The sequence below is a fragment of the Diabrotica virgifera genome, chromosome 1, assembly GCF_917563875.1.
Source record: "Diabrotica virgifera virgifera chromosome 1, PGI_DIABVI_V3a".
Classification (NCBI taxonomy): Eukaryota; Metazoa; Arthropoda; class Insecta; order Coleoptera; family Chrysomelidae; genus Diabrotica; species Diabrotica virgifera.
Window position 1 is genome coordinate 182911088 of NC_065443.1, and position 72089 is coordinate 182983176.

At 33.8% G+C, this 72089-nt stretch overlaps 4 protein-coding genes across 4 annotated transcripts in view; 3 read left to right on the forward strand and 1 right to left on the reverse strand.

Moving 5' to 3' along the window:
- The first annotated feature begins 4745 nt into the window (after positions 1-4745).
- On the forward strand, positions 4746-11278 carry LOC126878968 (uncharacterized). Its single transcript, XM_050641838.1, has 2 exons — positions 4746-10750; positions 10835-11278. The coding sequence occupies exon 1, from the start codon at positions 5106-5108 to the stop codon at positions 5658-5660; it is 555 nt and encodes a 184-aa protein (XP_050497795.1). The 5' UTR covers positions 4746-5105; the 3' UTR covers positions 5661-10750; positions 10835-11278.
- Positions 11279-29969: 18691 nt separating this feature from the next.
- LOC126892200 (uncharacterized) lies at positions 29970-30975 on the forward strand. The gene is made up of 2 exons (XM_050661698.1): positions 29970-30851; positions 30964-30975. Exons 1-2 carry the CDS (start codon positions 29970-29972, stop codon positions 30973-30975), a joined length of 894 nt encoding a protein of 297 aa, XP_050517655.1.
- Positions 30976-35899: 4924 nt separating this feature from the next.
- Positions 35900-46528, reverse strand: LOC126892203 (uncharacterized). Its single transcript, XM_050661710.1, has 2 exons — positions 45278-46528; positions 35900-36064 (listed from the first exon to the last, which is right to left on the reverse strand). The coding sequence occupies exons 1-2, from the start codon at positions 46526-46528 to the stop codon at positions 35900-35902; spliced, it is 1416 nt and encodes a 471-aa protein (XP_050517667.1).
- Positions 46529-70363: 23835 nt separating this feature from the next.
- The window catches only part of LOC126878967 (uncharacterized), a 2175-nt gene continuing 449 nt past the window's right edge, over positions 70364-72089 (forward strand). The window contains exon 1 of the mRNA XM_050641837.1: positions 70364-71822. Within this exon, the coding sequence (XP_050497794.1) occupies positions 70367-71164 (798 nt within the window). The 5' untranslated portion in view covers positions 70364-70366 and the 3' untranslated portion in view covers positions 71165-71822. The remainder of the gene's footprint in view (positions 71823-72089) is intronic.

Below are 72089 nucleotides of genomic sequence, written 5' to 3' on the forward strand. Positions count from 1 at the left end.
GAAAATGGATTTTTTCGATTATATCGAAAACTATTAGCGATTTTTTATTGAAAATGGACATGTGACATGTGGCATTATTATGGCAGGAATATCTTAAAGAAAAATTATGGTGAAATTTGTGCACCCCATAAAAATTTTATGGGGGTTTTGATCCCTTAAATCCTCCCAAACTTTTGTGTATGTTCCAATTCAATTTTATTATTGTGGTACCATTAGTTAAATTCAATATTTTTGTTTCTTAGTATTTTTCAGATAAGGCAGTTTTTATCGAGTTGCGACTTCTTTTTTAATATGTCCACGTAAAAATTTTATGGGGGTTTTGTTCCTTTAAACCCCCCAAATGTTGTATGTTCCAATTAAACTATTACTGAGGTACCATTAGTTAAACAGAGTGTTTTCAAAACTTTTTTGCCTCTTTGTATTTTTTCGATAAGGCACGTTTTATCGAGTCTGGCTTCTTTTTTAATATGGTTCAAAATATACCTAAAAATGTAAAGCATAAATAAGTTTGCATATTATTACCAAGTCTCCATAATCGTACTTAACCATATACAAATATGTGGTGGATTTGACAAATATTCACAATATTTCGATAAAAATTGACTTTTCGAAAAAGCAATAAGAGGCAAAAAAGTTTTTAAAACGTTGTTTAAATGGTAGGTACTACAATAATAATTAAATTGAAACGTGCACAAAAGCACATTGTTTTCGATACATTGGAAAAAATCACTTTTCATTTTGTAACTTCAAATGAGTGATAAAGGCACAGAGACTTAGATCACGAGGTCACATTGAAAGGATGCCAAAAACGAGGACTCCGAAAAGGGTACTAAACTACACTATAGCTTCAAGAAAGAGAAGAGGAAGACCGGAAAATAGATGGAAGCAAGAGGTCGAAAAAGATTTGGAAAGAATGGTGTTACAGGGTCAGAAAAGAAAAATGAATAAGAGGAAGGAATGGAGAAAAATCACATATCAAGCCAGAGAAGATCTCAGTACATAAAGAAACGTGAAAATGAAGAAAAAACAAACTTTTCAAGCCATGGGCCTCTAAGGCCCTTGGTGCTATTAATATATAACTTCAAAGGGCTGTAACTTTTCTTTTGTGCACATTTGTACTAAGGTAAGTTAGGTCCAATCAAACTATTTTTGGTCCCAGGATATGTGATTAAATTTATGACCTGTATTTTTGTTACACCCTGTATATATATAAAGGTTATATTTGGTTCTTGGGACATCAAAGTATATTTTTTAGACATTCCCTGGATATAGTCACTGATGTGACATACCTCCGATTTGTTTTTTCATGAGTTTTGTAAGAGAGACTAAAAACTTTTTTATGGTTACCTCCTGTTTTCATATATTTTTTGACATGTTTTGTAGTAAATTCAACTATCTATTTACTACAAGACATGTCAAAATTTACATGTGAAAGCAGGAGATGATCCTAAAAATGGTTTTTCGTCTCCTACAAAATTCATGAAAAATCAGATAGGAGAATTTGTACATTACAATTCTCTGATGTTTGGGAAAAAGGGCTTAAGTCAGAAATGCACATCGATAATGTTTTGATGATTTCTGGACCAGAAAAATCGGCTCTTTTTATTGGTACATACAGTTTACGTCTACAACAGTTTTTTGCTGGTCCAGAAATCATCAAAACATTAGCAATGTGCAATTCTGACTTACGCCCTTTTTGCCAAACATAAAAAAAGCAATCTGGTCATAACTGACCAATGAGCAATTTTAATTTAACCTAAATTACTAATGTTTCTTAAAATGAAGAGCTTACCCGATAGCGTCTCTTATCTAATCTAACATGATCGTGCACTATTCTAACATACACAGCCACATCACGCACTATGCTCTGCTTTTCACTATCACCTATCACTCAAACTAGTTCAAAAGGCTTTGTCCTCTTCAATCTTCTAGTTTGCCCAGTAGTATCGAGGAGGATTTCCTCAATATTCTTGTACTTATTTAAGTTGTTTGTCGGGATTCCTGCTATCTTCTTGATGATTATATCCAGGTTCCATTCCTAGGTATTAATATTTGTTTATAAAGTAATAACTTATTATGCATGGACAATGTTGTTTCTTCCAATTAGCCAATACACTTTTTATATCTTTATTTTGGTTATATCTGGTTTTTTGTAGACCACTTTCAGCTGATTCTAAAAAAAATTAAAATGAACGGTAATTTTTCTATTCTTTACAATTAAAAATCAAAATATTTACAGGTAATACATGCATAAATGATTCGTTTCATAAAGAAAATTGAAAACGGATTTTATAATACTTACATAATTGTTTAAGAGATCTAGCCATAGCCAAAACTAGCATACTAAACAGTACAGTTGAGTACAGCAAAAAAAGCCACTAATTTCCATTTTTCACCCCCTTAACGATGCATTTTTTTCCAATCAAAATTTTTACTAAATTTTTAGGTTATCTTATGATGAAAATGAAATAATTGCTGACTTGATGACCAATGACCACGCGACGCTACATAGATACTCGCGCGGCAAATTTGAAAATGAACGCAAATTGAATAGTAAATGGCCTCTCTTTAGAGTATGGAAAATTTTACCCCTCCAGGAGGACATTGTACTCTTTTCATAGAATATCTTGTGGTAACTTTCCAGCCATAATTTAATCAGATGTTCACGGAATAGAACTTTGATAGTAGAATTCCTGGAATGTTTTGTTGTTAGGGGAAACTTTTATTTTATTTATTCTTGAATATTTCCTGTTGTTAAACATTGTAACCAATAATTTACAAATAAGATTTTCATTACATTACATGAAATCAAAACATGTTTTGGATATTAAACTATATAGTTTTATAATTGTAATAATTTAATATACAATTTTGAATTAAGATTTAATCTTTCGATCTAATCGATTTAAACTACAGTAAAACTTGTGTTACCGGCCCCCTGCCAACACCGGCCACCTGTACTAACGGCCAGTTTAAAAATTCCCCACACTAATTACAGTAAAACCTGTCAGTAACGGCCGCTAAAAATGAAAAAGCTATTGGCCGATATAGAAAGGTGACCGGTATTGCCAGTTTTTGTAGTCTAGATATAATTGGTTTGGGGAATTTTTAAACTGGCCGTTAGTACAGGTGGCCAGTAACACAGGTTGTACTGTATATCTAGGCTACAAAAACTGGCAATAACGACCACTTTTCTATATCGGCCAATAGTTCTTTCATTTTAGTGGCCGTTAGTGACAGGTTTGACTGTATTTCATTAACGTAAAGTTAACGCAAGTTAATATTTTATTGAATTATTTTGCTATTTGATCTCGTAATTGGTATAATGTGTCCAATATAAGCGTTCATAAAACGTCCGTATTTCGTCCAGTATGGACGTCCAAAGTCGGACGTCCAAAGGACGTCCATATTTATTCCGTCCGAAGGACGTCCATATTTATTCCTTCCGAAGGACGTCCAACATGGGACGTCCGTTTATAGTCCATGGACGTTAGGACCAAAAATGGACCTATTTTGGACGTCCAAATGACGTCGTGTGCTATTAGGGAATTGTCCGTATTTCGTCCAGTATATATACGTCCATATTTGTTCCATCCGAAGGACGTCCAACGTCGGACGTCCATTTTTATTCCGTCCGAAGAATGTCCAACGTCGGACGTCCATATTTATTCCTTCCGAAGGACGTCCAAAGGACGTCCATTTTTATTCCGTCCGAAGGACGTCCAACGTCGGACGTCCAAAGGACGTCCATATTTATTCCTTCCGAAGGACGTCCAACGTCGGACGTCCAAAGGACGTCCATTTTTATTCCGTCCGAAGGACGTCCAACGTCGGACGTCCAAAGGACGTCCATATTTATTCCTTCCGAAGGACGTCCAACATGGGACGTCCAAAGGACGTCCATTTATAGTCCATGGACGTTAGGACCAAAAATGGACCTATTTTGGACGTCCATTGGACGTCGTGTGCTATTAGGGTGAATGTCGCTATGCTCAAATTGAGCGAGAGTGTTTGAGTTTAACATGGGCTTGTGAAAAATTTCAGGAATACATAACAGGAATTTCTGTAATTTTAGAAACCGATCATAAACCACTTCTACAAATATTACAGACAAAAAATCTTGATGATTTGACTCCTCGTCTACAAAGATTTCGTCTCAGACTTATGAGATATAATTATACTGTACTTTTTACTCGAGGGACAGACTTAAAAGTAGCTGACGCTTTAAGTCGTAATCCATTGCAGGTGTCACACAATAGTGAAGAACTTACTTCAGAAGTAGATGCACATGTTCGTCTAATTATACAAAATTTGCCTATAAAAAATCATTTTCTTAATAAAATTCTTAATGAACAAGAGTTAGATCCTATTTGTAGGAATCTTAAACAATATTGTATTTCAGGCTGGCCTGACAAAAAACATATATTGCCAGAAATGTGCCCTTATTTTCAATACAGGTATGAGATTAGTCTTAATGAGAACTTTCTTACAAAAAATTCCAGGTTAATTGTTCCTCCTGCCTTACAATTACAAACCCTGGAATACCTTCATCAAGGCATTGTAAAATGCAGGGAAAGGGCAAAAATGTCTGTCTGGTGGATAGGACTTTCTTCTCAGATTGAAAATCTTGTTAGGTCTTGTCCGAATTGTGTTGAGGAACGCACAAATATTAAAGAAACATTTGTCAAGGATACCATTCCATCTAGACCATGGCAAAAGGTAGCTGTTGATTTGTTTAAAAAAAAAATTGGTTTCTAATTCTAACAGATTACTATTCTAGGTTTTTTGAAATCATACCTTTGACTAGTCTAACTGAAAGTGTTATTGTTGAAAAGTTGAAAGAACAATTTGCGAGATATGGAATACCTGACGTTGTCAGATCGGATCAGGGTCCTCAATTCAGCTCAGGTTTTTCCAAATTTGCTGCTGAATACAATTTTATTCACACTACTAGCAGTCCTTACTATGCACAGTCTAACGGCTGTGTAGAAGCAGCAGTAAAGGTCGCAAAATCTTTGCTGAAGAAAAATGAGGATATATATTTGGGTCTATTGGCCTATAGATCAACTCCTTTAGAATGTGGCTTCAGTCCTTCAGAATTGCTAATGTCGCGTAAATTAAAAACATTGTTGCCTATGTTTCCTAGTAAACTTGAGGAAGTGGTTAATGCTAGAAAATCTTTCATTAACACTGAAGAAAAACGTAAAACTCTTCAGGAAAACAATTATAACAGAAGACACAATTCTAAGGAGATGTCTGATTTAAAAATCAGTGATACGGTGTGGATTACTGACCTTCGGAAATATGGAGTGGTATCAGAGGTATGTTCAGAACCTCGTGCTTATATTGTTAAAACTAATGATGGTACTGTTTATCGTAGAAATAGGTGGTTTTTAATAGCTGCTCCATATTATGTTCCGAACGCCAATAATGTTACTCCCCTGCCTATTGTAAGGGCTAATTATTCAGAGAATCCTAAAGATTCATCTTCTGGGGAGAAAATTGTAGAAAGTGATAGTGTACAGTGTAGTGACAAACCAATATCTATCAGTGAGAGTGCAGAAGCTTTACCAAGCAGTGTAGCTCCAAGTGCATCCGAAAACATTACTCCAAAGAGAAATAAAAAACGTCCCAACTGGTTTTCAGACTATATCACATAATGTGTTTTATTGTATCATTTAGTATTAAGAATGTTGTTACTTTTATAATCTTAAAAAGGAGGATGTTGTGTTAGGTATTCCTACATTAGGCAACACCCCGCACGTTAGTTCCTGGCTGGCTTGGTTGGTAGAGGCCATGAGGTTAGGAGGATGACAGACAAGGTTCATAAATAGACTCTATCACGTACTCTAATAGTACTAATAGTACTAATAGTACTCTATCAAGTACTTGCATCATTACTCTACCCGTGTAAACAAGTCTTAAATCTACTGAATGAAAATCTACTTAATCTTAATCTACTCTTAATGAAAAATCTCTAAAATCATTTACCCACCTAGTATTATTGTAGAATTTAAGACAGTCCAGTGCCTTATAAATAATTTCAATATGAATATTTTTCCCTTTAATTCGCCTTTGATACCACTCCATTTTAGATTTTGGGGAACTTATTTCATTGTGTTTATAGACCATATTTATTGAAGGAACCCAATCTGGAGATTGTTATTATCGATTAAGTCGGCTGGTTTTCCTATAAGATTAAAATGTTAACATTTTCAAAAATCGTTACTGTTGTAATTGTAACTTACCAGATATAAAATGATTACAGCAGACAGGACAGGAAAATTTTCATTTCGCTAGTAAAACCTGTACATTGTATTGCATTTAACCATTGTTGTCTCTCAGATACCTTATTTAGTTCAGTTTAAAAGTGAACTTTATCTTGACTTTATCACAATTACTTTGCATTTTACACTTCAAAACACAACACCAATGAAGCATATTATCTTTCTAAATTAATACTTCCAGAGAAAATGTTAAATTAATCTTTGTACAACACAAAATTACAAAGAAATACAACTAAAATTATCTAAAACTTATTAAGAACAGATAGAATAAGATTTATCTTTTACACCCAGTAGCCATATTGACATATTGATTTAATTTTGAAAAGGATTATATTTTTTGGTAAATATAACTCCGCACGACCACGCAACTCGAAACACAAGTACGCAAACACGGTTGCGTGAAGCGTGGCTCGCAATCGTGAAATTTACGAGACTTGCTCGACCTGTAGATTCTTGTTAGAGAAATAACAACAAGTTGTTGTTATTTCTCTATGTGCCGAGCACCGATTCTACTTTCCCAAGCGTGTTAACGTGATACCAAAATTAGGGATTCCAATGAACTGTCAGTGGTGGTCGGTGGATGGCTAAACTGACATGCCCATAGACATAGTTAAGGGGGGTGGTCATGGCGTATCTAATGTTTACATTGAATATTGACAAATTTGTAAAGAATATCCTGTTTGGTTTTGTTTTTTTGTTAATTGTGTAGCGAAATTTGTGAAATTGTGATAGCAAATTAAATATGAAGTGGTTTAATCATTGGATACGCCTATGGATGACAGTTTCGCCATCCAGCAGCCATATTATATCACGTGATTTGGAATGCCTAATGCCCGTATTCATAGTCGGTACTCAAGGTTCATAAATAGACAGGTTGCATGGTAACTTTCCACCAATCAGCGTCGAGAATCTAATGGCGGGAGTGACGTCACCCAGAATCCTGCATTCAAATTCATTCACTTCACTCATTGAAATGAACTCGGAAAGTAGGAATGTATTGAAAATGTGTATATTTAAAAAAAATACGTTTGGATTTCTAATGACTATTTATTTCATATATTCTTTAAAAAATGTGGTATATACCTGTAAAGTTACAAAAATCATAGAATATAATTGCAATTAAATATATATGCAGTAGAATAGCATTACTACTTAATTAAAGCAGAAGGAGATTCTTTCTTGTGTATATATGGGACTAAATCATTCAAATATCCTAGGTATATTAATAATGGGTTGAATACAATTTACTTTTTTAAATGATTTTGAGTAGGTATATAATAATTTTGAATTTCGGATAATGCATGTAGTACATTATTATAAATTCCTCCTAACTTGTAAACCATGGTAAAAAAGAAATTCAACTAAAGATTTATGTATCAAAATTAGTAGTTTTCCCTTAAGTTTAACATAAGAGCATCTGATTACGTTAGGTACTGGATCATAATATCTAAAACCATCTAAAACTATTAAAACATTATGATTCCATTCAATAGGTACCTATGAAGTTTTACATTAACAGTAAATTATAAAAAAATACAATTTCAGTGCAATAAAGGGAATTTTCCCCATTTTATATATTCATTTAGTTTATAATTGTTTATTCAAACGATCTTCAGATGGCTGCAATATTGGTTATAATTTTATATGAAACAATTACATATAATAGATCTATTATCTATAGAATTAATTAGATATATTGTTCAATAAGTCTAAGCAGATTGTAACCTACACAGATGATGTAAACTTAATGTGAAGAACCGCAAGATACATTACAGAAGTGTAATGTCTCTATACAAGAATGAAGAATGTCCTTTATTATACAATACAGCAGAAAGAAAATCCAGTAAGTAAGTAGGTACTTATACAACCACATTAAAATGTATCTTAACACTTGTAAAGGAGTTTTGGGTTTAAGTTATTATACTAAAAACACTTAATGATATCTATAGATACATTAAATCTCAAGATATAAACACAAATTAAAACACTAACGATATTTAATAACAAAATATAGCCTCCAAACCAGGTATCCTATTATGTTTACAAACAATTCGTAAAATTGATCGTCTGGGTGACGTCACGATGACAATATTTCATTTGTCAATGTCAAAGTTACCATACAACCTATGGTATAGGGACCTTGGATGACAGAGGGGTAGGGATGAATCGATACCACTCGGCATTCGATACCAAGTACTCAGGTCGGTATCGAATCAAAGTATCGATACCGCATTCGATACCGGCTTCTGGTATCGATACTTGTGAGTACTCGATACTCATAAGTGACGTGACCTTGATGTGACGTCACATAACCACAGAATATAACTTTTGCACCAAGGTTAATAGATTAGGGCGTAGGTTGTCTCATAACTGTAGACCAATCAAAGGCTGGCTTTTTAAAGGCGGGAATACGTCATCCGTACGACAATTTTAAAATTGTCATAAGAGTCAATGCTAATAAAAGGTTCAAAAACTTAGGTTTGGCAATATATTTTGAGATTTTCTTGGGTATAGGTATATTAAGTGGTTCTTATATTGGTAATTATATCAATTTTTCCCTTAAAAATCAATAGTCTGCTAACAAAAAACTAGAATTCATTTAACACTTATTATGTGTGTTTTAAATGGAGAAAACAATTTAATTAGCACAAAAATCCAAAAAAATAGAAGAAAAAGTTTAAAATCAAAAATACTAATATGTAGGAACTTACTTATTATGTTTTTCATGGAATGTGCAGCACTTTTATCATTTTTGGTGGTATGAAACAACAAAAGAACGAATAATATAAATAATTTATTATTAGGTTAAAATATAAAAAAGACGTAACATAATATTAACATATTCAGACACGAGGACATGTTTGCTACCTATTTTCTTATGTTTAGAGGCCCATTTATCTTGTAACATTTTATTTTCCATTATTGTTTGATAATGTTAAGGTATTTGGGAAATGTCCAAAAACATTATTGTGTTTCCATCTGGTTCAGGAATTTTGGAGTTGCTTTTACATATAGCTATGCTACAAATGTTACCACCACTCATCTAAAAAATGTTTTATTATTATAACATACAAAACTACATATTATTATGTGTAATATTATAATTTTTAAACTAACTTTGCACGGTTACGAAAACACACTTCGCAAGTCATTACTGCCTTTGTATAGGACCCAAATAAGTAATTATAGTAATATTGTCCTTATATGCTTAAAAACTCAACAAATATTAAACAAATAAACGATATTATAAGAAAATTCCACAAAAATATACGGAATTATAACCTCAAACAACTGTCAAACTTGACTTTGTCGTACGAGTGACGTAGGCATTCCCCTCCCTCTCGCTTCCGCCCACATAGTTATGAGATAACCTAACCCCTATCTATGAACCTTGCTTTTGCACAGTATATTCAATGGTGTGGTATGACGTCAGAGAACTGACAGCCACAGGCAACCATAGAGATAATAAGAATGTCTATGCAGGTGCAGGTTACAGGACAGGGTGTTATGACAATGACATATGACGCTATGACGGAAAGATAAACAAAGGCGACCTCACAGCGCACGTGTTCAACCCACGTGGGGATTCAGATGGTCCATAGAAAGTGCTGAATCTAGAAAAATTTTAAACATCCATGCTATTTAAAATCAACAATGTAAATTTTCTTACTATTGTAACATTTTAACGGATTTTTACCCTCAAGGCTGCGTCTCACCATCAAATAATTTGATCAAACAGTTTGAGCAAACTTGACGTACGAGAGGAAGTACGTCAAAGTGACGTCACAATTGCAGTTTGTTGAAATTCTAAAAATCGGTGTTCTCAAGGCCGCGTCTCACCATCAAATAATTTGATCAAACAGTTTGAGCAAACTTGACGTACTTGAGGAAGTACGTCAAAGTGACGTCACAATTGCAGTTTTTTTTGAAATTTTAAAAATCTGTGCTCTCACTATCAGTCTAGTTTGATCAAATTTATTGTATTGAGTTGTCTAACTTGTTTGTACTTTATTTAAAATTAAAATTTTTCATTATTATCCACAATGAACACTCAGGATGTGACGTCACTAACTGTCACTTTCAGTTTGCTCAAACCAGTTTGATCAAATTATTTGATCGTGGGACGCGGCCTTCACGATCAGTCTAGTTTGATCAAATTTTCTGTATTAAGAGTTGTCTAACTTGTTTGAACTTAATCTAATCCACAATGAAAATTGAAAATGAAATGAAAAGGCTGGAGTGAGGAGTGCTGAAGGGAGTTGTGACTTTACTTTGTTGTCAAGTACTAAGTAGGGCACCTATTACCACTGTTCGAGCATATCAGGCAGAAAAAATAGAAAAGAAAGAATGTAGGCTAGCTGGACTTTTTCCATGAAATGAAAGCCCTAATAAAAACTAAATTGTGTACAAGAAGACATTGGGAAAAATACATCTATGAGTGAAAGCATCAACAGTGCGAACAGGTACGAATCAAAGATTGAATTAACAGTAGTTAATCAATTAAATTAACCTATGTATTTATATTTAAACAATATTGTTCTTTACAGATTAATTGTTGCTTTACGCTATGTAGGCACAGGGCTCACATTAAAAAGGGTAAGCTTTTCCACGACAATTGCATATAATTTTTCTAAATTAGCAATAAATTTAATAGCAAATGGCAGTTTTCACATTGTCTAGAAGCTATGGATGGAAACATGGTGAACTTTCAACCTCTCAGAAGGGATACTATAGAAATTATAAAGGAACTGACAGCCATTACTTTTTGCTGTATTATATTATGCAGATGGTCAATTTCTTATTGCAGATATAAGAAGAAATGATCCAAATATATCAGATTTGAATTTCAGATTTTTTAATAGCTATTGGTGCAGTTAGCAACATTCGGCTGTGAATAAGTTTAAAATGTAAATTATTTTAGTGCGTTTTTAGTTAAACCTTATTGTATATTTGAAGATTTACAATTATTATTACACTGATAATTAATATAATTAGTTTTATTAATATTATGAGTGGCCAAAATAAATAAAACAAGTGTTTTATTTCGACTAACAAACCAGAAACAATCCTACTACTAGTGCAGTGATCTTAAAAAGGGATTTAAAAATGGTGTGCTGTATTTTTAAACTGGATATCAAGTAAATGATATATGTCATATCAACAAAGTTATTTCCTAGTGCTAATGGCACAGCTCAAGATGGACTACCAAGATCAAAATCAACAGATGCCAGGTTTATCCACACAAATGCAATCAATTATCCCACAATATTTATCACAACCAAATCCTTAGCCTTTCAACCTAAACCTAGTAGGTAGTTGGTACATATATATCAAAACCCACAAGCATTCCAACACTTGGACGAATAATAAGCCCCAAACTCTGTCTCTGAATTGTAGAAGGTAGAAAGTAACAAACCAAAAAGCAATCAGAAGTCCTGATGAGAAAAAATCTAGAAAACAAACAAGAGTAACCATTGGCTACAAAAGCTGCTGTACATAAATAACTTGTTTAGTATGCACGCTAAAGAAAGCAAAGAAGGAAATCAAGGAAGGAAAGATCAACAAAACAATTTTAATATGTAGCGAAGCCACCACTGATATACAGTGTCTCACAGCTTAAATGATGCAGTCACTACTCAATAGGGCTTTTCATCAATTGTCATTTGTTTCGAGCTTCTGTCATATGTTGTATAATATTAATATACAGGGATTATTCAACATATGACAGACGCTCGAAACAAATGACTGTGAATGAAAAGCTCTATAAAACTAGCTTGTGTCAGTTGCTCAATATGTATTAGAAAAAAATTACATACTGAAAGTAAGTTAGTATAAGTCTTTTAAAATAGCATAAGCTGTTTTGGGTTTCAAGTATACCATACATAAATATTAATAAACCTTTGAAATAAATTTAATTATTTAGGATATTACAAAAGAATAATCTACATGAACTGCAAGAAATAAATCTTCTATCAGCCAAAGAAATGGGCATATTACATTATTTGTGTTCACTAGGGAGCATATTAACAAACAGTGGCGTAGCTAGGGTGGGGCGGAGGGGGCGGTCCGCCCCGGGTGTCACCCGTTCGGGGGTGACACCCGACAGACCCGATCACAAAAGAATGACAACGTATTTTGACAACGAAACCCGATTTGGGCTTCGAAACGTTAATAAATTCATTTTTTAGTAAAATTGTGGCTTATTTCCCATAAAAAATACGTAATTATAAAAATGCCACAAGGAAATAGCTTCAGAACAACATCACAAAAGAATGAACCGTTAATTTGTAACTTTATTCACTTTACAATCAAAATAAAATTCGGTATTAATTTGTGAACACACGAAGCCGACAAAAGTCAAGGTCAAAGAGGCATTTTTTGAATTTTTTCCATTAAAAAGAAAAAAGCAACTGATCTAAGTAACGAAATTCTCAAGAAGCTTGAAATTTATGGTTTAGATTATTATGAAGTGCCGTTCGCAGAGATACGATAATGCAGCTGTTATGAGCGGGGGACATGGATGAATACAAGCTATTATTAAAACAAAAACCAAAAAGGCCATTTTCGAAGGATGTATTTATTGATCATTTAATTAATTTATCTGGCCAGCACTCTTTTGTACAAAATACATCTTGCGGCTGGGAAGTGCTTATTAAACACAGCAAAGCATATGTTACGCGACTTTCCACAATGCGTTGAAGTGCCCACTATGCTGCAGTTAAAGTATTGGCAGAACATTTTGATAGTTTTGTTGCTGCAATTGAAGAATTATATCATCAATAAGAAAATTTAGACACCAGCGGGCTGCACATAACCATATGCCTGCTATGTGTTATTCTACATATTGTTATGATCTGCTTTCGTGAACAAAACGCTTGCTGTTCTTCTTCGCTTCTTCTTCCGTCGCTTTGTCTCTCATCCTCATATTCATATATTTGCGTGTTGTTTACCGCTCTTCTGTTTTCTCTTTGTCTGTCGGATCCGTATCGATTTCCCCGATTTTCCTGTTCATTCCTTCTATTATCATTTCTGTCCTCTTGATTTGTGCGGGTGTTATTTCTATTCTTAAATCAGTTGTTTATAAAACTCAACTTGCATCACTTGGGGAATTGCGAGAAATAATTACTCAAGCATGTCGCCCTATTACTAGAACATTTGCCAAATTTCGTGCAGAATTTGAAAATAGGCTGTATTATTGTTTACCAAACAACGCAATTCACATTAAATATTTACTTAATTGACATTTTTAATCAATTTGTAATTCAACAAAACCTTAGTAAATTTTTCATTTAAGCCAAAGTTTCACAATTATTGCTTCACCCTGTATAATTATTATATATACCATTGGATAGCATTTTTTATAGCCTTTTCAATGATGTATCACAAGTAGGGGTTTGCAATTTAAACTTTTTTTGGTGTGATGGGTGGGGCCTAGGGGGTTGATGGGGGTGAGTTCTCTTTCATGTCATTTTAGTTCCCCCTTACTATCCTAGAAACGGTTTCAAGCATTTTTTGATATCAGCTTTTGTTCGTGAGATATAGCCATTGTAAGTTTTTAAATTGACACACTGTATGACCACTTGTGTATCGGTTGCTTTATAATGTGAGAGAAGTTTTAGTAAGCTAAAATTAATCAAGAAGTATTACTTGCGGGTAATAATGGCGCAAACAAGGCTTAATAACGTCGGCTTATTAACTACGATTCTTAATTTTTTCATTATTCAAAATATACGTTTATCGGATGTTCGTTGATTTTACCAATTTTATTTTTTGGATTTGGGGTGACACCATCGATTACCGCCCCGGGTGTCACCCATGTTAGCTACGCCACTGTTAACAAAGATTGTAACTTTTGGAATTCAGTAATATTTGCTGATGAAAATAAACTTGTTTGGGTCCGATAGACTAAAGAACTAAAACTAAAAAAAATGAAAGCACGTAGGAGGTGGAGTGATGATGTGGGGGTGTATGTTGTCTGCAGGAGTACGTAACATGCATTTTATTAACAGTAATATGAACCAATACATATATTTGGATATACTAACACATCGTCTCACTGCTAGTGCTCAAAAATTACGTATCGATGATAATTACCCATTTTATCAGGACATTGATCCAAAACATATATGTGAAATTTAATAAAAAATTTTCTTCTTGGTAAAAGGTATATTAGTTTAAAAAGCCCTAAAGGGCTACAAACATGTGAACAAAACGTTTTCGCTCTGTAACAAGAGCATCATCAGCATAGTTAAGAGGTGGCAGGCAACAATATAACATAATGACCTAATTACCTTTTGACCCACTTACAACGTGTGGGAGTCATATGTTGCTTTAGGGCCGTATCCTTAGGAATTTCTATCCATCCTTTGGATTTTTCAAATGTAGTTATTTATATAAGACTTTTGTCTCCTTTTTAAAGGGCTTTGACCTTTGTATTTTTTTTTTGGTTGGCTCACCATGTTCTTGTAACACTGATGATGCTCTTGTTACAGAGCGAAAATGTTTTGTTCACATGTTTGTAGCCCTTTAGGGATTTTTAAACTAATATACCATTTACCAAGAAGAAAATTTTTTATTAAATTTCACTTGTAATTAATGGTATACAGCCAACTACAGGAAGTTCTTCCTTGTGGATTTTCAAAACATATATCGATACATTTTTGGCAAAGTAACGTAAGTGACATTTTTGGCGAATCATGTTTTTCCATTAAACAAACGCTCTTATTGTTTAGAAGGTACTGCCGGAGTGTTGTAAGCCTAGACATATTATGTTTGAATTAATTCTAGGCTTATTACACTTTGGCAGTACCTTCTAAACAATAATAGCTTTAGTTTAATGGAAAAACATAAAATGTCACTTACATTACTTTGCCAAAAATGTATCGATATGTTATGTTATATCGGGTTCATATTTGGTTGCTTTATAAGTGCTGAAATGGCATTAAAACACCAGCCCAGTCACCAGATTTGAATGTTATTGAAAATTTGTGACATTAAAAAATAACATAAATAGTACCCCAACTGTAACTGATAATAAAGAAGGATGTATAAAATATTAGCAATCATAGTTCACTGCCTTGTGTTTATTTTCTCATTCTTATTTAAAAGTTTGCTTTATCATTTTAGCTGATATCAAAATCATACATAAAATAATTCAAGGTATTTAAGTATGGTACATTAAAAACCCAAAACATATAGCTTGTGCTATGTTAGAAGACGTATAGTAACTTACTTTCAGTATCAGTATGTAATTATTTTCTAATCAATATTGAGCTAGTGACTGCATCATTTCAGAATTTAAGCTGTGAGTCACTCTAGGTGTTGTAGTAATCAGAATCAGTAATATAATAATATTATTGTTCATAAAATAGGACTTTTCAACGCTTCTCATTTGTTTGAATATTAATTTATTTACTAAAAATTAAAATTCCATCATGTTATGTCTAACAGCTGATTGTCATTTGTCGAGTTTGAGCAAACTGACCTTGAACTATGCCTTGAATCAGATGTTCAGGATGTGACGTCACTAACTTTCACTTTGTGTCACTAACTGTCAAGTTTGATCAAATAACTGTCAATTATTTGATGGTGAGACGGGGCCTTCATATTTTTAATTTTGGTGGCCTAGCATGTGAAATGTGAATGTGAACGAAAACGTTCTGCATTTGTGATGTATCCCTTTATTAATAAATTAATATACCTTTTATAAAGGATTTTAATAAATATAATTTTTTGTGTTGTGTTGTATACAGTCAGCTACAGGAAATAATTTTCCTTGTGGATTTATTTTATGTTCAGTTTGATTTATTAAAAAGAACTCATAAATAAAAGTTAATCTCGATATAAATTAATGTTTTGACCCAAAGAAATATGTAAATTTAAATACATATAAAAAACATTTTATTGAAGCTCTAGTTATTGCAAAAGTTTGTAAAAAGAAATTATACTTAAGATGTAATTCCAATAAATTTGAATGCACAAATATCATGCTTTAGACTTAGACAAAAGTTTATATAGATTTGTTAAAATTCTAAAAGTAGAGGTCAATTCAACAGATATAACATAACTGGTATTAACAACGAATATTGTAGAATCTTATGTCTATATTTGTTGATATTAACAATATAAACAGATTAACACAATAAAACAAAGCTTTAAGTATTAATTTTTGAAATTTGACTCCTTTATAAGTACATTAGAATCCTATCAAGTTCTTAATCAAAGGTATTACACTTTCATTTTCCTGCCATCATCATTATTTGTTTATTTAAACATACTATCAAAAAAACGAATAAAAAAAACACCATAAAGTCTATTATCATTTTTGTCATTTAAAACAATTTATTTGTCAATACATTTTTGCTAGTTGTGGAACTCCTTTTAATGGAATGTGATGTAACATATTTTAAAGGATAGGTAGAAATCAAACACAAAAATTTATTTAAAAAACTGCTATAATAATAAAATAAATTTGTTAACCAACTGCAGTCAAATGAAAATAAAATTATCAAAATTAACCATTTAAGCTTGCCTTAAATGGAGAATAATATTTTAAAACAAACACATATTATACAAAATTTAGTTGCAATAGCTTTACTCCTGGTTGAAAATGTACTGCCACAGCTTCTATATCAACAGCATCCTCATTTGCCAGTATTTCAATGTTTTCTCTATTAACTACTACAATATTATGTAAAACTGAACAAGCTGATAATAATAATGATATCACTCTACTAGTACTCAGTATTGAATATGGTTTGATTCAATACCAAGTACTCAGTATCGAATAAAGGTACTGATACCATATGAGTACTTAGTAGCATCGAATACCTACTGCAATATTATGTAAAACTGAACAAGCTGATAATAATAATGATATCACTCTACTAGTACTCAGTATATCGTTTGATTCAATACCAAGTACTCAGTATCGAATAAAGGTATTGACCCACATAACAATTTCATGTTCTTAGTAGATTCATAGAACATACTTTTCAGAAAAAGTATATACTTAGAATATGCGTAATTACTATTGCGAATGTGCAGAGCATATACTGAGTATATACTACATTACAGTACTTAAACGTTCTATGTATATACTTAGAATGTACTACCGCACTTCTTTTCAGTATATACCAAGAACATACTTTTTAGAAGATTCTAAGGAGGTGCTATAAACCTTCTATTTATATAATTAGAATGTACTATCGCACATATTTTAGTATATGGGAAGAATATTCCAAGGAAGTGCTATATACCTTCTAGTTATATACTTAGAATGTACTATCGCACATATTTTTAGTATATGGGAAGAATATTCCAAGAAAGTGCTATATACCTTCTATGTATATACTTAGAATGTACTATCGCACATATTTTTAGTATATGGGAAGAATATTCCAAGGATGTGCTGTATTTCTCAGAAGTATGTTTTCAACATCACCCAATCTCATCCTATAGGTTCTACCAAAGAATAGTAACACACCCACAGGGTGTGTTAGTATTCTTTGGTTCTACTAATATATTATGTTTACATATTCTAATTGCATATGAGAATGTAGTTATTACATTCTACAATATTACGTGAAAAGTAAGTATAAAATATATAAACTTTAGTTAGTTATATAGGTTCCTATGTATAATAAATATTATATGGGTAAGTAACCTATATATAAAATATAAGTAATATATTTAGTTATTATGTGCACATCAAAATAAAAATGCTGCTTATATAATTATATAATAGCCAAATATATTATAATATGTATGTAAATTACTAAAATTTATAGGTATCTATATACATTATACATACTTTTACTTACTAGGTATTTAGGAAATATTGAAGTACCAATATGAATTTATTATTTTCAAACTGCTTTTTATGTTCTTAAAAATGTTTTAGTCCTTGCAGCTAGAAATACTTAGTCCTTCCTAACAGCGTAGACATAAATGCACTGGAAACTATATTTTCATATTTTGCTCTTTTGTTACCTACCCCTTCCCTTGTGCAGGTATAAAATGCAATGCAAGGGTCAGAATGACAATGAATGGCCGTTTCCGGATTCCCGAAAATTATTTTACTTATGGTATAAACTCAAATCAAAATGGTATATTCATTTCAACTGAAAACGAAACGAGAATTTCCCATTTTTCTTCACAATAGAATTAAGTTTTAAACTTTTTACCATACAATTAAAACGGTTTAAAAAAATGAATTAGATAGTTCAGTAGTACCTACTAAAATACATAAATTTTATTAATTATTCTTAACGCGAAGTTGATAATCTATAGGCTCACATTATTCTTCTTCCTATAGGTACGTACATACAGTATATTATTTTTAGATATTTTAAAAGTATATACAAGTAGGTATGTGTTAAGTATATACTTTTGCATATACTTACGCATATACTAAGAATATTCGATTAAGGTATATTCTAAGAATAAACTTTTACGAACATTCCGAGATACTACGTACCCGAATGTGCTCAGTATATTCGGTGCAGGAATATTCTTTGAGGCACATGCAAAGAACATGAAATTTAGAATGTTTTTTATGGTACATGCTATGCTTGTACTACGCATATACTAAAAAGGATATACTTCGACGAATGTTGGTAGAATATGCTTAGAACATGATGCGAACATCATTGTTATGTGGGGATACCATATGAGTACTTAGTAGCATCGAATAACTACTGCAATATTATGTAAAACTGAACAAGCTGATATTAATGATATTACTCTACTAGTACTAGGTATTGAATATGGTTTGATTCGATACTGAGTACTCAGTATCGAATAAAGGTATTGATACCATAATATGAGTAAAATGAAATGAATGAATAATATGAGTACTTAGTAGCATCGAATAACTATTGCAATATTATGTAAAACTGAATAAGCTGATATTAATATCACACTACTAGTACTTGGTATTGAATATGGTTTGTTTCGATACCGAGTACTTAGTATTGAATGAAGGTATTGATACCATATGAGTAATTACTAGCATTGAATAACTACAGCAGTATTATGTAAAGCTGAACAAGCTAATATTAATGATATCACTCTACTAGTACTCGGTATTGAATATGGCTTAATTTGATACTCAGTATTGAATTAAGGTATTGATACTATATGAGTACTTAGTAGCATCGAATAACTGCTGTAATGTTATGTAAAACTGAACAAAATGATGTCAATAATATCACCCTACTAGTTCTCGGTATAAAAAACAGTTTGTTTCAATACTGAGTACTCGCAGTATCGAATGAAGGTATTGATACCATATGAGTACTAGGTAGCATCGAATAACTACTACAATATTATGTAAAACTGAACAAGATGATATCAATAATATCACTCTACTAGTACTGGGTATTGAATATGGTTTGTTTCGATAGCGAGTACTCAGTATCGAATAAAGGTATTGATACCATAAATGAGTCCTTACTAGCATCGAATAACTACAGCAGTATTATGTAAAGCTGAACAAGCTGATATTAATGATATCACTCTACTAGTACTAGGTATTGAATATGGTTTGATTCGATACTGAGTACTCAGTATCGAATGAAGGTATTGATACCATAATATGAGTAAAATAAATGAATAATATGAGTACTTAGTAGCATCGAATAACTACTGCAATATTATGTAAAACTGAATAAGCTGATATTAATATCACACTACTAGTACTTGGTATTGAATATGGTTTGTTTCGATACCGAGTACTCAGTATCGAATGAAGGTATTGATACCATATGAGTAATTACTAGCATTGAATAACTACAGCAGTATTATGTAAAGCTGATCAAGCTAATATTAATGATATCACTCTACTAGTACTCGGTATTGAATATGGTTTGATTTGATACTCAGTATTGAATTAAGGTATTGATACCATATGAGTACTTAGTAGCATCGAATAACTGCTGTAATGTTATGTAAAACTGAACAAAATGATGTCAATAATATCACCCTACTAGTTCTCGGTTTAAAAAACAGTTTGTTTCAATACTGAGTACTCGCAGTATCGAATGAAGGTATTGATACCATATGAGTACTAGGTAGCATCGAATAACTACTACAATATTATGTAAAACTGAACAAGATGATATCAATAATATCACTCTACTAGTACTGGATATTGAATATGGTTTGTTTCGATAGCGAGTACTCAGTATCGAATAAAGGTATCGATACCATAAATGAGTACTTACTAGCATCGAATAACTACAGCAGTATTATGTAAAGCTGAACAAGCTAATATTAATGATATCATTCTACCAGTACTCGGTATTGAATATGGCTTGATTTGATACTCAGTATCAAATGAAGGTATTGATACCATATAAGTACTTAATAGCATCGAATAACTGCTGTAATATTATGTAAAACTGAACAAAATGGTATCAATAATATCACTGTACTACTTCTTGGTATCAAAAATGTAGAGTCAGCTCAGTATGCAACCACTTATACGTTTCCTTCAGAAACGTAGTCGTCCTTCAGAAACGTAGTCGGTACTTGAGACAGAACCTCTTTGGGGAGAACGACAGGATGTCAAGAGCAGGGTTGCCAATTTAGTAGATTTTCTACTAGATTTAGTAGAATTTCTTGTGATTTAGTGGGAAAATTTTAAATCTAGTAGATTTTAGAATCTGGTAGAAAATTTAGTAGGTTTTGGTTGAAATTAAAGGAATCTTTTATTTTGACAAATGACAATGACATTAAATATTTATTTTTGTAAAAAATTATAATAACATCTAAAATGTGCTAAAATTCTATTTGTTACCTGTAATATAGATAAAAAGTAAAATAAGATTATGGAAAAGAGTAAAACGTTGAATTTAATTAGTATTTTGTCATTTAAAGAACAACATAACCCATAATACTAATCCTACAATATCCAAGTACATTTAGAAATACTCTATTTTAGGAGTTGGTAAATACTTTTGCATATTATGGGTATATAAAAATGGGGAATTTATGGAAAATGTATTGTTAGGGAATATCCAGTTCTCAACTACCTAATGACTATGACACCATTGCAGAATCTTCAGACAGCAGTTGAAGTGCTGTTTAATCAATCATAAATTGCTTTAATTATTATTGAAAGGTTTCGTATTTTAAGAGATTTTTCATATTAATATGTGAAATGAGATGCAATGCAAGATACCTTCTGTTAAAATAATATCAGCTTTACAGATATTGCAGTTGCTTAGAGAAAACATTGAAATACTGGCAACTGAGCCTGCGGTTATTTAATCGAACAAGCTGTGGCAGTACATTTATACATTTTTAACCAGGAGAAAATCTAGTGCAACTTTTTATGCAGTGTGTGCGTTTGTTTTAAAATGTTGCCATTTAAGGCAAATACAGTGTAAAACCTCGGTTAACCAAAACATCGTTTAACCGAAATGGCTCAGTTTCAATAATTTTGTCAATAAAAAGTAAATTAAACAAAAAGCAACACAATTAAGAAAAATGAACATGTTATGAGTGTTTTTTAAAGAAATCTTCTATTTTCTTTTGTGTTTCCCTTTGACAATGTTTTGTAGCTATATCTCTCCAATACTATGTAATTTGATAAAAGAAGAGTACAAAAAACAATGTCATTTTTAACTGAAATTCTTGTTATCCAAAACAGCCTACCCTCAATTATTTCGGTTAACGGAGGTTTTACTGTAAATGGCTAATGTTGATAATATGTTATTTTTCTTGAACTGCAGTTTGTTAATAAATTTATAAATACATACATGATATTGTTGTTTGATTTGAAATGATATTAAGTATCATAAGTATGTTATATCACATTCAGTTAAAAGAACTTCCACAACTAGCAAAAATGTATGAATAAACAAATTCTTTTAAAGGACAAAAAAATAATAGTAAAGGAATTGCCTTTGGGATGTTTTTTTAAAGCACATTTAAATAAACAAATGCTGATGGCATGCAAATGAAAGTGTAATACTTTTGGTTCAAAACTTTATAGATTCTAATATATAAAGTATTATAATTTAAAAAATAAATACTTAAACCTTTGTTTTATTGTATTAACCTGTTTATATTGTTAATGCCATTTATGTTATATATCTGTTGAATTGAACTCCTACTCCTACTTTTGAATTCAGAATTTTAACAAATCACTAAACTTTTCCACAATGTCTCGTCTCAAGCATGATATTTGTGGATTCAAATTAATTTACATTGCATCTTAAATACCTTAGATTGCATCACAACCAAAGGATAACATGGAATAAACACCTTCAAATGAAATGCAGGCAGTTGGATCTCAAGTTCAGACAAATGTACTAGCTCCTTGGTAGGACATCCAAATTGTCATTAAATAACAAATTACTACTATACAAAGCCATGTTGAAATCGATTAGGATGTATGGTATCCATCTCTGGTGGGATTGCGCTAAATTAACACACATCACAATCATACAGCGATTTCAATCAAAAGTCCTTAGATCAATTACTGGAGCACCCTGGTATGTCAGTACTCTCACAATGATTTGAATATTCCCTTTGTAAGAGATCAAATACAGCGACCAACTATGTTAAAGTTGGATACAAGCGGTACAATATTAGTAATTTATTAATTTTCTTCTGTCACCTTGGTAACACTGTTTTGACACATGATCCAATATGTCTGACTTGACTGATCTTTTTAATGTAATAATGGTTGTCATTTTGTTAAGCTTTGTTTAATTTAATGTATAATAAATATCTTTCATACTAATAAAGTTGTACGCTAAAATATACTGTGTATAAGAAGAATATTTGGAATCCTCTGATTTAACATGGTAGAAGAGTGTAGGTTGTAAAGTGATAAACCTAATTTTTGTCATTCAGTTCCTACAAGCACACAGATATTTTTTATTAACTTGTTTTTGTTAATCAATATGACAACTCCAAGTAATTCAAATAATTCCACAACAATGGTAACTTCAGTTTCTTCAAACGTACCAAACATTGATAAACTTGAAGGACAGGTAAACTATGGTAGCTGGAAATTTGCCATGAGAATGAGTTTAATCTTGGAAGATATTTATGGGTATGCTGATGGTTCATTACCAATTGTATCAGATATTGACAAAGCAAGAGATCAAAGAGCATTAGCAAAAATATGTCTTTGCATCCAACCAAGTTGTTATGTTCATGTTCACAATGCTAAATGTAGCAAAGAAGCATGGGATAATCTTAAAAAAGCCTTTGAAGGTAATAGTATGGCGACGAAATATGAACTCACACGAAAATTCTTCAATATGCGCCAAAATTCATGTTCCTCAATGGAAGAATATTTAAACAATATTTTAGTAACAGTACAAAAGTTGGCAGACATAGGTGAGGCCATAGAAGATAAATGGATATCTTTTGTTATGAGGAACGGAGTGTCTGAGGAGTTCGAAAGTTTTATTGCTGCACTAAATCAGCAATTAAGTGACAAATCAACATCTGAAGATGTGAAAAATGCTTTACTTGGTGAAAGTGAGAGACGAAGAGTTAAGGAAGAATTACCACAAACGACAGCTCTTCTATTGCAAAATAAAACTTTTAAGAAGAAATATAATAAGCATAAAGTAACCAAGAAATTTGCATGTTATGAGTGTGGTGACCCTAATCATAAAAAATCTGATTGCCCAAAATTGTGTCAGGGTTCTACTTCAAATTTTTACCAAAAGAAGAAGGAAGAAAATAAAGACAGTTCAAACAAAAGTGTAAAGAATACTACTCTTTTAACTAGAGCAATGATGACATCAGTTTCCCCTTCATCTTGGATAATTGACAGTGGTGCTACTTCCCATATGGCCTGTGATGAGACTGTTTTCCATAATTTGAATTCCAGTACAACTACTTCTATTTGTGTTGCTGATAATTCTGAAGTCAAGTCAAAGGGTATTGGTGAGGCTGTCATTCAGTTTGAACAAGGTAACAATTTAATTAAAACCGCTACTAATGTTTTATATGTACCTAACTTGTCAGCTAACTTGTTGTCTGTTGGAAGAATGACAGAAAAAGGTTATGCTGTTGTTTTTGATAAAGATGCATGCACAGTATATGCTAGTTCTGATTTTTCAGTTAGGGGTGAAGTAGAATTTTCATGTAATAAAAAAGACGGTTTGTATGGTATTCATAATTTGAAACAAGAATCAATGATGGTAGTAAAAGAGGGATTTTTATCAGACCAAGAATTATGGCATAAAAGACTTGGTCACTTGAATCGTAAAGGGTTAAGATTGCTAAAAAATACAGCAGGTGGGATTAATTTTGTTGACGAACCAAACCAGGTATGTGTTACTTGTCTTGAAGGCAAGCAAACTGTGAAACCTTTTCCGAAAAGGGGTAAACGGGCAAAGGATCTTTTAGGTATCGTTCACAGTGACCTGCAAGGACCTTTTGAAGTGTTATCATGGGGAGGTGCTGCATATTGTCTTATATTTGTTGATGATTATTCTAGGAAGGTTTTTGGGTACATGCTAAAATATAAGAGTGAAGTTTTTTCAACATTTCGCTTATTTAAAAGTATGGTGGAAAATCAAACCGGGAAAACTATAAAATGTCTTAGGACAGATGGTGGTGGTGAGTATACTTCTAGGGAAATGGAAAATTTTCTTAAGGAAAATGGCATTATTCACCAGTTAACAGTATCCTATACACCTCAACAAAATGGGGTGGCAGAAAGGACTAATAGAACTATAACTGAAAAGACACGTTGTCTATTATTTGATTCTAATTTAGATAAGCGCTTTTGGGCGGAAGCTATGAATACAGCGATTTATCTCAAAAATCATTCACCAACAGCAGCTTTGCAGGGAGGTATTCCTGAAGAAGTATGGCGGAAAGAAAAAATAGATCTGTCGCATTTACGTATTTTTGGTTGCAAAGCACAGATACATGTTCCTGATGTAAAAAGACATAAACTTGATAAAAAATCCTCTACAATGATTTTTGTAGGCTATAGTGAAGAAACAAAAGGGTATAGGTTTGTATCTGAAAGCAATCCAAAACATGTAACTATTGCACGCAATGTAGTATTTCTTGAAAATGAAATTAAAAGTAACTTTTCTCCAAAATTATTAAATATTGATAGTAAAAATATTAATATTCATGAAAGTTGTAAAGATAATCCACATCGATCTGAAACTTTGGACCATTCAGATGGCCAAGGTTGTATATTATCTGAAATAAGTGGTCAAAAGAGGAAAACGAAATATTTCCTGATTATACGAATGGTGATGTTAGTGAGGGTGAAGATTTAATCTCAGTCCATGATGTCAGTGAGGGTGAAGATTCAGTCACAGTCCATGATGTCAGTGAGGGTGAACAGATAGCTCCCACATTTGGTGGTCGGTATCCTAATAGGATTAGAACAGCTAGAAGGGATGAAGATTTTGAGTATTCATTTCTTTCTGTTGGGCCTAATGACCCAAAGACCTATGCTGAAATCTGTGAAAGGTCAGATAAATCCTTATGGGAAAATGCTATGGCTGAGGAAATAGAATCTTTAAGTGAAAATAATACATGGGAACTTGTCGATAGACCAATAAATAGAAACGTTGTCAAGTGCAAGTGGGTATATAAATTGAAAAATGCAATAGATGGGTCTAAACGTTATAAGGTAAGGCTTGTAGCCAAAGGTTTTTCACAAATCCCTGGAAAAGACTATGATCAAACATTCGCACCAGTAGTGAGATTGTCCTCATTAAGAATGTTGTTTGCGTTGAGTGCGATAAATGATTACGAAATAGATCATGTAGATATAACTACTGCATTTTTGAATGGGGAATTAACAGAAACTATTTACATGGAGCAACCCGAAGGGTTCATAAAGGAAAATGAAAAAGTATGCAAATTGAAGAGGGCGTTGTATGGTCTTAAGCAATCTGCTAAGTCATGGAATGACAAAATTCATACATTTTTATTAGAAATAGGATTTGTAAGATCAAAAATGGATCCTTGTGTATATATAAAAGAGGATAATGGTATTTTCATAGTTATAGGTTTGCATGTTGATGATTTTTACATTTTTTCAAACTCTAAACATGAAATTAAAATTCTAAAAGGGAAATTATCAAGCTCTTTTAAAATTAAAGATTTAGGGGCAGTTAAGGAATGTCTTGGAATGAAAATTACTAGGGATAGAAAAAATAATTTTTTAAAAATGGATCAAGAGAACTATGCTTTAGACATAATAAAAAGATTTGGATTGGAGAATTGTAACTCAGTTTCAACTCCATTAGAATCAGGTATTAAACTTCAAAAACCTGAAAATAATGAAATGAACCCAGATTATCAAAAGCTCATAGGAGCATTAATGTATTTGGCAGTTGGGACTAGACCTGATATATGTTTCGCTGTTAGTTATCTCAGCCAATTTAACAATTCGAATAGCAAGGAGCATTTCAGTGCAGCTAAACGGGTTGTTAGGTACCTTAAAGGTACAGCCAGTTTAGGTATCACATATTCAAAGAAAGACAAAAATTTGGTTGGTTATGCCGATGCAGATTATGGTAGTTGTGTTGTAGATAGGCGATCATTTACTGGTTATGTTTTCATGCTAGGTGGAGGAGCCATTAGTTGGAAAGCTAGAAAGCAAACATCTGTAACAATAGCAGATAGTACTACGTTTGCAGAGTATGTGGCAATAAGCGAATGTGGAAAGGAATGCATGTTTCTTAAACAGCTGATGAAAGAACTGAAGTCACCTACAGGAACTGTCACTATTTATAATGACAATAGTAGTGCAAATCAACTTTGCAACAGTCATACGTCACATGCCAGGAGTAAACACATAGATGTTAAATATCACCAGATAAAGGTGTGGGTTAAAAGGGGTGAGATCGAAGTTAGTTACTTACCAGGTGAAGAAATGATAGCTGATTTCTTGACTAAAGTGCTGTCAAAGAAGAAACATTGGGCATGCGCAGTAGGATTGGGTTTAAAAAATTAATGAATTAAGTGAGGGTGTTAAAGTTGGTACATTTAAATACAAGCGGTACAATATTAGAGGAAAGGCTGCAAATATGGGCTGGTCTTGTAATATGGGCTAGGTGGGTTTCACAGCTATTCGTTGCAGATTTCTACATTTTGACTATTGCAAACGGTATTTGACGAAGTTAAACTATCACCGTAGCGATGGCGCCACTGTGGTAGATATTTCCCAGTTTATAATAATTGTTTGTCGGTTGGTGTGAGTGTCAAAACTTTTTCGGGTAAGTTGATAAATTCCAGTATTTAAAAATAAACACGAATTTTAAAAAAACATCTGTGTCACGTTGAAGCTCTATTATTAGTCTTTGATATATGCTAATGAGTTTTCTTCAAATTGTCTGCTTTTAGATATAACTTCTTTTGTTGTGGAAAGCAAGCGTGTTTACAATATGGGCTAGTGGCCCATATTTAGAACAATGTAGCAATGTAGGCAAAACGAAGTAGGAAAAGGCAAAAAAAAGGAAAGGAAAAGAAATAAAAAAAGGAAAACGTAAGCAGGTTACCAAAGTCACAAAGGACCAAAAAAAGAAATCGGGTTCTAGTAGCGAGGATGAGGAGGAATATGTGCCTGCAGATGATGAGAGCGATTACAATGAGTTTCCTTCTACACAGCCTCCACAAGACGCAGCTGACGTAACGTGTATGTTTTGCGAAGCACTTTTTTCAGAGGATAATCTTGGTGAAATATCGGTCAAGTGCTTCATGTGTCATTTTTGGGCACATAACGAGTGCGCTGGGGCCGAAAAAGAAGAATACCTATGTGTGTGACTTTTGCAAATAGTTTTAGCCTATGAGTTATTTAATGGACTTTTTGTATTTTAGATATTAAAATATATTTGTCACGCATTTATCTCACTTCACACAAATTTAAGACATATTTTTCGGGGTAGCCCATATTTAGGATCATTATTCAAACGGCGCAAAAGTACAATTTTTCATTATTTGTACATTTAAAACAGTTGTATATTTTTTAATCAATTTGGACTTTGGGCAGGTTATAAGTAACTAAATGTAGGTATTCTTACGTACCTTTGGAAATAAAACAGAATTTTTATTCTTTTTTTACAAAGAAAAACAAAATGGGTAGCCCATATTTGCATCCTTTCCTCTAGTAATTTATTAATTTTCTTCTGTCACCTTGGTAACACTGTTTTGACACATGATCCAATATGTCTGACTTGACTGATCTTTTTAATGTAATAATGGTTGTCATTTTGTTAAGCTTTGTTTAATTTAATGTATAATAAATATCTTTCATACTAATAAAGTTGTACGCTAAAATATACTGTGTATAAGAAGAATATTTGGAATCCTCTGATTTAACAAGTCGAACAAGAAATCAAGACAACGAACTGATCAAACATATCTACCAATAATCAGAAGACTCAAGCGAACGTGGCTACAAGATTTAATACAACAGTGAAATAAACCTATAAGACGAAGCATCATTGGATTTTCCTCCTTCCTTGCTTAAAACTTTTAAGAAATTGATTTTAAATAAAAGTTAATAAGGAGAAAAAAATATATACAAATGTTATTTTAATTCCGATATACCTACCTTTAAAGAAAGACATCAAGCATACCCTTGTGGGTTTAGAAAGGAAATCGAAAATATTTTAAGTTAAAAATGAACTTTGTACAAAATATATATCTACTATTTAATATTTGTTTGCCTAGAACTTATAGTTGTCTTTTACATGTTTATATATGTAGAACTTTCCTTTCAGTTAAATACAACTTATTTTTACCTACTTATTCTTAGAGAGGATATTTTTGTGATATGTGCAATCAGATGAAATTGCCAATGCTTGCAGCATTTTGTCAGTTGGGAGTTATTGCGAGTTAGAAATGAACTTTAATGCACTATTTTTACTGGGAATAAGCTATAATTTTACATTAAACTAAGTTTACAATTCGAAACGATAAACTAACTTAATTTTGAAGTAAAATTTTGGATAGTAAACTGTGTTAAGCACAAGAAATTGACTTTAAAAAAATTAAATGTATTGTTTAAAAAAGGGTAGTTCTTAAACAATGGTATTAGCATTGTTAGACAAGTGTGTAGATAAACAATGGTATTAGTTAAATCAATCTTGTATTCACTTTCTCCTGGAGAGGATATATTTTTCTATATACTAAGTATTTAACATTTTTTTAAATTATTTTTTAGAAGTTTCAGTTATGTTGTTTATGTAAATATAAAAAAAATCATTATATTTTAAATAAAAATGGTTTTTGTTGTTTTTAACCTATAACAAAATATCCTGTCATCTGTCATTTCTTCTTCTTTTTTGGCTGTCATCTGTTATTTCTTCTTGTTTTTGGACTGCCATCTGTCATTTTTTTCTTCTTTTTTGGCTGTCAAGAGTCATTTTGTGAGGAATAATTTAGTAGAATTTTGGTAGATTTTATCCTCGATCTAGTAGAATTTAGTAGCTTTTATATATAAATCTAGTAGAAAACGACGTTCGGTCGTTGGCAACCCTGGTCAAGAGGGTAGTAGAAGTTAGGTTAATAATATGGATTGTCGCTTGGAAATATAATTGTAATAAAGTGCTAAATAAAGATTGTCTCAATAATTCTACATGGTGGCAGCGAACTTGCAAATACTCCGAGGAATATTTGGCAAGTAGAACCTTCTTCGAAGAGCAGAAATAGAGTTAAATAATTCCAGGGATGGCAGAGAATCAAGCAGGAAGCCATGTGCTTGCCAACATGGCAACAGTATCAGCTCCTTCTGAGTTTAATTTCTCCCTTCCAGGATCATGGAATCAGTGGAAAAAGAGGTTAGAAAGATATATGTGGGTTAGTGGTTTTATAAACAAACCAGAAGCTGAAAAAATTGATATGCTAGTGTATCTAATGGGGGCAGAAGCAGAGGAAATTATAACTCAATTTAATCTAACACCCACACAGCAAGTATATAGTATTATTATCGAGAAGTTTGACGCTCATTTTATACCCCAAAAGAACGTAATATTTGAACGATTCAAGTTCAACACACGTAGTCAACAGCCAGGGGAGTCGGTGGATGCATATATCACTGCACTTCATAGCCTGGCAGAGCATTGTAGTTATGGGGCTCTAAAAGATGAGTTAATAAGAGACCGCATAGTAGTAGGAGTTTTAGATGTAAAAGTAAGTGAGAGGTTACAACTCCAAAAGAACCTAACATTAGGGGAAGCTGTATTAACAGTACGTCAAGCCGAGCTGCAGAATTCTCAAAACAGGATTCTTAGGCAAGAACGAGTACAAGAAGTAGCTACGGTCAATGCACACAGAGGTAACTACTGGTCACAATCACAAGCAGAACCAAATAAATATGGACAACAGAACACATGGGGGAAATCCAACAAAAACTACAAATGTACATACTGTAGTGTACCAAGCTGCAACAGCCGAGAAAGATGTCCAGCAAAAGATAGTCGTTGTCGATTATGTGGAAAGAAAGGACATTGGCAAGCTAGATGTAGATCCGGCAGGAATGTAAGAGTAGTTGAAGGTCAAAACTGTGCTGAAAGTGAGGTAGGAATAGAAAATGAAATGGAAAACTTACAGGTAAATAACTTTGATTTTCATCTAGGACACATTTACACTAATGATAAAGATCAGTGGTTTGCAAAAGTTTTAGTTGACAATAAATATGTTATGCCTTTTCTTGTTGATACAGGTGCTGATGTAAGTTGTGTCTCTAGAAATATGTTGTCTGATTTCTACAAAAATAAAATGTATGTTTGCCAGGAGTCCATAGGGGGCCCTGATAATAAAAAACTAGAAATTGAGGGTAAAATTGATGTTAATTTGACTTATAATGACAATATGTGTTCAGAATCTTTATATGTTGTAAAAAATCTAAAGGTGCCTATCCTTGGTCGGCCTGGAATTATAAAATTAAAAATGCTTAATATTAATAAAAATAGTTCACGTTATATTAATAACTTAGTATCTAAAAATATAAATGCATTTGGGGCAGAATCAGAGACCTACAGTGCTAGCAAGTACTCATTAGAAACGATAGCTGAGTCATTTCAAGGAATATTTGATGATATTGGGGAATTTAAAACAGAAATGAAACTTGAGCTAAAATCTAATGTTCAGCCATTTGCTCAGTCAGTACCACGAGTAGTTCCATTACCACTCATGCCCAAGTTAAAAGTTGAGTTAGACCGTCTACTTCAGTTGGGTATAATAAAACCAATTGAAGAACATACCAGGTGGGTAAGTCCTATTGTTTGTGTACCAAAGGGTGACTCTGTTAGGTTGTGCGGAGATTACACAAAACTTAACCAAAGTGTATTAAGAGCTTATTTCCCACTTCCAAAAATAGAGCATACTTTGGCTCAACTGAAAAATTCAATAATATTTTCTAAACTCGACACAACTAGTGGTTACTTCCAAATTAAACTGAAACCAGAAAGCCAATTGCTAACTACATTCATCACACCATTTGGTCGATATTTTTTTACACGTCTTCCCTTTGGAATTTCATGTTCTCCAGAATATTTTGCACTTAGGTTTTCTAAGATTCTTTCAGGTATGAAAGGGGTAGTCTTTTATATGGATGATATTTTAATCCATGCTAGTTCAGTCAAAGAACATGACGAAATTTTAAACCAAGTTCTAATAAAATTACACAGTGAAGGTATAACCCTTAATAAAAACAAATGTGTCATTGCTGCTAAGTCAGTCAAGTACTTGGGGCATATCATCACTACTTCTGGGGTTAAAATAGATCCTGAACGGGTCAGAGCAATTAGAGAATTCCCAGAACCAGAAAATAAAACAGAACTTTTAAGATTATTAGGTATGATTAATTTTGCGGGTAAATATATTAAAAACAAATCTGAAATTTTAGAACCTTTAACATCTCTTCTAAAAAAGGACTCAGTATTCTTATGGGGACCTGCTCAAATTCAAGCTCTAAATACTCTAAAAAAATGTTTAGAAAGTTCCCCAAATTTATCATATTTTGATGCGAACAAAACTATTGTTGTAAATTCAGACTCTAGTTGTTTTGGCATAGGAACTTGTCTGATGCAAGAAAATCTAGATAAATCTCGCGAAATAGTGGCATTTTCATCTCGATTATTAAGTCAAGTAGAGGGTCGATACGCGCAGATAGAAAAAGAAGCCATGGCAATTACGTGGGCAGCTGAAAAGTTTGCTGATTATATAACAGGGGTCAAAGATTTGATTTTTGAAACAGACTCAAAACCCCTTGTTCAAATTTTACAGACGAAAAATGTGGATGAATTATCTCCTAGGTTGCAGCGGTTTCGGATGAGATTAATGCGTTACAATTATAAAGTAGTTTACATCCCAGGAAAACAGTTGGTTGTGTCAGACGCACTAAGTCGAAGTCCCATAAAAAATTCTGTACCTAGTAATGATGAGTTGACAGGTATTGAAGTCGAGGGGTATGTTAAATCGGTAATCCGTAATTTACCCATAAAAGATCGGTTTATAAAGCAAATAATCGAGGAACAAAGCAATGACCCTGTTTTACAAATAATAAAACAATGTACGTTGACTTCATGGCCAGAAAAGTCTAAAATTCCTGTGCATGTTTTGCCATATTTTCAATTCAGATATGATATATCATTTTGTGAAAATTTGTTATTAAAAAGTTCTCGAATTATTATACCAGCAGCTTTACAACTTAAATGTCTAGAATATATTCACACAGGTCATCTGGGGGTAGTCAAGTGCAGGGACAGGGCTAAATCTACAGTGTGGTGGATCGGGCTGTCTTCTCAAATAGAAAAAATGATTAGAAATTGTCCCAATTGTGTGGAAAATCGTGAAAATATAAAAGAAACTTTTTACAAAGAAGAATCATGTACACGACCTTGGGAAAAGATAGCGCTAGATCTTTTTAAACTGGATAAATGGTTCTTGATTGTCGTGGACTACTACTCCAGATATTTTGAAATATTTGAGCTCAGTTCCATGACTGAAATTGTTATTATAAATCACTTGAAAGGTTTATTCTCTAGATATGGTATTCCCAATATTGTGCGTAGTGACAATGGACCACAATTTTCAACATTATTTAAGAAATTTGCTTCAAATTATAATTTTATTCATGTAACTAGTAGCCCATACTTTGCACAGAGCAATGGATTAGTTGAACGGGCAGTTAAGACTGCTAAAGAACTAATCAAAAAGAATAGTGAAGATATATTTTTAGCGCTCTTAGCCTATAGGGCTACACCTTTAAGGTGTGGACTTTCACCAGCAGAGCTGTTTTTCTCTAGAAAATTAAGAACTAATCTACCACAGTTGTCAGTAAATTTGGAACAATCGGTTGTTAAGGGGGGAGTGTCATTAAGAGAAAGGGAAAATAAGGAAAAACAAGCAGATAATTATAATAGTAGACACCGAGCCAAGGATATGCAACCTTTATATGTGGGCGATTCTGTCTGGATTATTGATATTAGGCAATATGGAAAGGTAATTGAAATTTGTGAAGAACCACGCTCTTATGTTGTTCAAACTAATAGTGGTCAATTCAGACGTAACAGATGGCATTTGGTCCAGGCACCTTACTATACTCCTGATACCAGTAACCAGTTAGTTCCTAAGAAATTTGTTGACGGCAGCGACTTAGCAACTCCAGGCTTCTCCCACAAAGAAAAGGAGAATGAGAATATAAATAATTCCTCTGATACTTTAGAGACTATACATGGGAGTCAGAGTTGTGGAGTCGATGCTTCACCAAATAAAAGTGATGTCCAAAGTGAACACTTACCTGTACAGGAACCTGATCTGTTATTGAGGCCTAAAAGGAACATTAAAAAGCCAATTTACTTGTCCGACTATAGTTGTTAAGTTATGTATATTATGTTATGTTATGTATTCATTCTATATTTGCTGGGGTCCTGGAATTCTCATAGAGAGCTCTGTGGCTTACCTCATTTAAAAAGAGGAGAATGTAGAGTCAGCTCAGTATGCAACCACTTATACGTTTCCTTCAGAAACGTAGTCGGTACTTGAGACAGAACCTCTTTGGGGAGAACGACAGGATGTCAAGAGGGTAGTAGAAGTTAGGTTAATAATATGGATTGTCGCTTGGAAATATAATTGTAATAAAGTGCTAAATAAAGATTGTCTCAATAATTCTACAAAAAACAGTTTGCTTCGATACCAAGTACTCAGTATCGAATGAAGGTATTGATACCATAATATGAGTACTTAGTAGCATCGAATAACTACTGCAACATTATGTAAAACTGAACAAGCTGATATCATTCTACTAGTACTAGGTATCAGTGCCGGTTTAACCTAACTTCGGGCGCTGGAGGTTTAGGGGCCCCATTCATTGCTATTCGTTGTCAGTTTTTTAACAAGAAAACACATACATTAACTATAAAGATTTATTGTAAAATCCATAAAATAATTTTTTTTTAAACAAGCAAGAAGAATATCAAACCTAAAAAATAATCTCCGGCCGGCGCGGCGTAGCTCAGGCGGTAGTATGCTTGACTCGCGTGCTGGTATGCCGGGGTTCAAATCCCAGTGTCGGTAAGAAAAACTAGACAATTTTAAAATGTCTATAGGCCCCAGGTCGACTCAGTCTGAATAAAATGAGTACCTTGGGTAAAACCCGGGGTAATATTAGGCCGTTGAAGCGTAGCACTGACCCTGTTACCCTCCTTGTATACCGTAGGCGCTAGATATAGCAGACTACCCTGATATAATCCCAAAGCCGCGTCGCGTCAGCGGTATAAAACGGGAGACTATTATTATAAAAAATAATCCAAAAATACATTTTAAAACATAAATCAAAAACAGAAAGTTTCACAAAACAACACATGACAAACAAAAACCATATTCTAAAAAATTCATGAAGACAAAAATTAGATCACTTTTTTTTGACTTGGCATTCGCAAACTGCCATATAATATTATCACAATTCAGTTTATCCAGTTCTTCATTCTCTATATACAATAGTGATAATGCGTCTAGGTTTTCTTGACCCAAATTTGACCTTAAATATGTTTTTATTCATTTTAAAGCCGAAAAAGGCCACTCGCATGACGCATTAGAAATTAGTATCGTCAAATAAATTTGCAGTTAAACTATTGGGAAAAGTTGCCTTTACATCCTGGATGACATCAAATTTTTCATAAAATGTATGTTTATTTAAATTTTGGCATAACGTTACAAAATGGGTAATTTCATTATGCAAGTTCTCTTTGGTTTCATCAACATCTTTTTTATATTTCTCGTATAAAGTATTAATTACTGACGTCTTGACTTCTTCTTTATCTAGCGTAAAAGAACATCTAAAAGCTGATGTTACATCCTTGTAGCCAATTCTCTTTAAAAGATCTGGAGTAATCTTGTCGCATATAACATTAAATAGTAAATACTTCAATTCTGAATATCTCTTGCCCCTTTAAAATGATTTGACTTTCACCTGCTTCTTCGAAAAATGTTTTTATTTTTTCTTTGAAAGTTAGTTGTATAGTAGATGTTTGAGATATCCTAGCCTTCTCAAAATAAAATTTTTGCTTCTTGTTCAATTTCGCCAAACTTATTTCTTACGTCTCCAACAAAGCTCAAAAGAGATGCGCCATTAATTCTACCCCAATTGACACGCTCTACGTTAAGTCCACAGTTTCTAACGTTTTGCTTGTTGCATTCGCTCGTTCCAAAATTCTTGCCCAAATTAGTGTCAATAGAGCTGTCTCAAAAGTATCCATTTTATTGTACAGTGCCTTGGCTTCACTTCTATCTGCTGATTTTTCATCTCTATTATTGCTTAACTGGAAAAAATATGTTTGATGGATCCGTAGTTTTTAAATAATGCATTAACAGCGTCAAATCGGGCGGACCATCTAGTCTAAATTATTCTTTTTACACATTTTCTGCTTTCTTTCAGTAAATTCCACATTTGAGGAGAAGCCGAAAAAAACGTGTAGATACTTTGAACAGTTCTGAAATAACTAGTTGCTTCCAAGCTGGATTCACATGCAAAATTCACTACAATTCGAGACATCTTTCTGACAACTTTCTGTAGCTTTTGGAAAAGGACCCCGCCACAAACATTGACACGGGGCCCTGTGGGGCTAGGCTACGCCACTGTGTATAGGCGTGAAGAGATGTAACAATAGAACATAGGCGTTTGCAGTGTATTGGCGTATCTGCATATGATATTATTTTCGGAAAATATGTAGATTATTTAGCGACTTTATTTTTTTATAATTAAAAGGAACGGGCCCCTCCGGGGCCCGGGCCCCTGGGCGCCCGCCCCATGCGCCCAGTGGTTAAACCGGCACTGCTAGGTATCTAATATGGCTTGATTTGATACCGAGTACTCAGTATCGAATGAAGGTATTGATACCATATGAGTAGTTACCAGCAGTGAACAACTAATGCAATATTTTCTAAAACTGAACAAGCTGATAATACCACTCAACTAGTACTGGGTATCAAATACAGTTTAAATTGATACCTAGATATCAGTATCGAATGGAGGTATTGATACCATATGAGCATTTGCTAGCATCAAATAACCACTGCAATATTATGTAAAACTGAACAAGCTGATATTAATGATATCACTCTACTAGTACTCGGCATTGAATATGACTTGTTTCTATACCAAGTACTTTATCAAATTTATACAATATGAGTACATACTTAATAGTATCAAATAACTACTGCAATGTTATGTAAAACTGAACATGCTGATATTGATAATATCACTCTACTATATAGTACTAGGCATGAAATATGGTTTGATTTGATATAAAGTAGGTACTCAGTATTGAATGAAGGTATTGATACCATATGAGTACTTACTAGCATTGAATAATTACTCCAATATTATGTAAAACTGAACAATCTGAGGTTAATGATATAACTCTACTAGCACTCAGTATTGAATATCGTTTGATTCGATAATGAGTACTCAGTATCGAATGAAGGTAATGATACCATATGAGTACTTATTAGCGTCAGATCATCCCTATATGTATATATTTATAAATTTATTAAAAAAACTGCTAATAATAATAATAGAATACTTCAAATCAGTCACCAATATATTTATTTATAAATTTGTTAACAAACTGCAGTCCAATCAAAATAAAATTATCAACATTAACCATTTAAGCTTGCCTTAAATGGAGAATAATATTTTAAAACAAACACACACTAAATATAGTTGCACTAGATTTGCTCATGGTTGAAAATGTACTTGCACCGTCATTTGCCAGTATTTCAATGAATATGGTTTGATTTGGTACCGAGTACTCAGTATCGAATAAAGGTATTGATACCATATGCGTACTTAGTAGCATCGAACCATCCCTATGATATTATTCTTTGAACAAAAAGTAATATGCACCTCATTACACAAATTAAAATGGGAAATCTCTTCAAAATACCAATGTTCTTTCAATAACAATTCTTGAAATGATTGTGATTGATTATACAGCATTTCAACTACTGTCTGAAAATTCTGCAACAGTGTTCATTAGGTAGATGAGAACTGGATATCCACTATTTCCTAATAATACATTGTCCATAAGTTCCCCATTTTATCCTACCCATAATATGTAAAAGTAATTAACAACTACTAAAATAGTATATCTAATTGCACTTGCAAATTGTATGATGAGTGTTATGGGTTATGGTATTCTTTAAATGACAAAATAATTATATTCAACGTTTTCCTCTTTTCCAATGATCTTATATCTTATTTCAATTTTTATTTATGATTTCATTACTTTATTACAGGACAGGTAAAAAATAAACTTTATTTTATAGGTTATTTTTATTTTTACAAAAATATTCAAATGTCATTTGTCAAAATAAAAGATTCAGTAAAATCATCGCGAATTGTTTTGATACTAGTATTTTCATTCGATACCAGTACTCGGTATCGAATATGGTTTCAATACCATATGAGTACTTGGTAGTATCGAATCATCCCTACAGTCGCCTACAGAGGGGTTTTTAGAGGTTAGGAAGCCCTAGATCACAGCGTGCTCATGCTAGGTTGTATCTACAAGAATTGTATAATAAATGCATCTATAAATCTCCAATATGCTTTTAAGTTTCATTAATACAACACATAATACAATAACAAGACGACAAGACCAGTAATAACCTATGCAAGTGAAAATTGGACAATACAGAAGAAACATGAGTCAAAAATAGAAGCAATGGAGATGAAACACTTGAGAATGATTGCAGGAAAATGAAAATGGGGTAGAATAAGAAATGAAGAAGAACAGAAATAGAGCCAATATTAAATCACATCCAAAATAAACAACTGGAATGGTATGGACATATCATAAGAATGAAACCAGAAAGGATGGCCAGGAAAATTCTGGAAATGGTAAACACAACAAAAAGGAGAAGAGGACATCCCCGAAAGAATTGGAGGTATCAAATAGAGGATCTAGTACATGTACGAGGGAAAACGAAAGAAGAAATGAAAAGCCTAGCCAAAAACAGAAAAGCGTAGAAAAATGGGTGAAAGAAACAACGGACCATAATCTGACACTGTAATAGGCATAAGGAAAAAAGACAAGAAGAATAGATAAACTGAATGAACATTCATGAAAAATTCTTGTTTTATGTAAATTCTATCTATAAAATTTACATTTATATATTGAATTTAAATATATGGATTTGTTGATATATGTACTTTTTTCAAAAAAAAAGAAGTTTGATAAAGAAACAACAGTTCAGAATAATTATTTTATTTGTTCTTAAAAACATTACAAAACTAAAATAAAAATAAAATATACAAAACTACAACCACCTTAAGATGAATATACCTTGGGCCGTCCTTTAATGGTAAATTAATTTACAAATGCTTGCATGTAAGAACAATGTAAAATTAGTATGGCAGAGGATCACCAGGAAATAATACGAAATTATATAGCATTTCAACTTATTTTTGTAATTCCACACAGAAAGCAAACATTTTGTTTTTTTTTAACTAAAACTTTGGTTTAATAGTTAAAGTTTTTAGGAATAAAAATTAAGAGGGACACCACTATCTGAACATAATCAGTTGCATTTATTTTGTGTATCTGATGAAACGCATTTTTTTAATACTTATAAACTTAAGTAACATAAATTTTTTGGTGGTTTCAGTAAAAATGTCTACCTGGGGTAAAAACTGAACATACTTTTTTATGAGAAAATGGTGGAGAGTCTAAATTTGGGATTTAATATTGAAACAATGAAAAAGTGAAGCTGAAAGTTTCAAAATTTTATGTCTATTTTGTATAACAATGTATAATAATATGCCCTTAGACTACTCGTTAAACATGTCTTACAAAAACATATGGCAAATATCATCAAAAGCTAAACGAGATAAAAATATTTACTATAACTTTTTTTTACTCCCACAAGAAGTAAATTTAATGTTGTTCATTATAAAAATAAGATATTTATATTTTTAATTAAAAATATATGTTTTAATACTAGTTACTACATAAAATACTGGAAGTATAACATTTAAAATGAAAATAAACCAATAATTTTATTGCATCTATAAGTAAGAGTCCTATGATGGCCACATCTACACTAAATTTAAAATTAAGATGCAGTAGAAATAAACAAAACAAGACAAGTTAAATGCTACTATTAGGAGCACTCCCGAATCATAATTTACAATGCACAAACTTTGGAAATCATGATTTTGATTTACAATGTATATACATTGTAAATTATGATTCGGGAGTGCTCATAGTATTAGCATTTAACGTGTCTTTGTTTGTTTATTTCTACTGCATCTTGAATTTAGTATAGTATATTTCTATAAATATTTAGGTAAATTTAAATACCAAGACAAAATATAATATGTTATTACCACTGAATGTAAAAAAGATTTAAGTACAGTGAAAACTATTAAAACTGTCTATTTTGTGAAAAGTTACTACCTATTCACAAACTTTATTTAGCAATAATGTATCAAACCCGGTATTACCACATCTGCTAAAGACAGTACCTCCGTAGACTAGGGTAGGTTTGTGACTATGGCCACTAATATAGACACAATGAAATTCCAGGCTAATGTATGTAAGTGTAAATAATATGAAATGGAGATTTATTATTTTTATAACAATACAATAATTTCGATGGTTAAATACATTAGGTTAATCTTCATTTCTACAGATCTATTTATTCTTATGAGATCTTTCCTTAGAACACTTAGAAATGAAATGCACATTGTTTCTCACTGGCCCTGGGAATAAAAATTATGGTTACTATTGATTTGTACACCAAGTTACTTCAGACAGGTAATATTTTATATTAACCATATACTTTGTTTCATGTCCATGAACCTAGCAAAGCAAGGTTAGCAGAATGGAATCAGACCAAGTGCATAATTAGGTGCTAATTAAGTACCCCAATCGCGAATTTAGTGCTCCTTTATTTTTTAAGTTATGACATGTTCTGCCAGGTACATATGAACTCAGCAGAGCACAACCATAAAAAACATCAAATCGAAAAGTGACCAAGCTTATAATTAAGCACTAATTAGGTGCTAATTTAGTACCCAAACGTGAATTTAGTGCTCCTTTTTTTAAAATTATCACGTGTTCTGCCAGGTACATATGAACTCAGCAGAGCACAACCATAAAAAACATCAAATCGAAAAGTGACCAAGCTTATAATTAAGTACTAATTAGGTGCTAATTTAGTACCCCAATCACGAATTTAGTGCTCCTTTTTTTTTAAATTATGACGTGTTCTGCCAGGTACATATGAACTCAGCAGAGCACAACCATAAAAAACATCAAATCGAAAAGTGACCAAGCTTATAATTAAGTACTAATTAGGTGCTAATTTAGTACCGCTAATTTAGTACCCCAATCGCTAATTTAGTACTCCTTTTTTTTTTAATTATGACGTGTTCTGCCAGGTACATATGAACTCAGCAGAGCACAACCATAAAAAACATCAAATCGAAAAGTGACCAAGCTTATAATTAAGTACTAATTAGGTGCTAATTTAGTACCCCAATCGCGAATTTAGTGCTCCTTTTTTTTAAATTATGACGTGTTCTGTCAGGTACATATGAACTCAGCAGAGCACAACCATAAAAAACATCAAATCGAAAAGTGACCAAGCTTATAATTAAGTACTAATTTAGTACCCCAATCGCGAATTTAGTGCTCCTGAAATTCGTTATTAGGGCACTTAATTAGCACCTAAATTTAAGATAGGTATGTTTGGACTTTTTTGATTTTTTGAGGTAGTACTCTAATGACTTCATATGTACCCGGTAGAACATGGCTTAAAGGAAAGAAAAAATGGAACATTTAATTCGCGATTGGGGTACTAAATTAGCACCTAATTAGTACTTAATTATAAGCTTGGTCATTTTTCGATTTGACGTTTATTAAAGTTGTACTCTGCTTAGTACATATGTACCTGGCAGAACGCGTCATAATTAAAAAAAAAAAAAAGAAGCACTAAATTCGCGATTGGGGTACTAAATTAGCACCTAATTAGTGCTAAATTATAAGCTTGGTCAGTTTTCGATTTGATGTTTTTTATGGTTGTGCTCTGCTGAGTTCATATGTACCTGGCAGAACACGTCATAATTTAAAAAAAGGGAGCACTAAATTCACGTTTGGGGTACTAAATTACCACCTAATTAGTACTTAATTATAAGCTTGGTCACTTTTCGATTTGATGTTTTTTATGGTTGTGCTCTGCTGAGTTCATATGTACCTGGCAGAACACGTCATAATTTTTAAAAAAAAAAAGGAGCACTAAATTCGCGATTGGGGTACTTAATTAGCACCTAATTATGTACTTGGTCTGATTCCATTCTGCTAACCTTGCTCTGCTAGGTTCATGGACATCTTTGTTTCTATAAATGTTTAGATCAATTAAAAATGGTCTTCATTTGCCAATCTGTTAACATTTTTTTTAACTCATGTACTGAATGTTCCATTAATTTCACATCTTCCCTAAAACAATATCAATGTAAAATCTGTTCTGTTAAGTAAGTAAAAGGGTTCTTGCACTTTCTCAGGTTTATTGAACTCAATACAATACAGTCAGTAGAAGAGATGAGATCTGCCATCGGCCATCCGCGTTGACGTATTAGTGCCTTACTTCACAACTTACAGGGTTGCCAGATTGTGCCGATAGTACATCTCCCTCTTTACAAAAACAAATTTTCATGAAATTAAATAATCTTTCAGATAAGCTGGCCGTCGAGATATCCTTTTCGGACGAGACGAATCCTGTTCCATATTAGAACAGTTATTTTCTGTATTTGGAACTGTTAGCACAATATTGTTATCATTACACAACTCACTGTTTCCCGCACAATCCTTCCGACTCGCACAATCTTCCCACCTACCTTCTTTACTATTAAAATTAGAATCAGAAGTGGGCAGAGGCAGTGCTGGAGTAAATTCAGGTTCAAAGTAGTATGGTGCTGGAATGAGGTCATGACGGTTTCGTCTGTAATTTCCAGACTTGGTTTTTACTATATAAGATCTTGGTTCGTTTAAAATGGATGAAATTTTTCCGTACAACCTCAAATCAATTACCCAAACACTGTCTCCTATAGATAAATCTGACAAAGTCCTGGCCCTATGTCTTTTATTAAACTGGAAGGCTGATTTTTCTTTCGCTCTATTCTCTCTTTCTACCACCGAATCAGTATTAACGGGATTATTTAACAATTCTGGAATTACGGGTAAGGGAGATCTCAATTTACGATTCATTAGTAGTTCGGAAGGCGAAAATCCACATTCAAGGGGTGTGGTACGATAAGCTAATAAAGCTAGACTAAGGTCTTCATTTTTCTTAAGGAGATTTTTTGCTATTTTAACTGCAGCCTCTATGCATCCATTGGATTGAGGGAAATAAGGGCTACTAGTAATATGTCTGAAATCATATTGAGAAGCAAATATTCTAAATTGAGTACTGAATTGAGGCCCATTATCTGAACGCACTATCTCTGGAATCCCATACCGACTAAAAAGTTCTTTAAGTTTGGATATTATTACCAATTCAGTCATAGTGGTTAATTTAAATATTTCAAAGAAACGGGAATAATAGTCAGTAACAATTAAGTACCAGCAGTTATGTTTAAAAAGGTCCAAAGAAACTTTCTGCCATGGGCGCTCAGGAAAAGGATCCCTTATAAGGGGCTCTACCGGATTTGTTCTATGTTCTATACATATAGGACAATTTCTAACTAAATTTTCGATCTGAGTGGATAGACCCAACCACCATATTGAAGCTTTTGCTCTCGCTCTACATTTTACAATCCCTAAATGACCTTGGTGGAGATATTCTAAACACCGAAATTGTAGACATCTAGGGATAAATAATCGGGAATTTCTCAATAATAGATTATCGCTAAAAGACAACTCCAACCTATAATTATAATAAGGCTTTAAGCATTCCTCTAATTTATTTTGTTCAGGCCAACCCGACGTACAATATTCTCTTAATTTTAAACAAATGGGATCTTTTCTCTGTTCTTCCTTAATTTCTTCAATAAAATACGGCTTTACTTGCCCCGAACTAACTATAAGATGAACATGAGCTTCTACTTCGCTTGCTAATTCGTCTTCAATTGGGTCACTGCTATTCTCATCGAACCGACGTGAAAGAGCATCCGCTACAACCAGCTCTTTGCCTGGAGTATAATGAACCTCATAATCATATCTCATCAATCTAATTCTGAGTCTTTGCAAGCGAGGTGTGAGCTCATCGATCGGTTTTGATTTTAGTACTTGGACCAACGGTTTGTGGTCAGTCTCTAAAACAATCGGTATCCCAGTGATATATTCTTGAAACTTATCAGCAGCCCATGTCAGAGCTAGGGCTTCCCGCTCTATTTGGGCATATCTTTTTTCAGTGGAAGAAAGCAAACGAGAAGCATAGGCAACAATTTCCTTTTTACCCTCATTACACTGAATCAAACATGCTCCCAATCCAAATGATGAGGCATCCGCTGAAACTGCTATCTGTTTGGTAGGGTCAAAGTAAGCTAAACATGGACTTTTTTGTAGTAATTCCTTAACTCTTACAAAGGCTTGTTTCTGCGGACTGTCCCAGATAAATGTGACACTCTTTTTCAGTAACGACGTAAGGGGCTCTAGGATTTCAGAGCGATTAGGTATAAATCTACATGAAAAATTTATCATACCTAAAAACTGTAGTAATTCTGTTTTATTAGTCGGTTCTGGAAAGTTAACAAATGCTGAAATCCTTTCAGGTGCAATTGACACTCCTTCATTTGAGATTTCGTGACCTAAATACTGGAGTTTTTGAACAGCAATCACACATTTATCTTTATTTAGAGCTATACCTTCAGCTTGTATTCTGGATAATACTTCATCCAGAATTTTGTTGTGTTCTTCTAGTGTTGGAGCATGGATTAAGATATCATCTATGTGACTAATTACACCGTCCAAACCAGCTAATATTTTGTTTAACAATATAGAAAAATATTCGGGGGCACAAGTGATACCGAAGGGAACTCGAGTGAATAGATACCTACCGAAGGGAGTTATGAATGTGGTAAGGGATTGAGACTCTGGGTCTAAACGAATCTGATAAAATCCAGAAGAAGTATCAAGTTTTGAGAAATATTTACTATCTTTTATTCTGGCTAAAATACTTTCAACTTTGTTTATAGGAAAATATGAACGAAGAACAGATTTGTTTAAATGGGTATAATCCACACAGAGTCGAACTTTTTGGCCTTTTTGGACCACAACAATGGGACTGACCCACTCTGTAGGATAATCAACAGGTTCAATTATTTTTAGATTTAATAATCTATCAATTTCTTCTTTTAACGGTTGGAGTAATGGAATAGGAACTGTTCTAGGGACTGATTGTACATAGGGTTTAATGTTGTCTTTTAATTTAATTTCCATTTCTGTTTTAAATGTACCTATATCATTAAATATTGTTGAAAATTTTCTGAAAACTGCCTCTGGATTAAATACATTATTTATATTTTTTACTGTAACATTTTCATGAAATTGTAGAAGTTTTAAGTCTATTATTGATTTCCTTCCTAAAATAGGTTTAGATAAATTTTGTATAACAAACATTTGAGTTTTTGAAATGTCATTATTATGACAGAGGGTAACAGGAAGAGTTCCTACTACCTCCAATTTAATGCCAGATGGACCAGTAACTTTTTGATAAGGCTTACATAAAGTTTTTAATATCTCTTTAGGCATCAGAGAACTAGGAATACATGAAACATCTGCTCCAGAGTCAATTAAAAATTCAAATTTTGTCTGCAGCTCAAACACAAGCACAGAAATCAGCCACTCTCGAGCCTCAATATTATTAATATAAACAGAGCCGACAAAATTCAAATTATTACCCTCTGAATTTATCATAAAATTATCAATTTCTACAGTACTAACCTTATTTTCCCTTTGACCTTTACCAGATAAACAAACTGATGCCCAGTGCCCAAACTTTTTGCACTTATTACACTGAGACCTTCTAGCAGGACATACCTCCCTAGAGTGAGATTGCTGACCACAAAACATACACGTGTCTCCCTGGAAATTCTTTCTTCTGATGTTGTCTGCCTTCTGAAATGATCCGGTGACATTGCCTCGTTCTCTATTTTGGACACCCACTTTTGCTACTTCTTGAGTTGGATGATAACGGTTTTCATTACGCAATTCCCGAGTCTGATTTGCCTGCATTTCTGCTTGTTTTGCAGCAATAATACAATCTTTCAAAGTCAGAGTACCTTGTAGTTGCAAACGTTCGCTAGTTTTTGTATCTGACATTCCTACCACTATGCGATCCCTAATTAGCTCTTCCTTAAGGGTGCTGTAGTCACAATATTCTGCCAACGAATGTAAACTGGTAATAAAGTGTTCTATAGCTTCTCCTGGTTGTTGAATTCGGGAGTTAAACTTAAACCGTTCGAATATTACGTTGCGACGGGGAATAAAGTGATTTTCAAAACTCTGTAACATCTCCGAATAAGTAGCTGGAATTTTCGGAAACTGTAGAACGATTTCTTCGGCCTCATCTCCCATTATATACATAAGAATGTCAATTTTGTCTTTCTCCGGCTTCTGATCTTGTCCCGACACGCTCATGAATCGCTGGAACCTCTTGCGCCACTGGGGCCACATATTTGGCTGTGAAAACGTAAATTTCTCCGGTGGATTTACCTGAACAGGCATGTTAATTGTCGTTGAGCCGCTACTAACGTCTAAATCTGTATTTGCCATTGCCATTTTGCTTTGTGTATGATTTCAACACAACGTACATAACCTAGACACTACACATGGAAAAGTTAAACTTCACTAATCATTTTTCTCTCTCTTCACTTGAAATATTAAGTTGATCTGGAAAAGTGCACCAGCTGCCACCATGTTCTGTTAAGTAAGTAAAAGGGTTCTTGCACTTTCTCAGGTTTATTGAACTCAATACAATACAGTCAGTAGAAGAGATGAGATCTGCCATCGGCCATCCGCGTTGACGTATTAGTGCCTTACTTCACAACTTACAGGGTTGCCAGATTGTGCCGATAGTACAAAATCAAAAATATTCCTTTCATGATTGCATTTATTTTTGGAACTTTACATACCTTATACTTACATTTAACAAGAGTACAGACATGTTTACATTTTCCACTATTTTCTGCTTTACAAGAACATAACATTTAGCTAATGCTCATGCCATTTGTGAAAGATAGGGTTCCTTTAATTTCGTGGGGATTGGATCTTACTGAAGGAATAAACCATATATTTTGATGGTATGCTCAGAACTTTCCTCTATTTTTCCAGCCAAAATAAGATGACCAGAGTTTAAAACTTGTTTTCCTTCTAAAACTTCTTGAATTTTCAGTAGGTACCCAAGAACTTCAAATATCCCACGATACTACTTCATGACTAAAAAATAGAACCAACTAGAAAATAGAACTTCACAACAATTTTGAAAACAAAACCAAACAAATTTGTTTTTGACAAAATGACTTGAATGACAGATGATTTGTGACGGAACGGAACAGTAAATTAGGCAACATTGTATTCCATCAGGGCGAGTTTTAACCACGGTTCTTAGACATTACTACGGTTCAAGGTCCCTATACCATAGGTTGTATGGTAACTTTGACATTGACAAATGAAATATTGTCATCGTGACGTCACCCAGACGATCAATTTTACGAATTGTTTGTAAACATAATAGGATACGTGGTTTGGAGGCTATATTTTGTTATTAAATATCGTTAGTGTTTTAATTTGTGTTTATATCTTGAGATATAATGTATCTATAGATATCATTAAGTGTTTTTAGTATAATAACTTAAACCCAAAACTCTTTTACAAGTGTTAAGATACATTTTAATGTGGTTGTATTAAGTACCTACTGGATTTTCTTTCTGCTGTATTGTATAGTAAAGAACATTTTTGTATAGAGACATTACAGTTCTGTAATGTCTCTTGCGGTTCTTCACATCAAGTTTACATCATCTGTGTAGGTTGCAATCTGCTTAGACTTATTGAACAATATATCTAATTAAGTCTATAGATAATAGATCTATTATATGTAATTGTTTCATATAAAATTATAACCAATATTGCAGCCATCTGAAGATCGTTTGAATAAACAATTATAAACTAAATGAATATATAAAATGGGGAAAATTCCCTTTATTGCACTGAAATTGTATTTTTGTATAATTTACTGTTAATGTAAAACTTCACAGGTACCTATTGAATGGAATCATAATGTTTTAATAGTTTTAGATATTATAATCCAGTACCTAACGTAATCAGATGCTCTTATGTTAAACTTAAGAGAAAAACTACTAATTTTGTTACATAAATCTTTAGTTGAATCTCTTTTTCACCATGGTTTACATGTTAGGAGGAATTTATAATAATGTACTACATGCATTATCCCCAATTCAAAATTATTATATACCTACTCAAAATCATTTAAAAAAGTAAATTGTATTCAACCCATTATTAATATACCTAGGATATTTGAATGATTTAGTCCCATATATACACAAGAAAGAATCTCCTTCTGCTTTAATTAAGTAGTAATGCTATTCTACTGCATATATTTAATTGCAATTATATTCTATGATTTTTGTAACTCTACAGGTATCTACCACATTTTTTAAAGAATATATGAAATAAATAGTCATTAAAAATCCAAACGTATTTTTTTTAAATATACACATTTTCAATACATTCCTACTTTCCGAGTTCACTTCAATGAGTGAAGTGAATGAATTTGTATGCAGCATTCTGGGTGACGTCACTCCCGCCATTAGATTCTCGACGCTGATTGGTGGAAAGTTACCATGCAACCTGTCTATTTATGAACCTTGACTACGGTTGCCTAAATCGACTAACCAATGAAAATTAAGGGTGAGATTACGTCACGAGAGTTTACTGTCATTTGAATCGTAATATGATTTTTTTCGAATCCTGAGAAAACCAAGTATTTTAGAAAAATTTAAAGGCAGGATGCAAGATTACATTATTACCGAGGGCGGAAAGCCCCTTAGAATAAACAAGCAGATTCTATTGAATGAAATATTTGAAATTAAATATCACACTTCTCTTTTATTTTCAGCCCTGTAACTTATTAAAATAAACATTATAGAAGTTTTCAAGTACTTTCAGCCCTCGGTAATAATGTAGTATTTCATTCTGAGTTTAAATTTTTCAAAAATATTGATTAGTTTTCTCAGGATTCGAAAAAAATGAATACAATAGGGCTTTTCATTCACAGTCATTTGTTTCGAGCTTCTGTCATGTGTCACATAATATTAATATATCTACGTCATACGTTATTGGTATATACAAATGATACAAAACCAAGACGTATGGCGTAGATATATTAATATTATGTGACACATGACATAAGCTCGAAACAAATGACAATCGATGAAAAGCCCTATTAAAACACATTGAGAATTTTGACATGCGTCAAAATTTTGCATTAACTCAATGTAAAATTCTGAACTGTTGAATTCCAGCTTCCCTAATAATTATTGTACATCAAAAGACATTAGAAACCATTTGTAGAGGATTGAAATCTGTATTGGAAATAACTGTTAAAATTGGTCTACGTAATTAAACATATTCCAAAAGTTTGTAAAAATGCAATACATTTTAGTTTTCAGCCCAAACTTAGGCCACACACAATGCAATAATGTTCACATTTTTGAACTGTCAATATTTTTATTTTATCATCTATTGTTTAAAAACAATACAGTTAATAAGATACCCTCAGTTGCGGAGAAAGGATTAATAATAAAGATTTTTTTATTCAGTCAATGGTATGGGCACTGTCAGTTAAATAGTAACGTGTGGCCTTACTTTTACACGCATACCTATTGTGACAAATATATCATATTTTTCAAAATTTTGGAATGCATTTAAATCGTAGAACAATTTGAACTTTTGATTTTAATACAGATTTTAATTCTCTACAAGTATTCTCTCATGACTTTTGATGTAAAATAATTAGGGAAGCAGGAATTCAACAATTCAGAATTTACACTAAGTTTCCTATGGCTCTTTTTACGATTCACCACCCGGTATAAGATAAAATGTGTACTATTTGTCTAATTATTTCATAATAACACAAATAATACACATATATACACAATAACACACAGTCAATGATCGAAAATCATTTAAAAATATGGGACTGTAAACTCTTGTGACGTAAAGTCAAAAATATAAGTCTCCCCACCACCGTCGGACAAGACAACCGTAATAAAGTCTAATAACCGTGAGTTTTAACAAGGTTTTAACCGCAGCTCTCCCTCCCACATCACTGGTTCCGTCACAAATCGTCTGCGTCTGTCATTCAAGTCATTCTGTCAACAACAAACTTTCAAAATTCCAAAATAAAATCATAATGATTATGATTTGTTTGTTTTTGTTTTCAAAATTGTTAAAGTTTTTTTTTTGTTTAGTCATGAAGTTAATTAAGTAGTATCGTGGAATATTTGAAGTTCTTGGGTGGTACTGAAAATTCAAGAAGTAGTGTAGAAGAAGGAAAACAAGTTTTAAACACTGGTCATCTTATTTTGGCTGGAAAAATAGAGGAAAGTTCTGAGCATAGGTACCATAAAAATATATGGTTTATTCCTTCAGTAAAGTCCAGTCCCCACGAAATTAAAGGAACCCTATCTAAATGGCATGAGCATTTGCCAAATGTTAGGTTCATGTAAAGCAGAAAATAGTGGAAAATGTAAACATGTATTTACTCTTGTTAGATGTAAGTATAAGGTATGTAAAATTCCAAAAATAAATGCAATCATGCAAGGAATAATTTTTGATTTTACATTGATATTGTTTTAGGGAAGACGTGAAATTAATGGAACATTCAGTACATAAGTTGAAAAAAATGTTAGATAGATCAGTGAATGGAGACCATTTTTAATTGATCTAAACATTTATAGAGACAAACTATATGGTTAAAATAATACCTGCCTGAAGTAACTTAGTGTACAAATCAATAGTAATCATAATTTTTGGGCCAGTGAGAAAGTATTAACAATGTGCATTACATTTCTAAGTGTTAGGAAAGATCTCGCAAGAATAAATAGATCTGTAAAATGATCTGTTTACACTTACATATATTTATATAAAAAAAATTTTATTTATATATTTATATAAAATTTATATAAATTTATATAAAAACATTTATATAAAAAAAAGAAACCTCCATCTTTGTGTTGAATGTCGTAATGCATTTAAATCAGCGCCCATGGTGGTCAGGATTGTCCAGGAACTTCAACAAGAGGTGGTTAGTCTTAAAAAGGAGATTCAGGAGTTAAAATCTTCCCCAACACTAAATACTGATGCAGTTTTTGAGGAGATAGAAGACAGGAGCCGGAGAGCCAAAGATATTATTATATACAATGTACCTGAAAACCATTCAAGTGATTCTAACATCCGTGCGGAACATGACAGAAATAAGGTACGTGGAGTTCTCAATAAAATTGGTGTAACCAACAGCACCTATAAAGCCTTTCGTCTTGGTCGACTAGCGGATAAAACAAGACCTCTTTAAAGTCGCATTCAATGATTCAGCCCTTGTTATCTCTTGTTTAAAACAGTGCAGAGCCTAATTGGGTTCAAATCTGCGAATTGGAGCTGATCTTACCCTATTGCAACGTGAGAAAGTGAAGGCAGTTTATCAGGAATTGGAACACAGGAAAACACAGGGTGAAGAGAACTTGAGGATCAAGTACTTTAATGGGGTGCCCAGAATCGTCAAGAAATTCAATAATTCAAAAAACGATCATTGAGATTATATTTTCAGAATGCTGGGGGTATGTGCACCAAACTTCAAAATTTCAGACATGCTGTGGTTCTTTCTAGTTATGATATTATTATTATCATTGAAACATGGCTTACTTCTAAAATCTTACCCAGCAAACAGGTTTGAGCCCAGTTACGTGATGATTACGTTAAATTTACGGCAAATTTCAACGAATACGTAATTTGGTGATTTATGACGAGAAAAAAACGTATTTCAGTGCCAAATCATTCACCTATATATTAGTGCTTCCTTTATACATGTTTGACATTAGAATAATATAAAATCATAATGACGAGTATAGTACATGTTTTTTATAATAGGTGTGAATATCGGTTACATCGCAAAGGTACGTTTATTTCACGTAATAATCACGAAACAGAAATAACTTCCTTTCGTTAAATTTTGAGAAATCTTTTGAAAAACAAAATTTTACAACGGTGTTGGTTAAATACCTATCTCTTGAATTTTACTCACTGTATTTTATGAACGTCGAAAAATTAGATGTATTTCACTTAAAAGTAATGTAAATAATACCAATATTTAAACAAAAAGTTTATGATTTCGCTTTTAAAATCATTTAGCATAACTATTCCAATCCAACCTTGATTTGAAGCTATTTTTGTTATAATATCACAGGAGTTAAAATGATCGAGTCTAATTTTCAAATTGCGCGCGGTGATGACGTACTACCAAGCCTTTCTCCTCCTTTAAATACTATCACGTGACCACGGTACGTGACCAACATAGTTGGTTCGAAAACTAAATTAATCGATTTATCGAATAATAGATACGTTTCGATAGGATTATTTTTTTTATATTATTCTGGTATTGAAATAGATTTTTAGTAAGACCAATTAGTTAATAGTAGAAGAAATTTAAAAACAAAAAGAAAACAAATAATACTAATTTAAAGTAAGTAGAATAGTTTAACTGTAATTTAAAAATAATCGATTTTTATAATCGATGATCATAACCTCTAATATCAGCTTCTCACATTTCTCACAACTAGTCACAACTCACAACAAAAAGTGAAACGTGAAGAGCTTTATTTCCCTCGTTTTATTTATAATAATGTCTTTCGTATTAATGTGGTTAGTTATTCTGTGGTATTAATTAACGTTTACCTCACTGCAATTATGCAATTAGAAAAAACAAAGTGTCGAAGTGTCCTCCTCGAAATAAAATGACCTGTGTTGTGTTTTGTGTTGGCAAATTTTTTAATGTGTCTTTAGGTCGGTACCATTTTTGTTTCATTATCTTGTATAATAATTATACAAGACAAATGTTTTAAAGTCTCTAAATTCTACTAAATAAATACATTTTTAATAGTTTATATGCTTGTTTTATTTATATTAGGTATATAAGGATAATAATTACGTGATTCATAAGTTAATTAAGGTCAAATTATTTACGTGAACCGAGGACGTATCTTTCACGTGAATACTAATATATACATTCCCTAAAAGATACGTTAATCAACACGTATTTGCAGAATTTCCCCGAAACATTTTATTGCTATTTAAGGTAAATAACACGTCTATTGAAGACGAGTTATTCACGTAATTTAAAGACGTATTTTCAATGTGACATTCCAACCAAATTTTCACGTGAAATTCACGTAAGCAATTTACGTATATTGGTGACAAATGTACCCAAAATTCACGTAATTAACACATCGGTCTGTTGAGTGCCTTTAATGTGTATAGGCACGACAGAGACACTCAAACTAGTTCGAAGACTCGTGGTGGTGGTGTCCTTATTGCTATCCATAAGCGCCTTCATTCAATGATGGTTAAGCCTATCGATTCCTCTGTGGAACATGTATGTATTTGCACAGGTCATATGTGCTACTAGAAAGTTAATCATTGGTGCTGTATACTTTCCTCCACGGTAATCTGGGTCATTATATGAGGAGCATTCCACCTGTATATTGGACTTAGCAGATAGATTCAGTGACTGTGAGTTCTGTATTTGTGGTGACTACAACCTACTTGAGGCATCCTGGTATAATCTTAGTGATGGTGTAACAGTTGAGTGTCCGCAACACTATCCAGCAAATATTGTTTCTACTTGCTACAATTTTCTTAATACATCACAAGTAAATACTTTGCCTAACCTTAATAATAAATTTTTAGATCTAGTTTTTTGTAAGCAGAGGGATGCAGTTGTGCCGATTTCTACTGATATTCTATTGAATACTTCTCAACATCATTCAGCTTATACTATATTGTTACCTGCAGCTAATATAAATTTATTTCTTAAATATGATGTCTTTTATCATGATTTAAAAAAATGTAATTATCAGGTTTTAAATGAACATTTAGCATCAATTCCTTGGAATGAGGTATTAGATGTATCAGATACCAGTGGCGACAGGGTCGGTAGTGCCGACCCACACATTTATGGACACATTATAGATTTTTTTAAATATTTAATTTAATCAAAGTTGATGATATTCGTTTCTGTGAAATAAAAAAAATATCTGTGAGATAATACAGACTAAATTTTATTCATTGTTTTTAAAAGAATTCGATCGATTCCATACGTTAAGTGATCCCTGTGCGCTGTGCGTAAGAGACTTTTCAAAAATGATCCTATAGCCATGCACCCGATTGCGATTGTGTGAATCCTTATTATAAAGCCCGGCTCGGCAAGCCGTCCCCAGATTGAAGATTTGCTTGTAATGAGAAGCTATGGAGTATTAGCCGATAGGCAACCAATTATACATTTCCTGTACTATTTGAATGGCAAGTACGGCAATCTGCCGAGCGGTGATCCGCAAACGTAGCAAGGCACGTACAGCCACGTACCTTGCTATCGCGTCCGGAATAAAATTATGAAATAGGTAAGTAGATAGTTTTACGTCGTTTAATGATTGATATTGTAATTTTTTTAAGTTGTTAGGAATTACCATTTAGGTGACAGGATGAATCGGAGGATTCGTTACATCAAGTTAATTATAGAGAACAAATAAAATTGTTTAACAAATTTTCTAATTTACTTTCTGACTCGAAGACATTTAGCGGCGTACCTAAAACAACACAGAATGAAAGAATCAATTAGTACCTAGTTACATTTTGATGCTTTTCGGTAGAAGTAGACGAAACTACTGATAGAGTTAACATGTCATTCACAAGTATCAATTGTTCTTCGATACGCGTTACGTCTAATATTTATGAGAGGTTTTTAGGTTTTCAGACGTGAGTAGAAGCCATAAGACAGAATGTATTTTTGGTGTTTTAAAGGACATATTAAAATGTTTTGATATCAAAAATAAATTGGTAAGGCAAATTTATGACGGCGCTGCCTTGATGTCGGTGAATTGTATGGTCTCCAGGCAAAAGTTACAACTATTGCACCAGGCAAAACTATTATTTACTCACTTATAAGTCACTGATCTCTTTGACGATGCAAAATTTAAAAGTTACGCCAAAGAATTTTCAAATATCTATTAGACAAGTTCATTAAAAATTATCCATCATTCTTTAATCAAATAAAATAAGAATAAGAAAATGGATTAACAGGTTTATATGCTGATCCAAATATTTTCGGAAGGTGGGATAAGTTACAAAATATGTATAATTTTATATACTGCAATTCATTAGGTACAACAAACTCTTCCCGAAATTAATAAATTATTGTGCTCAAATGTGGGCAAATTCTGACTCAAATGAACGGGATCTCTGTGGTCTCAAAAGAGTCAAAACGTATTGTCGAAACACCATGAAACAAGAGAGAATGTCAAACTTGTCTCAAATTTCAAATGTCAATAGAAAAAAACTTTTAAAATCTCTCCAAAGCAATAATAAATTTTACAATGACGTTATAACCCATTTTGCTACTTCGAAACAACATAGACTAAATAGACTTAATTTATAAACAGGTTCAGGTTCTAAATTTATAGGAAAAACAAAAAAAACAAAAAAAAATAAAAAAAACAAAAACCAAAAATCTCCTATGAAATTAAAGCCTTTTAATTAGATGGCATACCTATCTGAGGAGACAAAACCTTGCCGACCCTGTCCCTAAAGCCACGAGCCGCCACTGTCAGATAGGTACTAATTGCTGCATAGAAAATTTTTACCATATTTTATATGACGCCATCAGTATGTTTGTTCCTGTTAATCGGTTTAAATCGTTGAACTTTCCAGTTTGGTTTTCACGAGAATTGATTGAACTTGTCATACAGAAAAAAATAGCTCACCGGAATTTTAAAGCATCAGGCAACTCATATGAGGAGTTTTCAGTGTTAAGGGAAAGATGTAAATCATTACAAGCAGTATGTTATAAAAACTATTTAGAGAATATTCAAGCAAATCTTTCAAGCAATCTCCGCTCTTTTTGGAGACATGTTAATGCTACACGTGGGTCTAACGCTTATCCTAATGTAATGTCTATTGAAGGTGGTGGAGATGTAATTGCTCAGTGTGGTGAGGAAATAGTCAATCTATTTGCCAATTATTTTTCGGGTACATATAATGATAGTGAGTATAATTTACCTAACTTTGAATTAGAGTACAGTGTATATATCCAAACTCTGGAATTTAGTCTGACAGATGTTTTTGAGGGAATTATGAGTTTAAAAACTACATATTATTCAGGCCCTGATGGTATACCTGCAGCACTTATTAAGAACTGTATGTTTTCCCTTTGTAAACCTTTACAACAAATTTTCAATTTATCATTGTCATCATCTATATTTCCATATTATTGGAAAAATAGTTTTCTTACACCTACCTATAAATCTGGCAATCGCGAGTGTGTAAATAATTATAGAGGTATAACTATTCAATCAGCAATCCCAAAACTTCTAGATAAATTGGTATCGATAAATCTTACCTGGGCTTGCCGAAACATAATTATTGATGAGCAACATGGTTTTTCTAACGGAAAGTCAACTGTAACAAACCTTGTCAACTACCAACAATACTTGTTGGGTGGATTTGAGAATAAGATTCAGGTCGACAGCATTTATACTGATTTCTCAAAGGCATTTGACAGGGTTAATCATAACCTGTTGGTTCATAAACTTCATGCGTCTGGCTTTGGTGAACCCATTGTCAATTGGATTAAAAGCTTTTTGATGGGACGTACACAACAAGTTCGTATCAACAATTATGTTTCTAAAGAATTCCATTGTTGTTCTGGTGTCCCACAAGGGTCTCATTGTGGTCCCTTGCTCTTTAACTTGTTCATTAACGATATTGGTAAGGCTATCAAAAACTCACACTTTCTACTATTTGCTGATGATCTTAAGTTATTTCGTTACATACATGATATATCAGATAGAGATCTTCTGCAAGATGATGTTAATAATATATGCTTATGGTCAAAACAAAATGGTTTAAGCCTAAATCCGACTAAATGTTCTTGTATTTCATTTGGTCGTATAAATAATCTAACAGCTAATATATATGTTCTTAATGATGTACTCTTGGATTCAGTTACTGAGATTAAAGATTTGGGTGTATTATTGGATTGTGCATTGACATTTAGAAGCCATTATCTTAAAATTAAGGAAACAGGATTTCGCAATCTTTTGCAGAGTTTTTACAATTCCTACGGAAGTGACCTGTCATCTTGCACCGGAAGCATGTCCTTTTGGCATCGTATTGTGTAGGGTCTGTACGTCTCCAATTTCCGTGAAAATTTTTATTTTTTCGGGTCCTTTCGTCTTCCAAAGTTTCGTACTCTTGGGCCAATTCTTGCAATCCCGATAAGTTTTCGAAATCCCGGCGGCGAGCATAAAGCTTATATTCTGGCAGCATATTTTTATATATCCTGTCGAGTTCTTGGTTTCTTGAAAAAGATCCCTCTCGTCTGATCAATGTTTGAATATCCGTGATGTATCTATCCACTGGTTCGTTTTTCCTTTGCTTCCTGTTTCTGATTTGCTCCTCTAGCTGTAGCAAATATTCTCTGGGATAAAAAGCTTTCTTAAAATCTTTGATTAAGTCCGTCCATGAATCCCAATTTCTGTTGTTGTTTCGGTACCATAACAATGCGTGGTCTCCTAACAATTCTGGTAATGCTTTTAGCAGATCTTGCTTATCGACCTCGTAGGCTAGGCTTAATTCATATATCCTTTCTATGAAGTCTACTGCATCCGAATGTTTCTTGTCGAAGTGTGTGTTCCACCTCCGCACTTGATTTAGCAAATCTGATTGCCTCATTTGTTTTGCCATTGTTAAGTCTTGTAATTGGTTTCTGATTAATGAAATTTCTTGGGTCAGTGTGTCTGGTTCGGCTTCCTTGGAAGTATTGATTTTTGGGATTGTTCCTGTCGCTTCCCCGCGATCCTTATAAAAGGTTCTGAGTCTTAACCTTAACTCGTCGACGGTTCCTTTGGAATCCAATCCGCGCCTTTCGGCGTCGCGCTGTAATTCCTCGTTGGAAAGACGATTTATCCATGACGTACCCGTCGTGGCACCTGATACTGAGTCTGTGTCTTTATCTGTCGGTATTTTTGTTATTATCTGGGCGTCGAATAACGACGTTTACTTGCGTATATTTCGACTTTTGCTCGGGCGCCAAATTTGTAACGGGTAGTTCTTTCAGGACGACAGACTCAGTAAAACACAGGTTGAAAACAAGGCAAATCTATTAATTCTAAATTATAAACAATATAAGGCAAAATAATAATTTAATATTCTATCTCGTCCCAGCGAAGTCCTCCTCCGGATAGGCGTCTATAACAGAAGAACAAAATTAACAGCGGTATTCAAATATATTATATCTATCGGGGCTCGCTCACTACGCTTGCCTCCGTTGAATTACGAGTCGCACATTACCACACTTCGGTACACCGTGCGTCTCGTCTCGAGTTGGCCTGCCTGATTTTACGAATCACCTCAAAACAGTGCGCGTCGCGCCTCAGGTCGGCCTGCCTCGCTCACTTCGCTTGGCTGGTTATGGAGCCCACAACGGTCGTTCAGGACTGACGCCACTGACGGATCGTCGCTTGCGATGCTCTTAAATATCCCTCTGGCGGCGTTGGTTCGGAGAGGTGGAACTTAGTGGGGGCACCTGCGCGATTTGAGAGAATCGCACGGTTCCGATTATCGATGCTTGTTCGGTGCGTCAGCCTATCATTACAGTTTTATTTATCGCAACAATCATGATCTCTCACCTACTGTATTCAAATTACTGTACTGCTCTCTAGTGCGCTCTGGACTTGAATACTGCTCCGTTGTTTGGTCTCCATTTCATCAAGTTTACATTGATGGATTGGAGAGCGTTCATCGGAAGTTTCTAAGATCCTTAGCTTATAAAGCACATTGTAATATAAGAAATACTGAAAATTTCGTCATAGATTATTCTGGAATAATGTCTCAATTTAATGTTACTACGCTGAAGAACCGCAGGTTGAGAGCTGATATGTTGTTTCTATTTAAAATTCTAAACAATGCTATCAATTGTCCCTCGTTATTGGATAATGTGTACTTAAACACAATACATATAACTCGACACACTGCACTCTTTTATATTCCTTTTCATAGGACTGAGTCATCATCATCATTCTCTTTGCCTTATCCCTATGCGGGGTCGGCTTCCCTAATTGCATTTCTCCACACAATTCTGTCTTGGGTCATATCAATGTTAATCCCCTTTACCAACATGTCCTGCCTTATCGCCTCCCCCCAGGTCTTCTTTGGTCTTCCTCTCCTACTCCTTCCAGGAATCTGCACTTCAGCTATTCTTCGTATTGGGTGATTAACGTCTCGACGTTGAACATGACCAAACCATCTTAACCTATGCTCTCTCATTTTGGCATCAATTGGTGCCACACCTAGACTTCCCCTAATATACTCATTTCTAATTTTATCCTTCTTTGTCACTCCACTCATCCATCTAAGCATTCTCATTTCCGCCACATGCATTCGTTGTTCCTCTTTCTTTTTCACTGCCCAACATTCAGTTCCGTACATCATAGCCGGTCTTATGGCTGTTTTATAGAATTTTCCCTTCAGCTTCATTGGAATTTTTCTGTCACACAACACACCACTCGCTTCTTTCCACTTCATCCATCCAGCCCTAATTCTACTGCATGCATCTCCATCTATTTCTCCATTACTCTGTAATACCGATCCTAGGTACTTAAAACTATTGCTTTTCACAATCATTTCACCATCCAAAGATACCATTTTATTTGTAGTAGCTCCATCTTTAAATGAACATTCCAAATACTCTGTTTTTGTCCTACTAAGTTTTAAACCTTTTTCCTCCAGAGCTTGTCTCCACTGTTCCAGTTTTTGTTCTAGGTCTCTTTCACTATTTCCTACTAACACGACATCATCAGCATACATTAAGCACCATGGAATGTTACCCTGTAGTTTCGTTGTTATCTGGTCCACAACTAATGAGAATAAATACGGACTAAGCACAGAACCTTGGTGCAATCCTACTTTCACATGAAATTTATCAGTCTCTCCCACACCTGTCCTAACACTAGTCGTTACTCCCTCATACATATCCCTCACAATCTTTACATATTCACCAGGGACTCCTTTCTTATTGAGTGCCCACCACAGAATCTCTCGAGGAACTCTATCATATGCTTTCTCAAGATCAATGAATACCATATGAGCGTTTGTTTCTTTACTCCTGTATTTTTCCATCAATTGCCTTATAATGAAAATTGCATCTGTTGTTGATCTACCCTGCATAAAGCCAAATTGATTCTCGGATATTTCGGTCTCTTCACGTATCCGTCTGTCAATTACTCTTTCCCATATTTTCATGGTGTGGCTAAGCAGTTTTATAGCCCTGTAGTTTGTACATTGTTGTATATCTCCCTTGTTTTTGTAAACAGGTACCAGTATACTGCTTCTCCATTCGTCTGGCATTTGTCCGACTTCCATAATTCTATTAAATAGACCTGCTAGCCACCTTGTTCCTGTCTCTCCCAATGCTCTCCATACTTCCCCAGGAATATCATCTGGTCCTACCGCTTTTCCTTTCTTTATTTTTTGAAGCGCTTGAGCCACTTCCTCGTTGGTTATTTTGGTGACCATTGCTGTTACTGTCTCCGTTGACTCTACAGGCTGTCTGTCAAATTCTTCATTTAATAAGCTGTCAAAGTACTTTCTCCATCTCTTTTTGACTTCCCTTTCGTGAACTAGTATTTTATTATTTTCATCTCGGATACATCTAATCTGATTAAAATCTTTTGCTTTCTTTGCTCTCTGTTTGGCTATTTTATATATCTTCGTTTCGCCTTCCCTGGTATCAAGTTGATCGTATAGGTTTGAATACGCTTCTGCTTTGGCTTTTGCTACTGCTACTTTCGCTTCCTTTTTCGCCACCATATAGTTTTGAAGATCTATGTCGGATCTGGTTTCTTGCCACTTTTTATATAATATTCTCTTCTCTTTTATTTTTCCTTGTACTTCGTTTGACCACCACCAAGTCTCTTTATCCTCAAACTTTTTTCCTGACGTTTTCCCAAGTATTTCAATAGCAGTCTCTCTAATACTACTGGCCATTTTTCTCCAAATTGTATTAGGGCTTCCTTTCATGTTCCAACATATTTTTTCTACTATTCTTCTCCTGAATAGACCTTCTTTCTCATCTTTCAGCAGCCACCACTTGATTTTTTGTGGTCCTCTCCGATATTTTTGTTTAGTTTCGCTTTTTACTTCGATGTCCAGAAGAAGCAGCTTATGTTGTTGGCTTACTGTCTCACTCACTATTACCTTGCAGTCCTTACATTCACGTATGTCTTCTTTCCTTATCATGAAGTAGTCTATTTGGGATTGATGTTGTCCACTTTTGTAGGTAATAAGTTGAGTTTCTCTCTTTTTAAAGAATGTGTTAACAATCGCCATATCCAATGCTGTTGCTAATTCAAGCATGTCATCTCCAGCTTCATTTCTAGTTCCAAAGCCTAATCCCCCATGTATTGTTTCATATCCTGTCTTGGTTTGGCCCACATGTGCATTGAAATCACCTCCTATTATAACTTTCTCCTCTGCTGGAATATCACTCAGTACGTCTCCTAATTGATCATAGAAAGCTCTTCTTTCATTCTCACCCAGACCTGTTTGGGGAGCATACACACACACAACATTCAATACCTCTTTATCAATTACAAATTTCACTGACATCATTCTATCACTCGTTCTTACAACTTCTACTACGTTATCTTTCATTTCACTATCAGCAATTATACCAACTCCATTTCTAGTGTTACTACTCCCTACATACCACAATTTGTATCCTTCACCTAGTTCTTTCGCCCTTTGTCCTTTCCACCTAGTTTCTTGAATACAAGCAATTTGAACTCTTCTTCGTTTGAGCGCATCCACTAACTCCAGATACACCTGTAAGACTACCAAGATTCCAAGACCCTATCCTAATTTTTCTAACCTGTAATGGTGTTCCCCCTGAGATAGTCCTCACCCGGAGATCCGAACGGAGGCTCATTTTACTTCCGGAACATTTTACCTCAGGAGATGCCATCATTTCAGTATAAGTTTTTATTGCGTTTGGAGAAGGTCTTTTCATTATTATGGCCTGAAAAGATTTTTGGATATTTGATGCCTGAATGCCTTTTCTATCAGCACCATACCCTGCCCTGATATTTCATAGGACTGAGTATGCTCGTCATTTTCCCTTGTCGAGAATGCTCAGCTTATGCAATGAACTGCTACTTGATCCTTTCTGTCCAAGCATTAATGTCTTCAAAAGGCAGCTTCAGAGTTTATTGATTTAAATATGTGATATTTTTCATCTTCTGCGATTGAATTTACTGTCTTATTTTACAAATTTTGTTGTTTAATTGTCTTTTTTCTACAACCGTGTTAAAAATGCAATTTTTAGCACTCCATACGAGCGTTAAAAATGCTACTTTAAGGCACTAGTACTTTAAAAAAAATTTTAAGGCACTGCAGTTCATATTGACCATATATGCAATTTTGATGTAATGTCAAAAAAATATAAAATTCGAATGTCAGTCAAGTTCAAGTAAAAATTTTTGTAGATATTGTCCTGTAATTACGTTTGTAGAAAAACTATTGTATGATATGCGTGTTAAAAAGTACATTTTTAAGGCACTAATGTGAATTGCAGAACTCGCTTTCGCTCATTCTGCAAACTTTCACATGCGTGCCTTAAACGTGTACTTTTAACACTTATATCATAAATAACTATTATTCGTTGATTTTTGATGTTTTTTGTACATGATTTTTACTTTAACTATTTTTTTGTACTCGTTTAAAATAAATAAATAAAAATGTATACTAGCTCCCTTTTGAAATTGCCACGTAAATCAGGCACAATATTGGCATACATTATCGTGTTTGTGTGTAGGCCGTTAAACAATGGGTAAGTTTGATTATCTAGTTTTAGCCTAAGTTTTTCACCGATTTCTTTTGCACAGCAGATACCTACTTTCTCCTTGAAATAAAGCTTAAAAACTTGTATAATTTTATTTATTTTTCTCTGGTATATTATAGTATATTACTTTATTTCCTGTACATAGTTATAATATTTTATTGATAGAATTCTTTCCGTTTCATTTTATTTTTAATAATACCACGCCGTGGTCAGAGATTTTGCTGAGATCGTGTTTCTCAGAATACTCAGCTTTATTTCTGATCGGGCTTTTCTTTTGGGAGAAAATTGATCCTTGTTTGAATTTTTCTAGCCCTACCTCGGGAAGAAGATTTTAATCAAGCACCTGGAAAAGAAAACCTTCTACCGCTACCTTGGAGAGCGAATTAGCTTACAACCGTATCCTGATGCAGTAGAATAAATTAAACAAGACAGCCCTACAGAGACAAAACAGCCCAACAACGTAGCCCTAGACTTCCCTTAACTGCCGGCGACGACAAATTCGACAGGGATTGGGGACCTCCTTTAGGAACTGTGACGGAAGGACTTAAAGCTGAGTAAATTTTTACCTTTATAACTTTTGTACCGATTACCAGCGGGGTCTCGGTCACGGGCTTAGAAAATTAACTTGGTTATCAGTATACAATAAAAATGATTTTTGTTAAGTTTTTTTTTTATATTTCAATAAATAGCGTATTTAAAAATTATTAGGTAGACTTTTTATTTCCTGTACCTTTTCTGGGATGGGTGTGAAGGAAGAATGAACAAGGAACGAACCCAGGGCTGAGCAGTCGGGCAGAGCACCATTCTGATGGATGGAACGGTGGACGTTTTTCTTTTGAATATCCTAAGGGATGTTCGAGGAATTCCTCCCATCGTTTCTCCCAACAATGTGGTGTTGCTTAATGCCCTGATCTTGTTATGATCAGGATGTTACAAATGGCGCCCAATAAAACCTGTTTATTCTTTCTAGCGCTTATCCTAGTCAGGATGCAGGAAATAGAAATTTACTTTTAAACTATATTGCAGAATTTTATCGCTAAAAATTTTAAAATATCTTTATTTTACAATTTCAATTTAATTCGTTAGTAGATATTAATATTCACTCTGCTGTTTTTGTCTATTTTCAACATTAATGGCGTAGCTTAAAATACTAGTTTTTACATTTTATTTTTCTTTGATAAATGTTCGTTTTGCTTAATTGCCTTTTGCCGGTATTAGCAACCCATATTGAATGATATCTATAAAATACTTTGTCGCTAATATTTATTATTGCGATACATTCTTAATGTGGTAGTGTATTATAATATACCGTTTGTCCCAAAAATACTAAATCTTCAGGACTTACATTTTCTTATGCTGAATTAATTTTATTTAACTATCTTTAAAACTATCTTTACTATTTTTAAATTTTACTCTCTTTAATTAATTTTGAATTGTAGTTACTATCGTTGTATTCTTTATTCTTCGCCCGCTGTGTTATATTCGCCGTTGTATTCTGTCTTTTTTCTTTTACAACTATCCTCTCAGATTTTTCAACTATCTTCTCGTTGTTAATCATGCCTCTCCCTTTCAATCCCAACCACCTAAAAACGGAGGAATTGGCCTACGAACTCACCATTAGAGGTTCTACAGTGCCCGAAAATGTTGCGGAGCGTAGTAAATCACTGAGAGGGGTGCTTACTGAAGAAAAGAAGACAGCCCCAGAATATAAGTTGACTCCGGCTTTTACGCAGGATGTCAAAGACGCTAAGAAAACGTACCAGGAGTTAAAAACTTTGGTCGAGGGTTTTACTGGTACTAGTGCAACTCCTAGCTATCGGACTATTTCCGATCGTTTTCACCATCTATCCGGAAGAGCACGTCGCATGGCCGCTTCAGATGAAAAGGAAGAGGAGATCAAGTAAAAATTTAAAATGGACGTATCCATCCTTTTTGGCGAGTTGGAGGAAAAACTGGAAAATCCTCAAGATGAAGAGGAGCCTCAACACTTCTCTTCTACACCTATTGCCTCTCCTTCCTTTCTTACTGCGTCAAAACCTATTCCCGTGCACAAATGGGGAATAAGAAAATTTTCTGGGGGTACAAACCTCATCCCTTTTCTTGAACAACTTAATGTCTTAAAACAGTCTAGAGGATGCAAGGATTCTGATCTTTTTCTCCCCGCCGGAGATCTTTTCGAAGGCTCTGCCTTCACTTGGTGGCATAACCACTATTTAAAAAAGTCATTTGCTTCTTGGGATGAGTTAGTTTCAGCTTTGAAACAAACCTATCTACCTGACAACTACGATAGAGCCTTATGGGAACAAATTCGTACTAAACAGCAAGGTCCTGATGAGCCTTTTTTCTCTTTTATAGCCGATTGTGAGGCACTCTTCAATCGTCTTGAAACACATGTTTCAGAAGCGGAGCGAGTGGAAGAAATTAGGTTAGGCCTTCTTCCTGATTTTGTTATGGGTCTTGCTATGGTCAAAACCCCCACTGTTGCTGATCTCATTAATGCGTGTAAGTGCATAGAAACTTCTCGTGCAATTTGTTCTTCCCGTTCTAAACAGTCCACTTCCTTACCTTAAAGATTCAGAGAAACATGTTCTTTGAACGTAATTTGCTGGAATTGCCAATCCGAAGCTACTATTTTCTGTGACGGCTGTGGAAGACAGCGTGTTACAAAGGCGAGGTGTCCGAAATGTTCTAACGTTCAAAAAAACGACCATACTGGCGTCACCATCAACCCGCCAGCACTATCTTCCACCCCACAACTTCCAACCCAGCGCACCCCGTCATTAACCGATGAATCTCTACCTTCACTTACATCTCTCTCTTCACCTGTTATCTCTGACGACCTAACTTTTTACCAAAATAACTTAAATTCAAACATATCTTCACCATGTGTTATTCCCTCTTCCCTCATGGTCAATCCACCTGTCTCTACCGTTACTCCAGTATCTTTGGCACATACGTCTCAAATCAGTCGAACTTTGTCTACAAATCCTCTTTTAAATGTTCGTGAACATGACAACCGTCCTTATCTTTCAGTCAGTATTTTAGATGACTCTATTTCTGCTCTTATTGACTCTGGTTCTAACGTGTCAATTTTTGGTTCTAAAGCCCTTTATCTATTAAAAAAATTTAAATTGCAGATTAGTTATGACGTTGCAATACACTTAACGACAGCTGACGGTAGCCTACAAGATGCCATTGGCTTTGTTCCCGTTACTTTACAGAACACCACACATTCCTTAAAATTTTTAGTTGTTCCCTCCATATTACATAAAATCATCTTAGGTATGGATTTTATCCGTCTTTTTGGTTTATCTTTTAATTTTTCTGATTTTTCGTATAGCTCCAATAATTTTTAAACTTGCGTTATTAATACGATTTCTGATAGATGCACATTATCTCCTTCTCAACTCGCTCAATTAGATTCGATCATTTCTCTATTCAAAGAAATAGCTCCAGAGGACTCTATTGGTCGAACAACCCTTTATACTCACCACATCGACACCGGAAATGCAAAGCCAGTAAAACAAAGACAATACCCTCTATCGCCTTCAATGCAGAAAATCCTCAATGAAGGTGTTGACGAAATGCTGAAACTAAAGGTTATTCAACCCTTACACACTCCAACTCCTTGGATGAGTCCTCTATGACTCGTTAAAAAGGAAGAACGGCACACATCGCGTCTGTTTTGATGGTAGGAAGCTGAATTCTATAACTCTTCCGGACAGTTACCCAATGCCCCTTATCGACTCTATTATCTCTAAAGTTCGTGATGCTAGGTATATAACATCCATTGATTTACGACATGCTTTCTATCAAATTCCTCTCGACGAGGAGTCTAAGATCAAAACCGCTTTTTCTATTCCAAATCGTGGAGTATTTTGCTTTAATGTTCTTCCCTTTGGTCTAAATTCTAAATAATTCCGCACAAGCAATGTGCAGATTAATCGACATGGTAATCGGTCCCAAACTTGACCCCTATGTCTTTTACTACATTGATGACATTATTGTGGTGACTCCAGATTTTGAGACTCACCTTAAAGTACTCTCCTCGCTGTTTAGACAACTGAAACTTGCCAATTTGACCATCAATTTTGATAAATGTCAATTTTGTAGACCATCTCTTCAGTTCCTAGGATTCATTGTCGATGAAAAAGGTCTTAGAACAGATCCTGAGAAAATCGATTCTATTTTAGAATACCCTGTACCTCAGTATACCACACAGATCAGACGCCTTATCGGTTTGATCGGGTATTACCGTAGATTTCTCCCTAACTTTAGCTCTGTTTGTTCTCCAATTTCGGATTTGTTAAAAGGAAAAAAGAAAGGACAGCCCATATCATGGACTAAAGAGGCTGATTCAGCTTTTCATGAGATAAGAAACCTTCTCACTCGTGCTCCTGTTCTTGCTAGTCCTGATTTCTCAAAGAAATTTTATATTGCCTGCGATGTATGTGACTCTGGAATTGGGTCAGTCCTGTTTCAAAAAGAGGATGGTTTTGAGCACCCCATCGCTTATTTTAGCAAAACTCTCAACAAATGCCAACGCAAGTACAGCACGACCGAGAAAGAACTTTTGGCCATCCTCCTATTAATCGAAAAATTTAGAGGTTATATCGAAGGCACAGTTTTTTACGTAATTTCTGACCACGCTTCACTTCAGTGGCTTTTCACTATGAAAAACCCTTCTCCTCGTCTAGCTAGATGGATAATGAAGTTATCTTCTTATAAGTTTGACATAGTGCATCGTAGCGGTTCTCTTAATGTCGTTGCTGATTCCCTTTCCAGAATTCCAGAAAATGCCACAGAAGTTTAAGTTCTCAATCTGTCTAATCTCACTAGAGACAATTGGTATAACACCTTAATAAAGAAGGTTACCAATGACCCACATAAATATCCTTCTCTTAAAGTTGAAAATAATATCTTATACGAGCATGTCTTCTCTCGTTCCAAATTCTGTGATTCCTCTCCGGATTGGAAAATATTTGTTCCCTCCCCACACAGAAAATCTATCCTCCATATGTACCACAACGAACCTACAGCAGGTCATTTAGGTGTATCCAAAACCCTTGGCAGAATTTCCGAATTGTACTGTTGGCCTAAAATGCCTAAATGGCCTAAAATTTACCCCCAACAGGCCGAATGGGTAAATACAGGGACATCAACTACCCCTTTCAGTTCCTCTCAGCTGACCTTCTAGGTCCTTATACTCGATCTAAGAAGGGTAATCGATATCTTTTGGTCGTTGTAGATTGGTTCACCAAGTTTATCTTAGTACACCCCATGTCCTCAGCGACGTCTGCTGGCATCGTGAAATTTATTGAAAATCAGGTCTTCCTGATCTTCGGTGTCCCGTAGATTTTTGCTGCTGACAATGGCCCTCAGTTCATTTCTAAGGAATTTAAGGACCTTATGAAACGATACAATGTACAGAAAATCTGGTACAATGCCAGATATTTTCCCCAGATTAATCCAACTGAGAGGGTAAACAAAACTATCGTAACAGCTATTCGTTCTTTTATTCAAGACAACCATAAAGACTGGGATAAAGACATATTTAAGATAGCCCAGGCAATCAGGTTCGCAAAACATGATGTTACCAAATTTTCTCCCTCTTTCCTAACTTTTGCCAGGAATATTCCAACTGACGGTTCCTTTTACGGAAGCATTGAGGATAGGGCAAATAATTCGGTAAATATTAACAACAGTCTTTTCTCTCCCTTGCCGCCCGAAAACTTGACCCCTGTACCCCTGTCTTCGATGAAGTCCAAAAAAGAATTCGTCATTCCTACACTACCAACAGGGATCGTTATAACTTACGTAGAAGGCCCTCTCCGACTTATTCTCCTGGAATGAAAGTCTGGAAAAGAAATTTTGTCTTGTCTAAAGCTGTTGATAATTTTACCTCAAAACTTGCTCCGAAATTTGTTCCTTGCATTATTGACAAAGTTATTTCTTCCACTGTTTATGCTGTCAAGGATCTTATTGGTGTTGACTTAGGGAATTTCCACGTCAGAGATTTAAAACCTGATGAAACAGATTGTGACGACATTGATGATGATGACGTTGATAACGATACAGACATCGATAATAATTGGTTTTGTCTTTTCTTATATTTAAGAGACGTTTTCCACATCTTTATTTTAACAACATTTCTGTCAATTTTTTTTTGTAATCAATTTTTCGAGGTTCATAATTTGTATCTTTTTATCGTGCGTTTTTCACGATTGTGATTCCTAAATACGCGTTATCTTGAGTTTGGGCCACCACCAGATTCTATCCTTTCCGTGTTTGGAACTATCTTGGCGTATATTAATTATTACTACTCTCTTTTCGAAACACAAATGTTATTATGCAGCCGTCCCAGGTGACACCTTTTGTGTAATTCCATGGCGTTTTGAAATAATTTTAATAGTTTTTAGAAAACTATTATCCTCAGGTCGTAAATACTTCCTGAAGTTAAGCGTGCATTATGCACATATAGTTTTTTTTTCAACTTCTGCGTAATCATGTCTTCTGCTTCAATAGGAAAATTTTATGACACCTTTTACCAATTTTCTTTTTCATGAACCTTCGATTTTTTGCTTGCATGGCGCCCTGGCACTCTTGAAATATCTCATTAGAATTTGAGCTTCAACTACTTTCATCTCAACACCCACCAAAACATCTGAGATTTATTTTTTTATATATTGTGAATACTTTAAATATTTCAAGAGTCTTCTTTTGTTTTATTGACATTGTTTGTTATTGGCTCTTAATATCAGACTTTTAAATTATGTTCATTCGTTATCATTTTCTTTATCTTTTCTAAGTTCATTGTTTCATTTTTTATCTATGATTATAACCTTGACTTGTCTAAACTTTTCTGGCAGTTTATCTAGTACATCTTTATTTTACTATCAATAAAATTTTGTTTATCTCATATTACTGTACCTCCATTTTTATTGATAGGCTGAATAATATGTTGTGCTTCCTGCCTAACTTTTGCTTTGACCTAGGGGTGCTTTACTTTACTCCAAAGGCGCATCCCTTATTATTTATTTTATTTATAATTGTAAGTTTAAATTTTAGCTTTTAGTATTAATTAGGTATACCTACAGAATTTGTTAAATATTAATTCAGCTTATTTTTAGTTATTAATACAATGCTTTATTCTTTTTCTTCGAATGAAGGTATCTGCAGCAAAAATTCAGAGAACAAGGCTTAACTAGCTAGTTAGCGTCATTTCTTATTAGACAGTTGAATTTTATAGTACAGCTATTAGCAACAATTTTTATTGCTGGTCCAAATATTTATATTTAACTTTAATAACTGGAAACAAATTAACGAGAGAAATTCCTATTAGTAAGGGCCTAAAGCAAGGCTGCTGCATAGTACCTACACTCTTTAAAATATATTTAAATGAGGCACTCTCACTGTGGAGAAGAAAGTGCTGCAATATGGGCATCCCAATCGATGACGATAGATTGTACACAATACACTTCGCTGACGACCAAGCCATTCTAGCTGAAGACGAGAGTGATATAGACTATATGCTCAGAAAACTGAAAGAGGAGTACACTAAGTGGGGCCTTACAATTAATATACAAAAAACCGAGTACTTAGTTGTAGGAGAAACACCAGAACGCCTACAAATTGAAATAGGAACTATAAATCCAACAGAAGTCTTCAAATACTTAGGAGTCCAAATATCTTCAAAAGCAGGGAGTAACGACGAAATACATTCCAGGATTGGCCAAGCAAGATCAGCCACCAGACAGCTACACGGACTATTGTGGAGTAATAAAATAACAAAAGAAAATAAAAGAAGAATGTATAAAACAATAACAGAAAGTATTGGGTTGTACGGCGCTGAACTCTGGGAAATCAACCAAAGAAACAAGTCAAAAATCAAGGCGATGGAAATGAACTATTGGAGACGATGTTGCCGACTCACTAGACTTGATAGGGTGAGAAACGAAGATATTAGGAGACAAATGGAAATCGATCTAGATATAATAGACACAATCGAAGCCAAAAGACTTAACTGGTATGGACACCTTCAGAGAATGCCTGAAAATAGATGGCCGAAAAAAATAGAAAAATGGACTCCACCCACAAGAAGAAAACGAGGTAGACCAAGACGATCCTGGAGAGAAGATGTCGAAGATGCAATGACCGCCAGAGACTTAAAAACTGAAGATTGCTTCGACAGAAATCGCTGGAGATTAGGATGCGAGAAGCGGCGACAGCTGTAGAAGACTCGCTTATTATATATATATACTTTAATAACTTGATTTGTGCTAAATATTCTCTCTCTCTCTCTCTCTCTCTCTCTCTCTCTCTCTCTCTCTCTCTCTCTCTCTCTCTCTCTCTCTCTCTCTCTCTCTCTCTCTCTCTCTTTCTCTATCTCTCTTTCAAATCAACTATTTCTTCTTCTTGTTTTCTTTTTAATATTATCTTAAATATAAAAATCCTACTTATTCATTCTTCTTCTGCTTCTTCTTCTTTTCACGTCTCGAGTTTTTATCAATGTTTTTTTTTCTTTTCTGCCATCGTTACTTGTCATCCTTCTTCTTATTCACATTTTTTTTACAAATATTCTTCTTCTTTTTTGAAAAAAAAATTTTCAAGTCCCTGTGAAAAAATTTTCCGGTACCTTGGGGGGTGTGTAACGTTTCAATCAGCCGATTGAAACTACACCAAGCTACGCTACACCAAGCTCCGCTTGGTATTTGTCCCTCGGACTATATATTTCTAGAAGCGACCCTACTACCGTCAAGTCAATTAGTACATCTCTTCGAAGCTATTTAATGCGATAAAAATGTGTACTAGCTCCCTTTTGCCATTGCCACGTAAATCAGGCACAATATTGGCATGCATTATCGTGTTTGTGTGTAGGCCGTTAAACAATGGGTAAGTTTGATTATCTAGTTTTAGCCTAAGTTTTTCACCGATTTCTTTTGCACAGCAGATACCTACTTTCTCCTTGAAATAAAGCTTAAAAATTTGTATAATTTTATTTATTTTTCTCTGGTATATTATAGTATATTACTTTATTTCCTGTACATAGTTATAATATTTTATTGATAGAATTCTTTCCGTTTCTTTTTATTTTTAATAATACCACGCCGTGGTCAGAGATTTTGCTGAGACCGTGTTTCTCACAATACTCAGCTTTAT

Bases quoted from the DNA above. Each gene is read 5' to 3' on its own strand.
- LOC126892203 (XM_050661710.1), bottom strand. From the start codon at position 46,528: ATGGCAATGGCAAATACAGATTTAGACGTTAGTAGCGGCTCAACGACA. The intron at 36,065-45,277 runs GTAAAAAATATA...TATTTTTTCCAG, and splicing joins AATTTCATGAAAATGTTACA to TTAAGCAATAATAGAGATGA.
- LOC126892200 (XM_050661698.1), top strand. From the start codon at position 29,970: ATGGCAGAGAATCAAGCAGGAAGCCATGTGCTTGCCAACATGGCAACA.
- LOC126878968 (XM_050641838.1), top strand. From the start codon at position 5,106: ATGTCGCGTAAATTAAAAACATTGTTGCCTATGTTTCCTAGTAAACTT.